Genomic DNA, 61291 nt, shown 5'->3' on the forward strand with positions numbered 1-61291 from the left:
CACAACAGGTGGAAGAATGGCCCTAGGGCCATTCTTGCATGACCCCAAGGTATCAAGGTCGTTTTGGGATAGATATGGGGGCATCTAAGAATGGCCATAGGGCCATTCTTTTCATGCACAACAGTTGGAAGAATGGCCCAAGGGCCATTCTTACATGACTACAAGGCCTGAAGGTCATTTTGGGATGGCCATGGGGCATCTAGGAACGCCCGTAGGGCCATTCTTTCCATGCGTAACAGGTGAAAGGACCATTCTTGCATGACCCCAAGGCCTTAAAGTCATTTTGGAATGGCCATGGAGCATCCAAGAATGGCCCTAGGACCATTCTTTCCATGCACAACATGTGTACGGGCCATTCTTGTATGACCCTTGGTCCTCAAGGTCATTTTGGAATGGCCATGGTGCTTCCAATAATGTCACTTGGGCCATTATTTTCATGTAAAACAGGTGCAATGATCCTAAGGCTTGAAAGTCATTTTGGGATAGCCATGGGGTATCCAAGAATGGCCCTAGGGCCATTCTTTTCATGCACAACAGGTGTAAGGACCATTCCTACATGACCCCAAGGCCTAAAATATCCACCGTTTTACTTTAAATTACATCACTGTGAATGAAATAGTGGCCATGGGGGCCTAATGGCCATTCTTGTATTAGATAAGAATGTCAATTCAACAGAGTATAGCTACATATGTGTGGAAACCTTATGAAATATTCATGCTGGTGATGAGGAGTTGTTAGCTAATTATAGCTTTCTTTGATTCTATGTACATTCTTGATGATTGACGATAGAAATATTAATCGTTTACATTGTCACATTTAATTTATTTTCCAAGTTAATCTCTTTCATAGTTTTAGTGTAAACGTCATGATTGGTGTACATGGAAAGAATGGCCCTAGGCCATTCTTGAATGCCCCAAGCCACTCCAACATGGCCTTAAGGCTAACTAAGAATGGTTAAGGACAATTCTTTTGATGCCTCTTGAACAACTCCAGTGTGGCCTTGGAGTGAAGCAAGAATGGCCTAGGGCCATCATTGCAATTGTTATGCATGAGAAGAAAGAACCTACTAGCATGAATGAAATTGCCATTGAAGTTGTGGAGTCATCAATTCCACTTGAGAAGGAGATTTGTTTATCAATACAAAACACATCTAAGAGAGCAATGTTGACTGTGGTATTGGATTTAAATGGATTACTCTTGAAGCATTGCTTCTAGCCATGTTCTCTACACCAATCCATTATGTACGCTCCAAATAGATACCTTATACTTCATCCAGGGTGTATATCATTTTTGCAGAATGTTTTAGAAAAAATCAATGTTGGTATCCAGTCAATGCAAAACAGGAGAATGTTCTCCACATGGTGAGAGCTTTGCAAGAGAAAGCTGGGAGAATACTTCCTTTCTTTGCTATTTAAAGTTAGAATGTTAGTTTTGAGAAGAGAAAAGTATTTAAGCCAAATAACCCAGGTGTTAAGGCAATGTTTAAACCACTTGCAAGAATGTCAAAAGACTTTCAATGTGATCCAAGGAGGACAGTTCTTATTGATGACTCTCTATATAAACCTTGTGTTGCTCCCTCTAATAACTACATCTTTGAAAACAAGTGTGATTTAGATAAGAAAGATGACAATGTTCTCATGGGAGATCTCCAATCATACTTAATGCTTCTTAATGATACAGAAGATATACGTATTGTCGTTGAAAATAATCGATATGGTCAGCTCCCAGTATCGAATGGCCATGATTTATCTAACCTTGTTGGTGATGTTATTGACAAATGGCAAGAGTATAATGTGATTTGGTCACAAACAAGGTTCAACACTGGTAAACTTCCTCTTGCAAGTCAATTACATGACTCTTCTAAGGTGAAGGACACAGGTGGAAAGAGAGGTGATAAAGGAGAATCGATTGGTGCAAGAAGCATGCAAAGCCTTAGTGGTAGCTCGTCTCACATCATGGGAGATGATGTGAGAATCGATTGGTGCAAGAAGCATGCAAAGCCTTAGTGGTAGCTCGTCTCACATCATGGGAGATGAGATAAAGGATATTCTAATCAAAGAAGGTCCTCAAATTTCAAGCATGAAGCCATCAAATTTGATTTCTCTAGCTAAAAGATTGGGTTGCAAAGGAGGGAGTAACTTGAGGTCTCAGTCGGCAAAGGCATTTATCAATAAATTGCTAAACGATCATGGTCTTCTAAATATCAGTAAGTAGAGAAAAGGTATTATCCTATCTAGAATTTCTCACTATATTACACATATATTCAGAAACTGTGTAGTGTAACATTCTAACTTTCATCTCATGACCTTTTGTGTGTAGGTTTTTCTAGGTTGTAGAATTTCCAAAAGATCTATTCATGTAATGCAATGGATCAAGAGCTTTAAATCAAGATATAACTTGGAAGTTTAGAAATATTCACAATGATGTACATGTTTATTCTCTTGATGAATCTATTCAAGTTTTGTGGAGATATCTCTATTCTAGTAGAATTCCCGATTCGAGATTAGTTACACAAAATCCTTTTCCCTTAATCTAGATTTTCTTAATGAGAATCATTGATCTCTCATCATCAGGGTAATCTACCCATCATTTGACTGAATTTACAACTAGATTCTTGGTGATTTCGATTAAGGGAAAACTATGCTAATTCAACGGTAGTCTATTCTTTGTGTCAAAAATTGGAATTGGTCACGAGGTTTTGCTTGGTTCAGATTCGAGAGGTGGGCAAGTAGTTTACTGGGCCCCCCTCTCGCAGTCGTGGTCTAAACAAAATTATTCAGTTTACTTCTAACTTTGATTCCTAAGGATTTTCTTCAGATAAAAATCTACTGAACTTCTAACCGTAAGGAAAATTCCAACTTTATGAATTTCATTCCATAATAGATTAAGAATCGGTTCTATATAAGAATATCAGGTTTTTATAAAAATACTCTTCTTCCATTAATCTAATTTTGAGTAAATATAAATTTGTATATTTATCCACCTAAAATATCTAAGAATATTCTTTCTACCAATTTAATTATCAACCCTAAGTTTCTAAGTGGAATTATGGTGAAAATTTCTCTTTTGTCACCAAAATTTAATTTAAACCTTTCTCTACTTAAAATATCATAAAACATTTTCTTTTAAATTAAATACAAATAACCATTTTTTAAATATGCTTAAAATCTCTCTTTTTGCATTTAAATGATTGAATTTCAAATGTCATCGGAATTCCTCTTTTATCATTAAAATTTTTCTTATGCATAAAATAAATTTATCTAAAATTTTCTTATGCATAAAATAAATTTATCTAAAATTTTCTTATGCATAAAATAAATTTATCTAAAATTCTTCTTTTTTAAATTAAATAAAAAATATCTATGATTTTAAATATGCCAAAAATTCTCTTTTACTATTTAATTACTTGGATCTCAATTATCATGGGAATTCCTCTTTTCACATAAAAATAAATTTACCAAAAATTTCTCTTTTCTGTTAATTAAATATTTATGCATAAATACTAAAAATTTATTTCCCATGAATATGATGAAAATCATTCTTTTTGCATAGGATGTCCAATCCTAGAATATGGTAGGAAGTCCTCTTTTAGCATTATGCATAAAATAAGATATGTATTATTTTCTGAAAATTTTGCCATAGCTTCACTGCTATTACTGATTATTTTTATTTTTATTTTTAAAGAATAAAACATTGTAATGCAAATATGAGAGAAGATCTATTCTTAAGCTTAAATCTAAACTATGAATTTAAATCAAAATTTTAACCATAATCATAAACTTAATTATGATTATTCTACTAGATTAAGCTATTTCCATTATTCCTCTTTTCCCAAATCGATAGGATTATCTCTTTCCCATTTAGAATCAATTAAAGTAGTTTTTAACTACTTATAAATAATCTAAAATAATTAAGCATTATTTTGTTAACAGAAAAGCATAAAAATACCATTTTCTTATTCTCTAGCTTACCAAGCTTAAGAGTTTGGTTTTGAAATAAGAATTTATCAATGATAAGCATTCATTTGCTAAAGAATTAGCCATAGGAATGACTATTCTTTTTGAGAGAGAGATATATACATAAGAAAGCATTCTAATTAAGCATAAAGATTAACTTTTTCTTGATTACACACTGAAATTCTTAGGGAAAGCTTGATTTGAATTTAAAACAACCAATTAGAAAACTTCTCAAGCTTGAGAGGGGTTGAGAAGAGAATTCATTTGAGAATATTAACAAAAAAACCATAAAATTCATTCTTACTTCAAGGATTAGCTTGCTTCTTTTTCTAGAAGTGAAGCCCCCCAACCAAAATCAATTGGTTTAGCAAGTGGAAAAGAGAGGTCCAAGAGTTGTTGAAGAGAGAGAGAGAGAGAAGCTCCAAGCTCCCCAAAAGTAGAGGATTTTTAAGGGAGAGAGAGAAGCCCCCCAACCAAAATCAATTGGTTTAGCAAGTGGAAAAGAGAGCTCCAAGAGTTGTTGAAGAGAGAGAAGCTCCAAGCTCCCCAAAAGTAGAGGATTTTTAAGGGATAATAGAAAATATGATTATTTTAATGTAATACTGGCATGGTATAGCTCACAGATGAGAATACAAAAGAATGAGAGTCTATTTATAGGTGACGGAGACCACTAACTGAGTCCAACTGGGTTCTAGAATTTTTCAACTTCAGTTTGACTGAACTTGGACAAGATTTAAACCAGTTTGTGGCTCCCCTTTTGATCCAATTTGATCTAGGAGACAGGAGAGATAACTACCTCAAAGGTCCCCCTCTCCTTTCTAAGGTGTCAAAAATTCATCATTTCTCTAAAATATCTCATTTTTTTAGTAATATCTCTTAATTTTTAACTAATAAACCTGTACTCAGTCAACTCTTCATCTTATGTGAGTATTTACTCATTTTTGGGTATTTTCTTTTATTCATTGGATTTTTCTCATCCCAACACCCAGATTGGATTAATCCTATTGTCCCATAGGAACCTTAATTAGACCATAATCCAAAAAAAAAAAATCTAGACCCTTAGGCTAAGGTCCCTTGGAGAATTTGCTTAGGCTAAGATCCCTTATATCATGTTTAAGTGATTCCTAATGCTCATTGGAGAATTTTCTTTGAACTTTTGTTTTAGGAAAATATATTTTAGATATTAGGAGAATTTTTATATCTAAAAATATCTCAATATTGAATTATCTCTCTCTAGAATTTTTCTTCTCTCTAGACAAAAACAAGGAAAAATAATATTTTCTTGCATTCTGAAATAGGGAATGATTACAAGGGATTGAGGTAAAAGCTTTTTCATTATTCAGGCTGAGGAGGAATCTTACATCCTCTCCCACTTGAAAAATGCAAGATGTCCTCATCTCACAAAGTGGGGGTAGTATTTTTCCATCTCTTCTTCTTTCTCCCAGGTGGCGTCTTCTAGAGGGAAGAACTTCCACTTGACTAAAAATTTTCTGAGGACTCTGCTCTTAAAAGAACCTTCTCCCGAACGTCAAGGATTTCTTCAGGTTGGAGTACCATCTGGCCTTGAGTTGGAGAAATCAATTGTTCATCATCAAGCACGTGACTCAGGCTGGGTACATATTTCTTAAGCAAACTGACATGGAATACATTATGTCCTTGAGATGGGGAGGCAGAAGAAGTTTATAAGCTAGATTGCCTACTTTCTTTATAACAGCATACGGTCCACAGTATCTGGGAGAGAGCTTCTTGTACTTTCCTAAAGATAACGAACTTCTTTTTGGGCGTACTCAAATGAAGACCATATCTGATTCTTCAAACTCTCTCTCTGATCTCTTCTTATCTGCATACTGTTTTTGCCTATCTAGGACTGCCTTAATATCTTTACGGATTGATTGCATTTGTTGGTCCATGTCATCAAGCAATTGTCTAGACATCTCGACTCTGATCAATGGGTCAGACCAAGTCAATGGTGTAAGGCAATCTTGTCCATACAGAGCTTTGAAAGGGCTCATCCCAATGCTTCGATGATAAGAAGCATTGTAAGCAAATTCAACCATATGCAAATGGCTTAACCACTTCTTGAGTTTCCTGTCCCGCAGCATGACCGAAGGATATCTTCTATTACCTGATTCGCTCTTTCAGTCTAGCCATCTATTTTGGGGTGATAGGCTGTACTGAGATCCAAGAAAGTTCCTACTGCTTCAAAGAATGCAGTCTAGAATTTTTATGTGAACTAGGGATCTCTGTCACTTACTATCCTCCTGGGTAAGCCATGCAATCTGAAGATCTTTTTAAGGAAAACTCTGGCAACATCCACTGTAGTGTATGTTTCTTTCATTGGAACAGATGGGCAACTTTGGTTAGTCTATCAACAACTACCATAAAAATGGAGTTGTAACCCGATTGCACTGAAGGTAATCCAGTGACAAAGTCCATACTGATACATTCCCACTTCATCTGTGGAATGTCTAGAGGCTGCAATTTCCTTGGCATCTTGATTCTCTGACACATTAAGCATTGCCGCACATGATCAAGTACATCCTTTTTGAGTTCTGGCCAAAAGAAGCTTTTCTTCACAAACATATAGGTTTTTATAAACCCTGGATGTCTAGCAATCAGGCTATCATGGGCTTCTTTCGGAATCCTTCCCTTTATTCCCTCATCATTGGGAATGCATAGCCGATTATTATAATACATGCATCCTTCATCCAATTTGTACCCAAGAACTCGACTCATTTCCTGAGGAGTCTTGCTTTCCTACATATCAAAAGGGTAGCAAAGAATTTATCCTGCATGATTCTCTCCCTTGTTTCACTGATCAATGGATTTAACACCATTGTAATTGCAAGCAAGGAGGCTTTTCTGCTGAGCACATCTGCCACCACATTTTCTTTCCCTGGCCGATACTTGATTTCAAAATTGAATTCCTGCAGGGTCTGCATCCATCTCCTTTGACGCATGTTGAGATCCCTTTGGGTAAAGATCCACTTCAGACTTTGATGATCTGTCATCAAGGTGAACCTCTGTCCCAAAAGATAATGTCTCCACAACTTCAGAGCATAAACTATTGAGAGTAACTCCAAGTCATGGACGGCATAATATCTCTCATGTGTTCTGAGCTTTCTGGATTCATAGGCCACTGCATGACCTTCCTGCATAAGAGCACCGCCTAAGACAAACCCACTGGCATCAGTAACTACTTCAAAAGTTTTGGTAAAATCTGGCAATAATTTAAGGACAAGGTTGGTTACTAAGGCTATCTTCAGCTTATCAAAGGCACTCTGACACATAGCAGACCACTGAGATAGGGTACTCTTCTTTAGAAGGTTAGTTAAAGGGGATGCTATCTGAGCATACCTGGGTATAAAGATCCTATACCATCCGGTTAATCCTAGGAATCCTCTGACTTCCTTTGTCGTCTTGGGTTCCAACTAATCTACGACTGCTTGGATCTTTGCGGGGTCAAGAGAAATCCCATCTTTAGACACTATGAATCCTAAGTATTCCACCTGGTCACAACAAAAAAAGAACACTTGCTCTTTTTTACAAAGAGTTGGTGCTTCCTTAGGATTTCCAGGACCTTGCGCACATGATCTTCATGATCTACAGTATTCTTTGAGTATACCAAGATATCATCTAAGAAGACAAGAACAAAATCATCCAAGTATTCTCTGAGAATATCCTGCATAAGACAATTAAACGTCGCCGGGGTATTAGTCAATCCAAACGGCATGACTGTGAACTCATTATGCCCATAGCGACGAGTATTGAATGTTGTCTTCGGGATGTCATGTTCCTTAATTCTGATTTGGTAGTATCCGGATTTGAGATCTATCTTTATGAACATTTGGGTTCCACTTAACCGATCCAGAAGTTCATCAATCCCCTAGGGATATGATACTTATTTTTAATTGTTAATTGATTCAATCCTCTGTAGTCAATACAAAGTCTTACGTTCTATCTTTCTTCTTTTGAAAGAGAACGGGCGCACCCCAAGGTGAGACACTGGGTCTGACGAATCCTTGCTCTAACAGTTGTCTTAAGTGCTCCTTAAGTTATATGGCTTCAAGGACTGGCATTTTGTATGCGCGTTGGGCTACTGGCTGAGCTCCGCGGGGGTTAACACAATCTCATGATCTACTTCACGAGGCAGAGGCATCTCAGTCAGCTCTTCAGGGAACAAATCTGCATACTCAGTTAACCACTCTGGTCCTTTAGCCTTGCATTTTATGTCTACCAGATTCATCTTAACAACATAAATAGCTTGCCTCTTTTTGAGCCCTCTTAATAATTTAAAAGCCTTGACTAATTGCAACACTGGGGATCCGAAAATTCTAGTTCCTTGAACCTTATTCCCGTGAAGGTCAAAGAAAGAGATGGTTCCATTGCGACAATGAATGTCAGCCTGATTCTTATGGAGCCAATCCATTCCAAGGATTCCATCATAGATTCCCAAGGGTAGGACTCTCAATTGGCACTCTGTTACATTTTCATCTAGACTAAACTGAATAAGGTCTGTCTCAAGGTGTGTGAAAAGAATATTTCCACTGGCCAATTCCACTTGCATAGGTTTCTCGGATTTTTTATTTTCTCGGATTTTTTATTTAGGACTAACTTACGCAGAAATCCTGGGAAAATAAAAGAATGAGTACTTCCTGAATCAATCAAAAGCTTAAATTGCTTACCCTGGTACTCTACTGGAGTCTAGAGGAATAAAAATTGACGATTATTACCCTGATGCTCAATTGCAGCATAAATCTGTCCTTTTTCTTCCTCCACTTCCTCAGCTATAGTGACGGCTCTAGCTACTGCAGTCTGAGATGGAACTCTCTCTCTTTGGTTTCCCCAATTCTAGGAGGGATTTCAGAGACTGCTTTGCATGGAGGCTGCAGGCTGAGATGGCACTCTTTTGGGGTTGCCCTGATTTTGGCGCGGGGGACCCTGATTGGAGTGATACGAAGGAGTCTGTCTCTGAACTCTGGGACCCTGGCTTCCTTGGCCCACAAAAGGAGATGGGAAATCCTTGAGATGGTGCCCAAACCCTGACATCCGAAGCACCTATTCTCGCTTCGAAGCTCTTCCCTCTGCATTCTTGAAAGCCGGAGTTCCTAAGAAAGAGCTTCGAGGAAAAGGTCTTTCTTCATTCCTGAAACTTCCTGTCTCCAGATTTTGGTTGGGACCTTGGTGTCTCTTTGGAGGCAGAAGGTTGGAAGAACTTCCAAGTGTCTGGAATTTCTTGAAGGATGAGGGAACTGGCTTTGGCGAGACTTTAATGATGAAGGCTTTGGTGAAGTCCTTCGCCATTCTTATAGCTTCAGCCGTGGAAATTGGCTTGGCATTCTTGACTAGGGTGTCTAAAGGTTCATTCATTCCTCGAATGAACCTGGCCTTAAGTTGCTCTTCATCTAGTGGTGGTGAGTACTTGAGGAGAAGAGCAAATGCCTGGTGATATTCTTCAATAGTTTTGCTCCCCTAGTTTAGCTCTAAGAATTCATTCATCTTGGTGAGTACTTGAGGAGAAGAGCAAATGCCTGGTGATATTCTTCAATAGTTTTGCTCCCCTGGTTTAGCTCTAAGAATTCATTCATCTTGGTTTCTAAAAATCCGGGGGGGGGGGGGGACAAAATCTCTTCCTTAGATAAGCTTTTAGATCATTCCAAGACTAGGTATTCCTATCCAAATGGTTACTGTCATCTCGCAATGGTTTCTCCATGCCACCTTGGCTGTTTCCACAATCTTCAGCCTAGTGAGAGCCATTTTGCTCCTCTCGTTGTATCCAGTATCAAAATATTCCTCCATGGCCTCAACCCACTTCTCCACAACCTCGCCCAAGTTCTCCCCTTCACCTTTGAAGGGTCATGGGGGCTGAGTTCTATGAAGAGCCTTGCGAACGTCGGGGTCAAGCTCTTCCTCATCAGAGGATCCCGCTGTCGGCCACGGTTTGCTCGCCTCATGATTCTGCCAAAAATGATACATTATTAAATTTTTATTTTGATTTCGTCAACGAGATCCTAAGACTTAAGAGGTTCGAAAAATAATTTCTTCAACAAGATAAATGATCTTATTGGAGATCTATGACATATGTTTGAGGACTAGCAGATTTTGCTTCATCCATTCGTCATATAATAAACAATCACTTATACAACAGGGAATTTTTCCACAAAACATTTCTTTATTTATATAAAGGTTGCAATATGTACATAGAGCATCTCGGCTCCAGAAAGTCAAAACCTCCTCGGGAAATGCATAAGACGACGATAGGCTACAGACATGCCCTGATACAAACGTTCCCTTACTGCCAAGGGACCTACTATCTTCTCCTTTCGAATAAAGCGGCTAAGAAGTCTGTAGATATGGTAGGAAAGTCTGAAATCTTGAGGCGTAGGGTGATATAAAATGACACCATGAATCACTTTTAGCCTCATCAAAATCATGGCCAACAAGATATTTTCCCTCAGCATCACGCGCTGGTCGCAAGGCATGGACATACTGCCCTGCAAACCACTTGTGCTGCCATCTCTCCGCTAGGTCTGGAAAATATAAATCCTTGAAATGGCTTGCAAGTCTGGCTCAGCTCGTTCGAGTTGTAGTGGAAGAGATGAGATGCTCGAAGGCAAAAGCAGTCATATCTTATGATTGGGTGAGATCGGGAATATCAAATAAGTGTGGATCTTCCATCTAAAAAACCATATTCTTTGATTAAAAATCTTAAGGAAGGAAAATACAATACGTAAATGCTCTTTCTGAGTTTTTATTATAAATTTTTGATAAGAATTCATTTTTCCTTATTAGCTTTCAACAAGGCTCTGATACTAGCTGTGAGACCCCCGCCCCCTCCGCGATGCGCCCTCCCAGGGCCCTGGCGGCAAAAGCAGTGTCCGTCCCTCGCGCAGGGCAGGGATCCACACTCAAGGCCTCACCACGAATTTCCAAACAAGAGACCAGCCTGGCGATTCCTCCGAAATCGAGCCCGAAAAAACTTCCCTCGTCCGAAAGAGGCACGGGCGATTCCACCAGGAAAATCATCTAGCAAGAGAATTGATCTATCGAGTCAAAGTCTAAACTTACCAAACTAATCCGACCAAATCCGAAAGTCACAGGGTCAGATCAAGGAAGAGACTTGTACTCGGTCCATAGAATCACTGCTTTTTTCCTCCTTTATAGCGAGGCACAGCCGCTAATTCCCTCCCACAAAACAAGGGCCTTCCTAGGACTTATTCTAACTAACGTAACTTAATCGTAACTATTTGTATCGTAGGAATCCCCCGATCCAGTCAATCGGCCCATGGGTTTAGCCAACCGCCAACCACTGTATTGGTGGGATTCCTTTATAAAAATTTGGTTATGTTTTGCACGGGTACTAAGAAAAGAGTTCCCAAGTCCCCTAGCCGACGCTTCAAGCTAAATTCAAGGTAGTCATACCACTTACACACCCAATATGAAATTGCCATTTTAACAGATTCGGCTCTTTAAAACAATCTTTCAATGAAATCATAGTATTACTGATCATAATCCTCCAAAATATTGAGTCCATTGTTTTACAAAATATATCATCCGGACTCTCTGTTGAAGACCAGCTGGTCAACCAACGAGATCCAATATCGAAATTCCATTCACAAAAGTCATTCTTTCGGTTTTCATCCGTATATTCCTCGATGTACGCATGGGTGTCCTAGCAACCGCGAGCCGGTGCATCACCTGGTCAGAACCCTTTAGGATCCTACTTAGGTGTCCTAGCACTTCACTCATGGACCGCTTCATCGGTCCTCGCCCATCGTATACCGAAAGCGCACCATTTTAACCATACCGAGACTGGTCAAGACCTCGGCAGGTTTTGCCGCGAGCGACGTCCCTCAACGACTCCCCGCCAGCTGTTGTAAAGAGTCTCTCCTTAGTTAAACACATACCAAATGCTTTCTCCAGCATTCTGGCGTAAAACAGTCCTTTAAAAGAAAACATAGGTTCTATGCAAGTAGAATTCCCGGTTCGAGATTGGTTCCACAAAACCCTTTTTCCTTGATCCATATTTTCTTAATGAGAATCATTGATCTCTCATCAGGGTAATCTACCCATCATTTGACTGAATTTACAACTAGATTCTTGGTGATTTCGATTAAGGGAAAACTATGCTAATTCAACGGTAGTCTATTCTTTGTGTCAAGAATTGGAATTGGTCACCAGATTTTGCTTGATTCAGATTCCAGAGATGGGCAAGTAGTTTACTAGCCGCCCCTCCCGCAGTCGTGGTCTAACCAAAATTATTCGGTTTACTTCTAACTTTGATTCCTAAGGATTTTCTTCAGATAAAAATCTACTAAGCTTCTAACCGTAAGGAAAATTCCAACTTTATGAATTTCATTCCATAATAGATTAAGAATTGGTTCTATATGAGAATATCGGGTTTTTATAAAAATACTCTTCTTCCATTAATCTAATTTTGAGTAAATATCAATTTGGTGATTTATCCACCTAAACTATCTAAAAATATTCTTTCTACCAATTTAATTATCAACCCTAAGTTTCTAGGTGGAATTATGGTGAAAAATTCTCTTTTGTCACCAAAATTTAATTTAAACCTTTCTCTACTTAAAATATCATAAAAATTCTTCTTTTAAATTAAATACAAATATCCATTTTTTGAATATGCTTAAAATCTCTCTTTTTGCATTTAAATGATTGAATTCCAAAATGTCATGGGAATTCCTCTTTTATCATTAAAAATTTTCTTATGCATAAAATAAATTTATCTAAAATTTCTCTTTTTTAAATTAAATAAAAATATCTATTATTTTAAATATGCCAAAAATTTCTCTTTTGCTATTTAATTAATTGGATCTCAATTATCATGGAAATTCCTCTTTTTGTATAAAAATAAATTTACCAAAATTTTCTCTTTTCTTTTAATTAAATATTTATGCATAAATACTAAAATCATTCTTTTTGCATAGGATGTCCAATCCTAGAATATGGTAGGAAGTCCTCTGTTTTAGCATTATGCATAAAATAAGATATGTATTATTTTCTGAAAATTTTACCATAGCTTCGCTGCTATTACTGATAATTTTAAATTTTTTCTTAAAAGAATAAAACATTGTAATGCAAATATGATAGAAGATCTATTCTTAAGCTTAAGTCTAAACTATGAATTAAAATCATAATTTTAACCATAATCATAAACTTAATTATGATTATTCTACTAGATTAAGCTATTTCCATTATTTCTCTTTTCCCAAATTGATAGGATTATCTCTTTTCCATTTAGAAGCAATTAAAGTAATTTTTAACTACTTATAAATAATCTAAAAGAATTAACCATTATTTTGTTAACATAAAAGCATAAAAATACTATTTTCTTATTCTCTAACTTAACAAGATTAGAGTTCCATTTTGAAATAAGAATTTATCAAAGAGAAGCATTCATTTGCTAAAGAATTAGCCATAGGAATGACTATTCTTTTTTAGAGAGAGATATACATAAGAAAGCATTCTAATTAAGCATAAAGATTAACTTTTTCTTGATTACACATTAAATTCTTAGGGAAAGCTTGATTTGAATTTAAAACAACCAATTAGAAAACTTCTCAAACTTGAGAGGGGTTGAGAACAGAAGTCATTTGAGAAGATTAACAAAAAACCATAAATTCATTCTTACCTCGAGGATTAGCTTGCTTCTTTTTCTAGAAGTGAATCCCCCAACCAATCAATTGGTTTAGCAAGTGGAGAAGAGAGATCCAAGAGTTGTTGAAGAGAGAGAGAAGCTCCAAGCTCCCCAAAAGTAGAGGATTTTTGAGGGATAATAGAAAATATGATCATTTTAATGTAATACTGCCATGGTATAGCTCACAGATGAGAATACAAAAGAATGAGGGTCTATTTATAGGTGAGGGAGGCCACTTACTGAGTCCAACTAGGTTCTAGAATTTTCTAGCTTCAGCTTCAGTTTGACTGAATTTGGACAAGATTTGGACCAGTTTGGCTCCCCTTTTGATCTAGTTTGATCCAGGAGAGAGGAGAGATAAAAATATCACAATTTTTTAAATTAAAATACCCTTCCACACATGTGAAGGAGGCGCCTACCTCAAAGGTACCCCTCTCCTTACCAAGGTGTCAAAAATTCATCATTTCTCCAAAATATCTCATTTTTTAGTAATATCTCTTAATTTTTAACTAATAAACCTTGTACTCAGTCAACTCTTCATCTTATGTGAGCATTTACTCATGTTTGGGTATTTTCTTTTATTCATTGGATTTTTCTCATCCCAACACTTGGATTAATCCTATTGGTCCATAGGAACCTTAATTGGACTATAATCCAGAAATTTCTGAAAAGGCTAAGGTCCCTTACATCATTTTTAATTGATTCCTAATGCACATTGGAGAATTTATTTTGAACTTTTGTTTTAGGGAAATATATTTTAGATATTAGGAGAATTTTTATATCTAAAAATATCTCAATATTGAATTATCTCTCTCTAGAATTTTTCTTCTCTCTAGGCAAAAACAAGGAAAAATAGTATTTTCTTGCATTCTGAAATAGGGAATGACTACAAGATTGAGGTAAAAGCTTTTTCATTATTCAGGCTGAGGAGGAATCTTACACATGGGAGTCTCCAAAAGAATAATCATCCCATGAAAACAATGTCGAACCATCTGTATCGAGGTAGGCAAGCATTGAATCAACAAAGCCACTATATACAAACCATCTAGACCATCAAGCATCATACATCCCTCTCAATAAATAAGTTCCTCAAATAGCTAGGCATCAAATCCTCAAGCTTAAACATCTAAATCATGGCATGAGTATAGCAATGAAGTCGACGAATGAGGATCTAGAGGTCTAAGCCTCGAAGTGCCAAAGGTATGTGTGAACTCGGCAAAGGAAATGTGATCTAAGATATGAAATGGCAACTCGCAAATAACGAGTGCAAAACCATGATGACAAAACATGAGAAAATCTCCTACAATTGCGATCTAAGACAGTAACAAAATGATGTCGATGATGATGATGACGTGTAGCATGTCAATCCAATGAAGGATAGTAGTAGCAGTAAATCATGGCTACACGTGAACACTACCCAAAACACTCTAAGCATGTGAACACACCTAAAGTGCTCAAATCAAATGCTAAACCACCCACCAGAATGTGAAGCACATGTGAAAAATGTAGGATTGTAGAGCATTAGTGATGTAGCGGTAGGAGCTATGAAGGATCAAATGAGAAAACCATGATAGCAGAAAAACACTAAGAGGGAGAATGTGGAACACCAACAAAAGAGATGCACAAGGTTGATATTACACCATTTAATATCAATAAGATTAATAGTGTGGCCCATTATATAGCCACGAGTATAGTATAATAACATCATTGCTTACTCCATCTTTCTTCCTAGAATTGCTCCATGAACGTAGAAGCCACATGCCCACTTGTGCTAGATGCTAGATTCTCTTATCACAATGACCTTACAAGCTTGACCTATACTAACCTTCATGTAATATCAAATTGTCATTCTAACACCCCTCCTCAATTTGACAACCCTCTTCCCCGACAAGATCCTCGACAAGATAGTGATGACACGGCTTGACTCCAAGATAAGCTGTCATATGAGCTACATGATTTGACCTCTCCTAGGCCTCTACCTATGCCCCAACATGACCACTTATCCTTAATCTGGCCTAAAGATTTACAACTTAGACAAGAGTTGCCTAGGCTTAGAATTCAAAAAGATTAGTAGAGATTCAAGAATGAAGCTCTAGAAGATCCAATCAGCTTCAACAAAACTAGCCCCCTCTTGAGAGGTTGGGTCTTCATCAGCAACAGTATCAGCCTCCTCATCTTCATTAGCTACAAGACATGATTAGAACTTTTGTTTGATAAAATAGTCCTTTTCAAAGTGACCAAGTTTGCCATAGAAAATGCACTTCAACTTTGACTTTGAGTTAAGGTAGGACTTATTGCTGTGGAATTTGCCATTGGAGATTTTGTTGACATTGTAAGTTCCTTCTACAAGACCATGGCCCTCTTGCTTTTTCTTGAATTCTTCAAATAAGGAAGCTTCAATGGCTTCCGAGATGTAGGTTCTGGAAGATTTTGCAAGGTTGAAACAAGGTGGCCATATTCCTCACTGGGGTGGGCATGCTATTGAGAAGCACTTCAATAGCGTTTTCTTCTATACATATGTACATATATACATATATATATATATATATATATATACATATATACGTATATATATACATATATACGTATATATATATATATATATATATATATATATATATATATATATATATATATATATATACACACACACACGCACATATATATACATATATACATATTATATATATATATATATATATATATATATATATATATATATATATATATGTATATATAAATATGTATGTATGTATGTATGTATGTATACACACACACACACACACACACACACATATATATATATACACACACAACGTGCACACTGCTAGTGTTGAAGATGCACAAAATGGCACACACAAGCAACTCGCTTATCTTAATTTGATCCAAATTTTCAGCAAAGAGCTCTCTTCTTTTGAGCTGCTAAGAGTTCTAAGCTTGATGAATCTTGTGTTTAACTTTTCTTAAATCTGTTCTTCTACATTGTGCTTGGCAACGCTGAGAGCATTGTTCAGTGATGCAATGCCTTACTGGCTTTTTAGCACTGTTGACCATGTTTTCCCTTTACAGTTGTTAGGCCTATGTTGTCCATCTGAGTAAAATAGACTATGCTACCAATACCAATAATGACCGTTCAAGGGAAGCCTAAATTCCTTAACCAATGCATTGATCCTCTATCATTACCACTAATACAAAATACTTATAAATATTGATGTTTGTTGTTGCTCTATTGCTTGAGTAGCTATCAAGCATCATGGTTTATAACTGGACCAAAGGTTGTAGAGCCAACCAAGTATATATGGCGTATTTCTTCTAAGTATGCCTCCAAAATCCCTTCAACTCCAATAACCACTTATGAATGCTTGTTGAGATTAAAGAACTAAAAAACTAGCACATTTTGATTCCCAAGTACTATTGATAATGGTTTTACGATCTCTTAGATATAGTTTAATTTGCCTTCAGAAGTCTCTGCTCTATCTTAACCAGTTTGTCTGTTTTTGCTTGCTACTTTAAAGTTGTCTGTGAATAGTGAACTCCTTGAAGTACACATTTCCTACACCCTTAGCCTATTGTAAATTCTTTTTTATGTAGATCAATTAATGATCTATATTGCTTCTCTAACAACCAACACTCCCAACTTTTAGGTGTTTTACACTAGGTAGACTGGGTTCAATTCCTAGTAGGATTAGTTGGTTGTACAAGTTAAGCTGCAACATAGGGCAAGAAATTTATATTTCATATCTCACTTGATATTTGCAGTCCTAATTAAATTGTTCTCATCAGTTCTTATCAAGGCTAATGATTAATCACTCTGACTGACATATTGATCCTTACTATTAAATCACTTTGTTGATCAAGAACTTCTTAGATGGCACTCAATCACCCAGTGATGCAAAATGTGCTACAAAAGATTTTAAGAACTTTATCAATCTTACATAACTCCTATAAGATTCACTAATCTTGCTTTTCTTACATCAATTTCAATAAAAATCCAATAGTTGTGCTTTTCTTACATCAATTTCAAAAAAAATCCAATAGTTGTGCTTTTCTTGCTTGAGTTTCCAATAATATTCATGGTTTCTTGAAGTTTGTAGCAATTTCTTTTAAAAAAACACCAATGCTTGTAAGAAATGATCAAGATTAAGAAAGATTTGATCAAGAATCACTTACTGATGTTAAGTCTGCTCAAGATTTGATTTATGCACTTAAATCTTTGTAAACTTTATATATCTACACCAAGATTTGATTTTTGCACTTAAATCTTTGCAAACTTTATATATCTGCACCAAGATTTCTCTAAAGTCCACTCTGCACAAATCTGTAAGAGAACTCTATAATAGAACTGTAAACTGTACATGAATCTACTCAAAATCTACAACAGAACAGCAATCTGCACATAAATCTACAATAGAACTTCAATCTATATACACACTTTCTTAATAGACTCTACACCAAGATTTGCACAATAACCACTAGTATCTCCTAAACCGCCAAGAATATAAAGAAACTAGGCAAATATTGAAGAAAACTAGGGTTTATGAAGAGATTTGATGAGAGAAATCACTAATCAAGGAAACTGTGCACTATACTTAGAGAATAGGGTTCTAAAAATAGTGATCAGCATATATTCAGAAATGATAAACACTAATCTCATTTGTTAATCCATACAAAATCAAGTGATTATATTATCCATTTTTACTTTAATGAACCTTTGAAGAAAGTTACTTGATCATTTTGTGCCCCGTTGGATGAACTACTTTTTTATATTTAGCACAAAACAATTTGGTTGTAGTTGGCACATGCTTACACTAGCTTTAGAAATTCAATAGATGGCATCAACAAAGTAGGCTTTTCTCAAAAGCTTTACCCACACCACTACCACAATAATACTACACTATGATATGTGTCCCTCCATGCTTAACTAGAAAGTTTCCATTGTCAAAATATATCACAAAGCATTTTATTAGAGTGGTGAGTAAACCATATAAGTACTCCATGGCTACATTTCAAAACTCTATGTGAAGAAAGTTTATTGAGTATTTTGTGTCCAATTGGCACATGCTTACCCTAGCTTTAGCAATTGGCCAGTTAGCCACAACAAAGTAGTCTTTTGCCCACACCACTACTACTACATTATGATATGTGAACTGTAGTCCCTCCATGCTTAACTAGAAAGTTTCCATTGTCAAAATATATCACAAAGAATTTTTATTGGAGTGGTGAGTAAACCATATAAGTACTCCATGGCTATGCTTCAAAACTCTATGTGAGTTACATCTGCATCAATGCTCCGTATTGAAACTTTAAATATGTGTTTCTAATATGTGGCTAGTGTCGTATAAACTTTTGCACATTGACATGCTAACACCAAACCAAGCTTGAGGACGTGGTTAGAGCGCACTTATGTAGATTATGGTTTGATGATGTGGCATTGTGGCATGAAATAGTCCTCCAATTGTATTTTTCTTTTTTTTTTGTTCATACATTTACAAATGACCAATTGATAATTATTTCACTCATGTTATTTCAGCTAATAAGAGATCACAATCACCCCATGTTATTACACCGTGCAATCTCAAACTACTTTAACTAGGATACATGACTCCAAAGGCCCCTTACATTACATCACCAAAGGCTCTAGTATTTTTTGAGTTTCATGATTTCACAATGCACACTAGGAAAAGCAAAGGAGCATAGTCACATGATGATTAGAGCACCAAAGATACAAGTAAGCACTTCATTTTTCAAGCATTGATGTGGTTCAATATACCAAACGTCCTTACTCTAAGAGAGTATTAAGTGTTGTAGATATTTAAAAAAATCCTTAGAGTGTCATGCCATCTCTAAGGAGTAGATACATTAGACTCCCAAGAAATCAACATTTAGAAAAATCGATTTTAAACATATCATGGTTATTAAAGAACCCAAAAAAACACTTAAACACAACGAGCAAGTATGAATGTAGATCTCCCAAAAGGAAAAAAAAGCGTTGTTGTGTATCACATGAATCATCATCATGGACCCTACATGGCTTCTTTTCTTAACTAAGCTCTTCCCTTCCCCTCTTTCACATTTTGAACATGGTAGTTGACATCCATCAAAAAGGCTTATCTATAAGTTTTTAAATGTTTCATCACCATGCTTCATAACCTTATCATCCAATCCAAAACAATCCCACAAGGTGATGTCCACCGTCCCAATGAAGATCAAAACCTCATGCAACAACATGTAGAAAATTTAATATCCCTCTCAACTATACAAATAAAATCTATGCACATGAACCACAAAATGGATACCCTTTTTTGGTCTACCTTTGACATAGCAATAAAATCTATGCACATGAACCACAAAATGAATACCCTTTTTTGGTCTACCTTCGACATAGCGGTAGTTTGAACTTTTCTAAGAGGAATTCTTCAAATCAAACATTACCTTTTACACTATTTTGATGGGAGGGTGGATCTAGTCCATCAGCTCAACAAGCGTACCATTCTGTGTAGCTACTAGGCATCGAACCCGGGTCCCCATCATGGAACCTGACGGTTCTACCAACTCAACTACCTTTTACACGATTTTGAATGTGACTTTTCGTAAAACAAGTTGAACACTTAAGACTTTATGGCTTGATGTAATCATTTTTTATTCCTGAAAATTTAATCTCTCTCGCTCTCTCTCTCTCTCTCACTCACACACTCACAAATAGAGAAGGTGGGGGGAGATTAGAGTTGGATGGGGTTGTTTCTTGATGCTAAAACAAGTTATTAATATTTCTTTTTTGCAAATCACACTTCTTAAATATAAAGGCAGGCATGTAGAGAATCCTTCTCCCGTGTCTTCAGCGGTTAGGGAATTGAACTCTCCAATGCTGAGGTCTCACTAGGAGTGGCACATTGAGTTAAAATGTGATGGGTTAACTAACCCGTCATTGGCAAGTGCTTGAACGGATGGCAAGCCCATAAAAGGAATAATCTGCAAGCAAGACATAACTAGAAAGAGCTCAAATCATGAATAGCTCTCCATTATTGGTGATAGAGTTTATTTGTAGATTTTTCCTAACCTGGTACTCTCTCTCTTATTGCTACTTTTTGAGCAACAATGCTTATTCTTTTAAAAGAATACCAATCTATGGAGCAATGGTTCAATATGTGCTCTATGAGTAAAATTAATTGTTCACCCAAAATGCAAAGCATAGAGTAACAATAAATAAAATATTATTTTGGTTAATTGATTATGTTAGCAGACTATATGATACCTTGCCTATGGAGATGGTTTCTTTTAAAATCTTCCTTTTGTTTGCACATCCAAAATAGTTCTCATATCAATAAGGTACATGCAAATCACAAAACAGAATTATAATTAGTCGAGAAATCCATGTAGAATCATTTTTATATTGAAAAAAAAAAAGGATACATAGAATTTGAATCGATATAGAGAAGGGTTGAGTGTGGGTATGGGCCATGCATGTGGGTGAAAATAGTATATGACCAAGGTCTGAAAGGTAAGACTTACTTCTTTAGTCCCCCATTTCCATCCAACCATCTTCGTAGTTCATAGCAGGTATAGTACAACCCTATCTTCTTCTTCTTCTTCTTCTTTTCCTTGAGTAGATCCTTCTATAGTAGTAACTTGAGTGCCCACCCAAAGACGGCTTGGTCACCAGCTCGAAGGCCGCAAACGACCTGAATGTAGTCGAGGAGCCTGTGGGGATTTGAACTCAAGACCTCCGCCTTCCCTTGATCCATTGACACTCTATTGTGCTTATTTCAAGACCTCTCCCTTCCCTTGATCCATTGACACTCTATTGTGCTTATTTGGAGAGTTATTAGCCTCTTTTTCCTTCATACATAAAACACTTATCACTTTTTATTTCTATACTAAAGTAGTTCTCTAATTGAAATCTTATGATTTTGGCATGTTTTCACCTGAGCTACTATGCAGCTTTGATGAAGTCTCGTAGTTCTTGCAGCTTTGATGAAGTCTTGTAGTTCTTACCACAAGCTTGATTAATTTGTAAACCATCAAGCAAGAGTCATCTATATTCCAGTATTAAAATTAAGCAAGTGTTTCATCTTACATTTTATTTGCAGATAGATGACTTTGCACAAAGAGTAAAATTTGATTTAGAACATGACAAAAAACATTACTTTGCTTACATTGACAATTTCCATCTACAAAGAGATGCTTTTCTTTTAATGCTCATGAATCTTTTTCAAGGACCGCCTGACAGAATTTGCAACTCTTTGAGAAATTATTGGCATCTTTAGTGTCTTTCAATTCATTTTTCAAAAAACTTCATTGATGGCCATTTCCTATAACCTACACGAGTTACATTATGCTTCTAGTGTATCGTGTATATAGTGACACTAATGCAAAGCAACATGGAGCTTAAAGAGCTTTAGATGGAGGGCTCTCTCTCTCTACACTTAACAACTTTCTTAACTTACGTCCTCTAGAACTGCCCCAAAACTAGAGCTATCAAACTTTATGGAGGAGACACCAATGATTATAATTCAATGGTAGAAACATGTTTTTTGACTTTACATCTTGTCAGGAAAGGAAGAACAATGAAAAGACTAATTGCAAAAGCAGCTTGTCACCAAAAGTACAGTGTATTACAGTGCATGAGAAAAAAACATTTCAAAATTGCGCACAAATATTAGTTCCATCAAACAAAGGGGCATCAGCATAGCTATTAAAGAAACTACCTCATACATATGCACCACCACACACTCTGTGTAGCCGCAACTAGCCAAAAACTATTCATGGGATGGTCCCGAAATAGCAATCACCAGCATCCCAGCCCTCAATTCAAGTGATTCTACCAAACTAGCTATGTTGCACAAGAGTCCTCAGTTTTGATAAGGAGCCAAAGATGGTGTCACAAAATCCCAAAAGATACATCATCATGCATACTTCTTGCTGTCAGAGTGAGATAGCCTGCGATCCATGGAAACCAGCTGACTGCGGAGATTTTGGTTATCCTCTAGTAACCGGTCGTACTCCAACAAGAACCCTTCTGATTGCTTTTGTAGAGCTCTTGCATTTGCTTCTGCAGCTTTTACCACCTTGTCTTTCTCCAAGGACTCCAATTGCAAATTCTCCATTTTTTGCCGCAGATCTGCAACAAGGTCTTTCAACGACAAGATTTCTTCATGTGCCTTGGCATGTTCTCTTTCTATGGGAGCACTTTTTTCTGTCTTTAAGCGCACGTACTCATTCTCTACAGCTTTAGACTGTTTCTTGAGTGTCTCAACAGTCAACTTCAGAGAAGTAATCTGATGAACTTGATGGTGCAACCGGCTGATAATCAAAAGGAGAAACAAAGAAGACCCTGCAGAGGGGGAATAAACCAGAAACTGCTATGAAGATAGAAAAGAAAAAAATTACCATAGTCCTGCTCTCTCTTGCATAAGCGCTCGTGCGCATGCACGTGGGCTCGCACGCAAAAACACACACACACACACACACACACAAGTAGAACCAAACTGTCTACTTTTCTTCTGCCTACTTTTCTTCTGCCTGAAAACAAGATCCTTCTATAAGTAAAGAAAAAAGCACTCGCATGCACGTGGACTCGCACGCAAACACACACACGAGTAGAACCAAACTGTCTACTTTTCTTCTATAAGTAAATGAGATCCTTCTATAAGTAAAGAAAAAAGTATCTAGGAAGCTCAGCTACAAACCTCATACAGAGGTAAAAGGGAGGGATTCCCTTTATGGCTGTGGCTGCTCTTAAAGAGAGACCACATCTGGGGGGGGAGGGGGAGGGGGAGGAGGGGAGGAAACCACACTGATAAAAGATAGTGCTACGGCTAGGGCTCCACCTCAGAAGTCAGTGAGACTCTCCATGGCCATTGGAAGCATATGCAGGGCAGCACCTAGGTCATGCACAAGAGGCATTCGGCCTTGCAGCCGCCTAAAGGGTAAAGTTAGAGGCCGTATATGGACAGTTTGGAGTACTTTTGACAGCCCTATAGGTGCCCAAGACATGCACCAATGGTTGGGACAAGTATTGGGCACGATATGAATAGATCGTCGACAACTTTTAAGAGTATAATCATTCTGGAACATCCAATTCTTTGGCAATCCAACCACAAAGTCCATAGAGATGTCCTCCCATGGCAACTTTGGAATTGGCAATGGGTGAAGCCTGCCATGTAGCTTTGACTTTCGACAGACCTGGCAAAACCATACATACTAATGCATATCTTGCTTCATGCAAGGCTGAAAGAAAGACGAGATAACTTCTCCAATGTCGGGCCCTCGCCACAATGTCCTGAAACAGGAACATCATGTGCTTCATGCAAAAGCACTTTGAAAAAATCACCACCCTTGGTGACACATAGTACAACCACCCATCCCAAGTGTACTCTCAAGCAATGCCATGCATGCACTTGCTCCAAGACTCCTTGAAGTTCGGGTCCTCACCATGCATTGCCTTCATCGGAACAAGATAGTCACTATGGCAACTCTCCATGGTACAAACAGAACCGTGGCCTTCGACTCAACTTGCCAGCTACCACATTCTCCTCACCTCACACATACTCAATCTAGAAAGTGTCACCACCGAAGCTGGCGAGGAGACAAATCCAGTTGTGACTGTCAACAAATATCTAAGTGACTGAAGATCAGTACTGATCCGGAACTCCAAACCAATCAATCCAGCTCTCATAGACAACACGGTGCCCATGTCGTTGCAACATTGCTCCAAGGCCTCCTCCCTGGGTGTTGTAGAAAACCGTGAAAATCCGACAACCAGAGAACGGGAACAGATGACATAAGAACCTTGAGCTTCTCAAATTAGGCCGGATCCTGCTTTGTAGCATATGTTGGTCTCCCGGCCATAATGCTCCACAAACGCCGATAAAAGACTAAGCCCAAGAAATCCATGGAGTTCATGTGCATTTTCCATCCAAGCCACAAAACAATGGCCTCAATCTTCTCTGAATACATCGAGATGCCATCCTCGGAGAAATCATGCCCCAAAAAAAGAAATTTGACCATGAAGACCTCTATCTTGCGAGGGTGAAGCCACAACTGGTTGGCATCGATCGACCTTTGCCATCTTGTCACCATTTGGGCGCCCAAATGGCCTCCTGAATGTTGAGCCTTTGGGCTTTAGATAGGAACCTTTTTATGTCTTGTGCGTGGGCTAGAGGCTAGATCTGTTAGGCTAGGAAGTTGGTCCGCACCCAAATTCAGAGCACAATATTTCGGTAGGCCTCGGGACTTGATGTCTATGCCCGGAATGATCGTTGGGGATACAAGCCATGTGAATGGGAGATTGTCCATAACAAGATGTGCATTGCAAATGCATTGATGCATGCTTGAACAATGTTTTCACATGAATTGTTTTTTGTTTGCCTCATTAATTTGTGTGTTCAGTTTCGCGAGTTGGGCACGCCCACTTGTAAACCATGCGAGTGAACTATTTGTTGACGCAGCTTGTGGGTTTGTTGCCAGGTGGTGAGTATGGTTTCTACACTTGGTTTATTTTTCAAGTTTATGTTACGTTATAACTTGTCTTGAAGGTCCAAACCATTAAAACTTGGGTAGAGAGTCTAGACCTATTTTAATGTGGTTGACCAAGACAAAGGATAGCGCCCCATTCACTGGGTGTGTACATGTAGTGTGGATGGGCACCCCACACTCATTATTGGAAACATGGCCTAGTGGTGTGGGACCAGCCACTTGTCACGTAGTAGGTGCATGGCCCACAACCCCACCAAGCCCACTATATGTTCAGATGCCCAGCACATTATGAGATACAGGGGAGATTTCACTGCCTCTTCTGGAAGGGGTTCTGGCCACTAGTACAGGTGATGCAATATGACGACCAAAGATGTCTCAGGATGTATCTGATAGAGCTTAGACGACATAGGGATGGAGTATTGAGAGGACATGCTAAGAGACAAGGCCAGCGGATACAAGACGTTGGCCTAGAGATCCATCGGTGATTTCTTCACGGCAGCCCCCCATGCTAACACCGCCGCATCAACATCAGCTCAGACCAGCCATCCACAAGGGCCATATTCACATCCCATAGGAATCCTAAGTGGGTAGGCCTAGTCCATCCTACACACCACACACCCATGACCCAGAGCACCAAGGATCTCCACCACACAAAGACAGATCCACGAGATTCTCCGACGACATGACATGCCTTCACCATACCCACATCTGCCATCCAGAGGCTTATAGAATCATGTTTCAGTTTTCAGTTTTCACGTTCTATTTTAGTTTTTCCATGCACTATAAACCCATGGTATCATTATGGTCTCATAGGCCCTTCCGCTCTTTTGTAGACGTTAATATATCTTTCTTTCTTTCTCTCTCTCTTTCTACAAACCCCCCCCCCTCTCCCTTCAGAGAACTCTCGCAAGCTCGTGACCTTGGTGAAGCTCCCCCATTGAAGCTGCCGTACACACCAGCTGCTGCCCGTATTGCTCACCATCATCATCATCACCATCTTCCACAGCCCGTACACTCTGGGCAGACAGCTGTACATTCCGTACGTGTTGACATCACCATCCGCACAACTACTGTAACTGAGTCCCAAAGGATCACCTGATACACAAAAACACACAAGGTTAGAACAACATAGATTCCGTGATGACCATGAGATACCTGGATAGGGCGACCATAACAACACATGCAAGACATGCAAACCTTGTAGTTTTCCCACTTCCGTGATCAGGCAAGCTCTGATACCAACTATAAGACCCCTCCCGAAGGATCACCTAATACATAAGCTAAACACACAAGGTTAGAACAACATAGTACCTAAGGCTAACCCGGGGGTCTGGTTGTTAACCTAGGGATTAGGTTGGCTAATATGTGGTTTAGGGGACCCAAAAAATTAGTAAAAGCAGGCTGATTATAAGGGCTAAGGCTTGTAAGTTAATAAAGTGACTTATAATTTAATAATCCCATAAGTATATTTTTATTAGAAAAAGCCTTTATGAGTGAGGGTTATGTGATGAGTGGATTGTTCTATTGCATTGTCGTGCAACAAGATGATATGACCTTGGAGGCAATGCACTCCCAATTATCCATCCTTGATGTAGACATTTAACTGATGGCCCTTATGGCAAGTCTTGGTGGTATGGGAGGCCAGGGTTGATTGGCGTGGTTTGTTTGGATGGAGCCTTAGTCCCTATGCTTGGGGGAGATCCTCTAAAATCAAGTGACACCCATCTTGGAAGAGTCAATTAAATGTCCATGGTGTAAAGCCCAAAACCTTAGAAATGAAAGCCTTGTAATAATGAGCCCATAAAGAGTGCACCTTAGAGTAAATCCAAGCAATGGAAAAGCCAGTAAGAGGTGAAGGAATCCAAGCCTACTACAACTGAACAAGAACCTTGAATACTAGCCACCAATGTTGAGCTACAGCACATGGGAAAGATATCTGGACCCACAAATCAAGGGGATCACTTTTAGCACATAATCGCTCACCTAAACATGCTTAGCATGATCTAATCCTTGTATTCACAAAGCCTATTTAAGAGGCATGAACCTAATGCAAAAAAGACCTGTTTTATTATCTATCTTCTTGCTCTTGTTATGCTTTGTAATTAAGTTCTTAATCATATCTCATTAGTCATCATCCATATGCAATAGTTTGATGCAACAACTTGCATCAATTGGAGCACCCATTGATGAGGAGGATTCCATTGTTGTTCTACTCAAGAGTACCTAATGAGCCATATGGGACATTGGTTTCCACCTACCAAAACCTGCCTAACCCAACCTTTGAAGGAGTTACAACTGCCCTCTTGGAAAAGGAAAGGAGGATCAAGGGCAAAGGGCAAAATGAAATGCAATTATTATGAGAGGAACAATCACTTGCAAAAGAATTGCTACTTTAAAAAGCAAGCACAAACTCAAGCTAACTTTGCAAATGAAGAAGAGAAAGGTGAGAAGGCCTCCGGCTCAACAAAAGAGGCTAACCTAGCCCATGATTCTAATCACCCAAGGCCATAAGGCCACCCCCACTTCCCACCTTGTGGAGAACATCACCCAAGCTAAGATGGTCAAAATCTATGTAAAACAATCCTTATATGCTAGAGGGATGGATATCACTTGGAGGGGGAGATTGTTGGGAAAAATCAAGTGACGCCCATCTTGGGGGAGCCAATTAAATGTCCATGGTGTAAAGCCCAAAACCTTAGAAATGGAATCCTTGTAATAATGAGCCCATAAAAAGTGCAGCTTAGAGTAAATGCAAGCAATGTAAAAGTCAATAAGAGGTGAAGGAATCCACACCTACTACAAGTGGACAAGAGCCTTGAATACTAGCCACCAATGTTGACTTTGAACACATGGAAAGGGTATCTAGATCCACAAATCAAGAGGAGCACTTTTAGCACCTAATCACTCATTATCTAATCCTTGTATCCACAAAGCCTATTTAAGAAGCATGAAACTAATGCAAAAAAAGACCTATTTTATTATCATCTTCTTACTCTCATTATGCTTTGGGATTAAGTTCTTAATCATATCTCATTGGTCATTGTCCATATGCTAATCCATCGCTCTAATCTACTATGATCCTCCATGATTAATCTTTCTCATTTCCATCAATGCAGAATGCGTCTTTCGACACTTTTGTGCATAAACTGTGTATATGTGTGGATTATTTGATCGTAGGCTATGTGGTATTCACCAACTGAGGATTCGATGGAACAATAGCATAGATGTGGATGTATTCCACTTTGCTAAAATATTATGTGAGACTATTACTTGAATGATTGTCCCCAGATTTCGCTCCAAGCGACACAATTGAATTTGAAACCAAGGATAAACCTTGGTTTAATCTTGGAAAGACTGTCCGTAACCTTGATAGACACCAATTCTTGTTTAATCATTGATCTTGTCTATTCCTTGAAATTGATGATTATAACCTTAGTTCCACAATTTTCAAGTCCACAGTCTCGTCTTTTGTCGAGTGAACCATGGAGGCGATTGTACACATTCCTTTGTTGTAGTGCACATGTTTTTGATATCAAGAATGTATTGTTTTGAGCATTCTAAATTGTGAGAATCCAATAGAATTTCCTAGCATTATATACTAAGGCTCAATATTGCTCCATGTTTCATGGATATTTTGGAGACTCCAACGAGTCAGAACCATGGAAAGCATATGTCTTGAACATTGTCAAGGCTAATTCGCTAGTGAAATTTTTTCTGTTGGATGGCTACTGATTTCCACTTGGTCGCCATGTAACAGCTATGTAGTTATCATCATATAAAGGATGGATATGATGCAACTAGGTATTCTTGGGGTGGACTAGGTTATTGAGAGTTTTACTAGTAGTTTCGAAATGTGTGGTTAAGGTTATAGAGAATAGATATCCTTTCCCGAGAGAGGATGACCACGATTGATAATCTCCAAGCTATAGTTTATTTTACAAAGCTAGTTTGCATACGAGGTTTACACCAGAGCTGTATCACTAAGGATGACGTCTTTACAACCATGTTGTGTACATGGACATGCCTTTATTTCATGTTACCTTTGATTCACATGTATGCTCAAGCCCAATTCAGACACAAATGGTGTCTAATCCTCTTGAGGATCGTTCAGTACATTTGTGGTATACCAAGCGATTTTGTGAACCCCATATTGAGGGAGAAGGTATTGGGAATGCTTGTATATGGTGCCAACCATCATAGGCAGGCCCTAATACCCAATCAGCCAACCTGTGGCAGCACTTAGTTAAGGGCAGTCAACTCACACGTTGGAAAAGGCGCCAGAAATTACAGCATTTAATGCTTATTTTATCATGTTGTGGGCTTTTTAAACAAGCTGACAACAATAGATTTCAGCCAACAGCATCAAATCAGCCTTCAAGCACCCCATGCGTCATCCCCTATGCAGCATAGAAGATTCTCTCATCTTCAGCCACCATATGTGCATATCCTCAGTAGATCTGGACTTTCATAAGTGGCCTCATAGAGTCTTCTTCAGTGCTATTGGGTCAGCATATGGTTCAGTCAACGTTCGGTCTTCCGCGTCCTTGTGTTTGATCCACAATCATCATTCACATCATTGTACAAGTTCTCCAAAGTAATACAAGCAAATACTCATGCTTGCGGAGGGGGGGGGGCACCCTTTCATTGGGTTATTGGGACCCAACCTAGTGTCGACCCTTATCTTCTCTCTCAAGTAAAGTGGATTGCATAAACTCACAGGTTTAAAGAAGGTTGTGTAATTGCGTGTCACAACAGTCAACCTATTGCATGCTACATTGGTATCAGAGCTGCACGTTGTGACCCAACTTAGCTATCCAAAAGTGAGCATCCAGTGGATGGTACCCAAGCCTCCACAATGTCAAGAGAGACTTCTTCAAAAAGCTTCAAAGAAGACATGGAAGGAGAGATCAACAAAGAAGATACCACCAAAGAAACGATTCGACACTTTAGGGACGACTTTGTCCAAGAAATTTTGCAGCAAAATAGATTGCTCAGGCTCCAAATTGAGGCTCAAGAAGAAAAAGCAAAAAAAAAAGGCCAAAGAAAAAGAAAAAAAGCCAAAGAGAAAGCTGAAAAAGCCAAAGGAAGCAATCAAAGAACATGAAAAGCCTAAAGAACTTTCAAAGCTTGAAAGATTGTTCCTCATCATGGAGCAACAAAGACAAAAAGAAGATGAACGGAGGGTCGAGGACGCCAAACGCAAGGCTGATGAAGACCAACAGCAAGCAGACCAAGCAACCTGAGAACACCAGCAAAGGCTTGAACGAGACGCTATGCAACTTCAGCATCAAGATTATGTAGGCAAATATGTTGTCGATTCTCCCTACGGTGGCACAAGGACCGAGTTCCTCCACCACCCCAACCACCACCGTCATTCGAGCTCAACCAAATTTTAGTTAGTATGTTCTTAAGTGTGATCATGCCATCGTTATGCAGTTTATTCATAGCTTTCAGATACTCAAGACAAAGTCCATTTGGCAACACCTCACCTCTCAGGCGAAGCAATTACCTAGTGGCAACATTGGTCTAGTCTACATGTGGACCCGACCACAAGGGCTCCTCAGTATGTATGGGACACCTTCATGCCCGACCTCAAAAAAAGATTCCTTCTTCCTCGTTACATGACCAACCTTGAGCATGAGTTTTACAAACTCTCCCAAAATGGGTCTCCAATACTGACATACTCTTACAGAGTTACCACGACAGCATAGCAGTTGGGGATATCCAAGGAGGATAAGTTGAAACAGTTCATTAGAGGGTTGGATATGAACATTAGGTTCACTGTACGTAATTTTGAGCCACTTTTTTCTCAGTTTTCTTGATTATCGCTCCCCTCTATTGGGTTGTGTTTGTACTTAGCTAGCATGGCTGTTTTGTTTGGTAACTAATAGAAGGATCTCTTTCCCGGGAGAAAAAAAAAAAAAGGAGTGATATGGACTGCTCGTGGTTTTGATTGGTGGTGGTGAAGCAATTATGTTTTCACCAAATTTGAATGAATGATTCTTTGATTGATTTTGGAAAACAATTAGACACATCGATTGGTTTTCTATTACGTCTCAATGCGCGCACATATATATATGACCTCAACTAAGAGGATGTTAACACTGGTGTTGCGATTGGTTGTTGCATTAGATAGATTCTTTCGAGATAATACCGTTTGTGTCAGGTGCAATTTTGGAAAGGGCACCCATACATTCCTATAGGGACATCTAGGGTTCCACACATTTGTACTCAAGTAAAATCAATGTTTTACTAACCTTTATTGATGCATTTGTACTAGCCTTCCATGAAGCTTATGTTCAAGATTATGGAGTAAAGTGTTGCCTAGTGAAGTTATTCTAGATCTACCTAGGCCTAGTAGAGCACAATGTATTTTTAGCATGATTTTACCTTTCGCATAGTGAGTAACAAGAACTTGAAGTTGCTGGACACTTCAAGCAATCAATGGTTTTCTAAGTATGAGTTCCAATTAATCATCCTTGGTTTGTAAGGCAGTCAAGAGGATGAATCAGGCCTCAGTAGAGATGATGTGTGCATGTCTTTGAGGAACCATCTGATTAGGAAATGTAAATCCCTATGGTCGAATTTACTTATAATATACTAAGCATATGATTAATGATAATAGTTAGGTTATGTTTGGTATGGCAATTAGCCCAAATTCCCTCGAACTTAGAACTTAAAGGCATGTATCTAGGCTTGGCTTGGTCTTCCTTGTTGAAATACAAGGAATTGCAGCTCATGCTACACATTCTATCAAAGCTTTTTTTTGGATAGGACACAATTTTGGCCTTATAGGGACATTCTTTGAAGAGGACAACCGGAGATGAGGATGCTTGATTATAATATGTGTCGAAATGCATGATTATTGTTCTGAGATTATGTGAACAGGGAAGTATATTATGTTATCCCCTAGGTACAATGATTTTACCAAATCTTGATATGGATACATAGTTTAAAAAGGACTAACTTTGAGGATTCAAGTCCATCTAATTTTCCGTAGTGTTGACTCAAGGAAACTTGAAAGATTGGCAATTGAGGGTTTTACCTCTCGAACCTGTTGTGGTTGAGAATTCTGTCTTTTCTCCCTCTGGGATTTTCAAGATATAGAAGCTTTGGGCACAAGTGTTCAAGCATCATGGAATGCCGAAGTCCATTGTAGGGGATAGAGATCCTAAGACTACAAGTCTCTTTTGGCGGGCCTTATTGGATAATATGGGCACCAAATATATACAATGCCGTGATACAGCACTGACTTGACTCGCCTGCGAGCTCCACTCTCCCCCCCCCCCCCGCTGCTTCTCGCCATCGCGCCTCACCTTCCCCCCCCCGCCAGCCCTCCGCGGTCTCCTCCGCCCTCTCCCCCGCCTTCTTCTTCGCACCCCTCTACGCCGCCTCCCCACCGCCTTCTGCCTCGCGTTTCTCCCCCGCCTTCACCCCCCCCGCCTCCACTCCCCCGCCTCCCTCCTCTTCTTCGCTTTCTTCCCCCCCCCCGCCTTCTCTTCCTTCGCCTCCCTCCTCGCTGCATTCCCCGCCTCTCCCCCCGCCGTTTACTTCCCTCCCCATTCCTTCTTCCTCCGCCTCTCTATCATCCTTAGCCTCCCCCTCTCTTCTCTCCCTCGCCACCTCTCCCCCCTCCGCCCTCTTTCTCCTCCCTTCCGTCCCGCCCCTCCGCCCACCGTTAACTCCTCCCCGCCTCAGCTCCCCCCCCCCGCGCCCCGCCCCCGCTATCCTGTAACCCGCCGCTTCTCTTTTTTCCTCGCAAGGCTGTGTCCCTCCCGTTGGTGACCCCGGTTTCTGGCTTTTTCCCTCTGGAGGACTCCATGGAAGCCGCTCCGACTAACCCTGCCGATTCCGGTCTCCGTCTGGAGTTCACAGCTGAAGATCTTCAGTTGTTTGTTTCCACAGTTTCCGCTCTTGAGGCCTCCTCCTTGGTCTGCAAGATAGTGGGTAGCCGTCCGATGCGGAGAGAGCTTCGCGACCTTCTGCAAGGCAGCCTTGTTGGCGTGCCCGCCAAGATCGTCAGCGTGGATTTTTTGGGACGTGGCTACTATCAGGTGGATTTCGAGTCCCCACAGGCAGCTCAGATGGTGCTGGCTCGGAGCCCCATTGCCCTCCGCTCTTCCCGGGCGTTCCTGGCGCGATGGGACTCATGGTTTCGACCCCGCTTCTGACCCGCTAGCAGGCGCGACAGGTTTCCCCGTCACTATCTGTTTTCCTGGACTCCGTAGGGAGTACTTGCCCCTCTTGTCATCCATTGGCAAGGCGTTCGGGCAGGTGGTGGAGACGCCTCAGACAGCGGCTTCAGTGATTGCTCGGGCAGCAGGACTCCCGGCCATTCGGGTTGTGGTTCCGTCACCGGAGTCCCTCCCGAAGACGATCCTTCTCCCTTGTCTTTCTGGAGGACATATGATACAGCGCGTGGAGTATTCGGGCCTCCCCGGCCAGTGTTACATATGTCGGGAGATGGGCCATCTCGCACGCGCCTATCCCCGCAAGGGGGCTCATCCTTCACGTTATTCCGCCTCCGGACCCCCTGCAGCAGGAGACCCGAGGGGTGGCCATCCACTTCAGAGACCGGACATCCCTGGCTCGTCACAGCAGGCGCCATCATCTGACGAGCAGGCCCCGGCGGAGGATGCCGCGCAGTCCCAGGAGGCTGGCGGATGGCAGGAGGTTCGCCGGCGGAAACGCCCGGCCCGCAGGGACCGTCGTCGCAGACGCCAGCAGGCAGCACAGGCTGGCGGACAGGCGACTCCGGCTGGCGTACAGGCACCTACCCGCACTTATGCTCCTGTCAGGGATAGGCGGCCAGCAGGTCCCACCCCGATGGACGAGGATTCAGACTCAGTGCCCGTTGAGGCCGCTGGTGGAGCCTCCCACGTGGAGACCCCGCTCCCACCTCCCCCCGCGGGGGGCCCCCCACCCTCCTTGGAGCAGATTCCTGAGGATCCTGGGCCGCACTCTTCGACCCCCGGCTCCCCTTCCCCTCACCCGGAGAGCACTCCTTCCACCCTTCCTTCTCCCCCCCCAGCCCCCCCTCTCCCGCCTCCCCCGGCGGCCCCCCCTGACACCTATCCTCTGGCAGATGCCTCTCCATCCTCTCCTCGCTCTCCCCCCTCCTCGCCACGAGCCCCCATCCCTCCCTCGGCCTCTCCAGGATACTTCGCCAGACCACCCACTGCCCCGGGGCAGCGCAGCTGGGTAGGCCAGAGCTCAGTCCAGCGGCTGTTCCACCGCCACTCCGGGCCGGTGGAGATGGCGATCCTTGCCTCGCCCGCCACAGAGTTCTCTCCAGCCTCCCCTGGGGGGCCCCCGCGAGTGATGGGGCTACCAGTGGATTACGGTTTTTTCAGGTGCCTCCAGCTGGATGCTGGCCCGTTCGAGACACTGGTCGCGCCCTTGCGAGTTTGCGTGGTGTGCCATCCTTCTCGTTCTCCCTCTGTGGTGAGCAGCATGGTGGCTTTCTCCTTTCCTCTCAGTGTTGCCCCAGACACAGCATGGGATTGCAACTCTGTAGAGGAAGTTTTGCGTGATCAGATACTGGAGTTTTCTCATCACTTCAGTGACTTGGGGCTCACGGACCTATTGCAGACCCGATTACACTCAGCCCGCATGAGCCTGTTTGGTATAGGAGACTGGCGGGCGGATCCGGTCCACACCTCAGTTGAGGCGGTGCTTCTGATTCTCCTCCATGCCGCCCCGAGGGTGCAGCCTACCTTTAGATACATATATGCAGAGGATTGGTCTCACGCCTATGCCCTGGACAGGGCGAAGGCGGAGTGGGGCTGGACACAGAGACAGGTCACCCTTTTTTTGGAGAGACTCCGCACCCGGACAGACAGTGATTATTCTCCCTCCAAGCCGGCGCCCAAGACTCACAGAGTGGAGGGCAGATCATCCGGGCCGGCTGAGAGGGGTGAGCCAGTGGAGGCTGCTTCACTTGCCATAGCTCATCCATGAGGATCCTCTCATGGAACATCCAGGGTCTCGGTGGACATCGCTGCTACATTGGCCGGGGCAGACTTCGCCAGGAGATCCAGAGGGCTCTCGTTGGAGGACCCATCGATATCCTTTTCATCCAGGAGCACCACCTTTCTGCTGGGCGTACCCGCACCTGCGGGAAGATCTTGCCTGGCAGGAGTCACACTTTTTGGTCACCGGCATATGGCTCCCAGGGGAACCAGGGTGGAGTATGCATCTCAGTCAGCGAGCAGCTTCTATCTGAAGTTGTGGACTCTGGCATTCTGGTCCAGGGTCGTGCGCAGTGGATCATCCTTCGGGTTGGGGAAGACCGCATTGGCTTCCTCAACTTCTACGCCCCTAATGGGGCGACCGGGAGAGCCGAGTTCTGGAGCACCATTAGGCAGTCCCTCCCCTTGGCAGACCACTGGTGCCTCGGAGGGGATTGCAACATGCTGGAGGATGCAGAGGACAGGATGGGGGGCAGCCAGGAGACCATTCATGGGCCGGAGCTAGCTGCCTGGGAGGAACTAGTGCTTCAGGTGAGAGGCCAGGATCCGTGGACTCTCCCGGAGTTTGGCAGGTTGCAGGGGAGCCTATCTTTCTCGCGCTCGGATAGACGGGCCACAGGGGTTAACCTATCCCGCATCGACAGGTTTTACATTGATGAGTGGGCCTCTGATAGAGGTGGCACAGTGGGCATACTTGCAGGCTCCTCGTTTTCAGATCACCATCCAGTGCTTCTCCAGATTGAGGACCCCACGAGAGGAGAGTAGAGCCAGAGCGTCCGGATTCCAGATTGTCTCATAGAGGAGCCCGAGATTGCGATCGGAGTTGAGCAGGTCTGGCAGGAGCTGCAGTTCAGGAGAGGATCGGCAGCCAGCGATCTTGCCAGTGGCTTACAGGAGATTAGCCAGATGCTCAGACAGGCTGCCTTGGACTCGCTGGAGGCTTTCAGAGAGCAGGAGAGGAGCCTACGGAGGAGTCTAGCGTCCCTCCAGAGACTCCAGGAGAGGGATCCTACGAGCCCTTGGATCTCAGAGCAGATGGAGTCAGCTCGCACGGAGATCAGATCCATCGAGGAGAGGAGGGTGGAGTTCCGATTCCATGCTCGGGCTTCCTTTTGGACACAGGCTGGGGATAGAGTGACTCGAGACTTCTTTGAGGCGACAGGGCCTCGCTTCAGACGAGAGGGTCTCAGGCGTCTCCGGCAGGCTGATGGCCAGGTTGTGGTGGATCCCCCCAGGGTTCGGGCTATAGCCACAGATTTTTACAGGGACCTTCTCTCTGCTGAGCCAGCAGATGACAGGGTGAGAGAGGCTCGGGAGGCAGTCTGGAGCTTCACGAGACCGGTTGTGCCGGCCCATTTACAGCACTCCCTTCTCTCCCCCTTCTCGGATACGGAACTGGAGGAGGCTCTTCAAGCATTACCTCGGGGCAAATGCCCAGGAGAGGACGGTCTCTCGATGGCTTTCTTCCAGAGGTACTGGGGCCTCTTACACAGGGGCTTCAGATTGGCATTCCAGGAGATTATGGAGTCAGGAGTCATGCCGGACAGCATGGTTGAGGGTTTGATCCACTTGATCCCCAAAGAGGGAGGAGACAGACTGGAGATTAGACAGTGGAGACCGATCACCTTGCTAGGCACGGCCTACAAGGTCCTAGCTAAGGCGATCAGCAGGCGGCTTCAGCCTCACCTTCCGGACATCATCCACTCCACGCAGACTGGCTTCATCCAGGATAGGAGCATTCTGGATAACATTTTCTCCTTCTGGGAGGCTACGGCTCTGGCTAGATTTCGACAGGAGGATCTGGCAGTGCTCCTTCTCGACTTCGAGAAGGCATATGATCGGGTGGACTGGGCCTTCTTGGAAGGCACTATGGAGAGGATGGGCTTCCCCCCTCAGTGGATCCGTGGGGTCTCTGCACTCTACTCATCGGCTCATAGCCAGGTGCTGATACAGGGCGTGCGCGGAGAGAGGTTCCAGCTCTCGCGCTCGGTGCGGCAGGGGTGCCCCTTAGCGCCCTTTCTTTTTCTTTTTGTGGCGGAGGCCATGAGCACTTTTTTGACGGCACAGGATACAGGTTTGCGGGGCCTCCAGCTTCCCATCCGTACCTCGGAGGAGCTCCTAGACTCGGAGTTTGCGGATGACACTGCTGTCTATCTTCAGGGAGGTGAGGAGAACCTCCGCCGCTTCGCCTTAGCCATGGACAGGTTTTGCAGAGCTTCGGGCGCTTTGATCAACTGGCACAAGTCGTGTGGGCTGTGGGTCAGCTCTATGCCCCCCCCCGACTTGGAGGCCAGTTGACGGTTTTCAGTGGCTGCCCCCTGGCACTACAGTGCGTTATTTGGGATGTTATGTGGGCATTGACATATCTCCGGAGCAGCAGATAGCCCCCCTTCTTCTGAGCATTCGGAAGAAGCTTCTGTATTGGAGTACCGCTCGTTTATCTCTGGCTGGCCGAGTAGTTGTGGCCAACCAGGTTCTGCTTGCTACTATGTGGTACATCACTTCCTGCTGGGCCTTCTCTCGGGCATGCATTGGCCAGGTGCAGCGGCTCATCAGGAACTTTCTTTGGTCCGGTGGCGACGGGCGGCCCGCCAGGGCCAAGGTGGCATGGGCGGTGATCACTCAGCCGAGGGAGAGAGGCGGCCTGGGCATTGTTGATCCTATTTGCCAAAGCCGAGCATTGCTTGGCAAGCTGGTAGTTCGTGGCCTCCTGCCAGGCGCTGAGCCGTGGAAGGAGTTTCTTGTTTCCAGGATGCTCAGCCGCACCCCCTCTCTTAGCGGCCCCTGGACCCCCAGCATTAGGTGGATCTTTACAGAGCAGCGATCCAGAGGAGTGGGCCTTGGCTTCGAGGAGCGTTTTGCAGCTAGCCTTCTGAGGGCCTGGTCGCATCTGAGGCCGTCACTCTTCCAGACTCCTCCGGGCACCGATGAGGAGCGCCTGAGGCAGCCATTGATCTGGAACCCCTTGATTCGACTTCCCAGTGGCCATATGGTTGGATCGCGGTCTCACGTGTCGTGGGGCCCTTTGAGCTCCGGCCCAGCCCAGTCCCTGGACGACTGGATATGTTTTCAGCAGCTGCCTCTTGAGGCCCAGGAGAGGAGACTCAGTGGGATGAGGGGCAGAGAGTTGATGAGACAGGACATCGAGGCGGCCATCCCCCGGGAGTGGCGGACCCCAGTACAGGACCCTCCACCTCCACAGTGGATGGGTGTCTTTACTCGGCATGAGATCCTTCTAGCGGTCTGCGGCACAGCGGAGGGAGTCGCCCCACTCACTTTCGAGGTGGGAGAGGGTGGCCAGCTTCAGAGGACACGACTAGATTTGGATGGGCTCCAGGGTTGTATTCTTCAGAGGGTGCGGGTGGTCGGCTTTCATCAGAGACAGTGGCATGTAGACCCCTCACCGGCCTCGATAGGAGAGGACTGTTCTTGGAGATTATGGGCTTGGGACAGCAGGCCTCTTATTCGCCTTCAGTGGGATCCAGGTGAGTGGTTTTGGCGAGATCCCTACTTGGCCCCTACCAGCCCAAGCATCCCCTTTTTTCAGTACACAGCGAGGCTGGGGCGGCGGATTCAGAGGCACAGGATAGCGAGCACCCCGGCGGCGGCCGAGCATTGGCGGCGACAGGGGCTCTCCCCTGCCTTTCTTAGGGACTTCTGGCAGCGCCTGTGGGCCAGCTTCCGGCCCCGGAAGGTGACGCTTTTTCTCTGGCTCACAGCGCATAGAGGACTGGCTGTGGGGGCATGGCTAGCTTTTGGCAGACACCCAGCGTCCTGCCCTCGGTGCGGCCATGCACAGGAGTCGCAGCGGCACTGCTTATGGGATTGCCCACAGGCTCAGCAGGTCTGGCAGCGCGCTCTCAGGATGGTTTTTGCAGGCTCACCAGGTGAGATGCTGGTGACGTGGGGTGCGGTGGCTTGGGCCACGGACAGCGGCCCGGCCCTTGGATATGAGGACGTCCCTGGCAGCGCGACCATCCAGGTCTCTGACAGGGCGATGGCGGTGGTTCCGACGCCAGACTTCTCATCGGCAGCCCCTCAGGAGGGGGTCGGGCACAGATGGGAGATGATCAGCAGCATGACGGCCTGGCACATATGGAGAGCCCGATGCAGGGAGGCCATTGACCGCCAGGCGACTCCACCGGCGGAGGTCATACAGGCCCTCTGGGTGGACATCATTCACACCTTGAGAGGACACTGGGGGAAACTCCAGGGCGACTCGGATCGCATGAGAGGGCGCCGCAAGGCTTTCCTCCGCACTTGGCACCCTGGCCCTTTCCTCACCGCGAGGGGCGAGGATGTCACTTGGCACTACAGGCCTCCAGTCTGGCTTTTCTCACCTCCCACATGTACTACTAGGTAGCCCCCCCCAGAGAGCGGCCAGCCACGGGGGTGGAGCTCAGGAGTTCACTGTGTTTTATCCCTCCTTGCGAGGTGAGCTTTGTAGCCTTATGGCGTTTTCTCATTAACTAATAGAAGGATCCTTTTCCCGGAAAAAAAAAAAAAAAAAAGATATAGAAGCTTTGATTTAAGCTTATATATGATTGTTGGTTATCATTGTTGGACTACGGAAAAATGAGATAGAGACTAACTCAACGCAGGAGTCATATTGCTAGTAGGAAATTTCCTAGATTTACGACAATGTAAATGCTTGAAGAGAAAAAGTATGTTATGTACCTCACGCTAACCTAAGGATGAGGTTGGCTAATCTTTGGGTTAGCAAACCCAAAAGATTAGTAAAAGCAAGCTAACTATAAAGGCTAAGGCCTATAAGTAATAAAGTGACTTATAAGTAAATAATCCCATAAGTATAGCTTTTATTGAAAAAAGCTATATAAGTGAGGTGTGATGAGTGGATTGTTCTATTGTTGTATCAACAGTACCCTCGAGAAATTAGAACGGTCCTTTTATTGGCCAAAGATGAGGCGTGATGTCTATGCACATGTACAAGCCTGTAAGATTTGTCAAAAAGTCAAGGTTCCCCATACAAAGAAGGCAAGTTTACTTCAACCTTTGCCTATCCCCGACGGACCTTTTATCGACATATCTATGGACTTTGTAGGGCCTCTACCAGCATCCACTGGATCCCGTAACACTCAGTGTTTTACCATTGTGGATCGCTTTAGTAAGTTCTGCATGCTCACCCCATGCAAGCATACAGCCACAGCCGAGGACGTAGCCCGTCTGTTTCTCAAGCATTGGTATCCAATTTGTGGTTTGCCTAGCACCATAACATCAGATAGAGATTCCAAGTTTACCTAGCATTTCTGGAGGGCATTATTTGAAAACTTTGGAACTAAGTTGCAGTTGTCTAGTGCATTCCATCCCCAGACAGATGGCCAGACAGAAATTTATAATCAGTTGGCCTTTGATGTCCTCAAGTCATACTGTCATGACCAACAGTCCAAATGGGAGCACTATCTTCCATTGGTCCAAGCTATCCTAAACGACACTCATTCATCCAGTGTCGGACAGACTCCATATGAAGCAGCGTTTGGTCGCCGTTTTTCTTCTCTTTTGACGAGAATGGTGTCTCCATCTTTAGAGGCTAATAAAACCACGGAAGCATTTTCCGAGATCATTGAGTCAGTTAAGGACCGCTTGACCAAAGCTCAGGAAGCATATAGCAGACAGGCAAATAAGTCTAGACGAGATGTCCACTTCAAGGAAGGGAATTGGGTCTATTTGCGTATCATGAAGCAGAGATTGAAACAAGTGGGCAAACGTTGTCCCAAGCTTTCATTCCGTAGTTTTGGCCCTTTTCCAATAGTTAAGAAGATAAGTGATGTCTCAATGAAGTTAAAGTTGCCTGCCAGTTGGACAATGCATGATGTTTTCCATGTTTCTTGGCTAAAACCATATACTAGTCCAGAAGTGTTTGATGTTTCAGATGAACAGCAGCCAGACGTGGTAAACGAGGCAGAAGTGATTGAGCCTGAACAGATCCTTCTTCATCGATGGAAGCATGGTTCCGGTCGACGGATTCGTCAATTCTATACGAAGTTCCGAGATCGAGGCACCCACGAAGCCATATGGCTCGACGAAGAGTTCTTCCAGGAGTACCCCCAGTTGTTGGCAGACTACTTGGAAGCCATGAACCTGCCGCCAAGCTAATCAGGAGGGAATGTCACATGCACTCTGCACTCAGTGCAGAGTGCATGTGACAAGATGGCTCATCATCAGAAGTGCAACAGTTGTACAGTTTTAGAACCCAATAGGATGATACTTGGAAGCCATGAACCTGCCGCCAAGCTAATCAGGAGGGAATGTCACCATGCACTCTGCACTCAGTGCATGGTGACAAGATGGCTCATCATCAGAAGTGCAACAGTTGTACAGTTTTAGAACCCAATAGGATGATAATTGTCGTACGCCGTGACCCCATTGTACATCCTCAATCCAGGATAAGTCAAGCACGAGCTACATAGGTCATTCCTCAACCTTAGCGGGTCAGTCAGTCAGTCAGTCAAGTCCCTTAACCCACTTGGAGAGAATCATTCATGCATGTAGAGTCAGTAGAAGCCATAGGGTTTGCATCAGAAAGCACTCTGCATCCTGCATAATATGCATTCATATGCCTGTGCATCATTTAGAACATCCCCGAAGCCTTAGGGAATTTACTGGGATTTATCTGGTATTTTTCCCATATTTATTAGTATTTATTTAGCATTATTTACATTATTGGGCATTTATAAATATAAACTTTATTAAATGACCAACCTCCAGTTAGTATAAATAGGCTTGCATAGAGCTTGTTTTCTCATTCAGTCTTCATTGTGCTAAGAGCTCTTCTCCTCAGCCCTAGGAGTATCCTTGCCTTCAGCCCTAGACTAATCCAGCCCTTGGAGCTCATAAGCTTGCTTCTCCAACCCTTGAGAACCCCTTGCTTCATACAACCCTAGGCGCCTGCTATCAGCCTCCAATCAGCCTGTTTTCAGCATCAAAGCAGCCCTGATTCAGTCCTCTACAGTCTCTAACTCAGCATACTGTCAGGCCTCAGTTCAACGCCAGCAATCAGCCTGCAACCAGCCTGCGTTTTCTGTTCTGCAGCAGCAGTACCTTCATGCGTTTCAGTCCAGCAGCAGAATACCTCTGCGTTTTTTGTCCAGCAGTCCCAGAACCTCTGCGTTTTAGTCCAGCAGCAGAATACCTCTGCGTTTTTTGTCCAGCAGTCCCAGAACCTCTACGTTTCTGTCCACAGCTGAATCAACAGTCTCCAGCAGTTTCCAGCCCTGAATCTGCAGTTTGCATCAGTATCCAGCCTTCTGTGCATCATCCATGCATGACACAGTCATCTGGTGAAGGTAACACAGCATTCATAAGCGTTTTCAGCATTCTAACATAGTGTAGAACAGTCCACCTTCTCCTTCTCTCAGCCTCAGGTGTGCAGCCCTTCCTCATGCCCTTGGGAAGAGTGCATAGGCTCGAGATCAGGTCATCGAGGTGTTTCTACAGCAGTGTACAGATCAACTACTCTCCGATCCTCCGAGATCTTGCGTTTGGCTTATCTACAGTCCACAGTCATTCTCTCTAAAGAAATAAAGCAAATACTATCTCGTTATCGGGATAGGGGGCCCTTCAGTGGGTAATTCGGGACCCAATCTGGTGTACTGTTCTCATATCTCTCTCACTCATCTCTTTAAAGTTTGAAGTATTGAAATGGATTGCTAAACTCACGAAACTCAGGATACAGAAGACGGTGTGAGCATTTGTGTGACAGGATCTTCCAATACAAAGACTTCCGCTGCATATCACACCTTGCCTGTCGAGGTATGTACAGTGTTGTTATATGCAAACTCCACCAAAGAAAGATACTTTTCCCATTGTTGCTTGTGCTCTGACACATAACACTTGAGAAGATCCAACACTGTAGAGTTAGCCTCTTCTGACTGACCATCTGTTTGTGGATGAAATGACGATGAAAATTTGAGCGTTGTACCCATGTTGTCAAACAACCCTCTCCAGAACAAACTCGTCATCCGTGGATCACGGTCACTAATGATAGACGTAGGCAAGCCATGATACTTGAAGATGTTCGCCATGAACAACTTCACCATATGATCCACTTTGATCATCTTACGCACGGGAATGAAATGAGCCTGCTTACTGAACCTGCATATGATAGTCCAAATGCCATCATTGCCCGTTTGTGTCCGTGGAAGATCAAATATAAAATCCATGGCAATGCTCTCCCAAGGTCTATTTGGAATAGGTAAAGGCTGTAATAACCCTGGTGTCTTTTGACGGTCAAACTTTACCTTCTGACATACGATGCATTGCCTCACAAAGGCATCAACATCTCTTCTCAAGGTTGGCCAATAGAAGAAAGTCTCCACTGCTTTTACCGTGGCGTCAATACCTCGATGACCTGCATACGGTGGAGCATGACTTTCAATCATAACCTTGAGTCGCAATGGCCTGGTAACACACAGTCTGCCATGCATCAATAAAAACCCATCTTTGAGAGTATAGTGCTCATGCCGCTGACCCTCAGACATCTGATCATACAACTTTTCAAAGTCCTCACCATGGGCATACTGCTCTTTCATTTCATCAAGCTCATGATGATAAGCAAGTGAAACTGCAGAGACCTGTGGCTTGCGTGACAAAGCATCTGCCACTACATTCTTTTTGCCTTCCACATGCACAATCTGGAAGTGAAACATAGACAAAAAGTTTGCCCAACGCATATGCTTCTCTGAAAGCTTAGTTTGCGTGAGGAAATAACGCAAGGTCTGATGATCTGTCTGCACAGTGAAATCAGACCCAAGCAAGTAGTGTTTCCATGTAGAACAAGCGTGAATTACAGCCAACATCTCTTTCTCATAAACCTGTAAATGCTTCTCGGCATCTTGCAATATTCTACTCTCATAGGCTATGACATGTCCCTCTTGCATGAGAACTGCACCAATGCTACTTCCGCATGCATCACACTAGACAACAAAAGCCTTTCGGAGGTCCGGTAACACCAATACTGGATCCGAAGTAAGCTTTTCTTTGAGCTTTTTGAATGCTGTAATTTCCCGATCAGCCCATCTAAACGGAGGTCCGGTAACACCAATACTGGATCCGAAGTAAGCTTTTCTTTGAGCTTTTTGAATGCTGTAATTTCCCGATCAGCCCATCTAAACGGAGTTGCCTTCTTTGTCAAGGCATGAAGAGATGAAGCAATTTCAGCAAAGTACCGTATGTAACGCCTGTAATAGGAACACAATCCTAGAAAGCTGCGTACATCATGCACGGTCCTCAAATCTGGCCAATTAAGAATTACTTCCACCTTTGCTGGATCCATGCGGACTCCATGCTTAGACACAATATGCTCCAAGAAATGTATCTCTTGCAAAAAGAACTCACTCTTTTTGCCATTAACAACCAGCCTATGGTTTCTGAGTTCTACAAACACAATGGTCAAATGCCTTCTATGCTCTTCCTCAGTTTGTGAATGCACAATCATATCATCAAAGAATGTGCCCACAAACGCTCTATGAGGCCGGAAAATCCTGTCCATCATTCTGTTAAATGTGGCAGGTGCATTTGTCAAACCAAAGGGCATAACCAAGAACTCATACAATTCAAACGTGGTTCGGAATGCTATCTTATGAACATCCTCGGGTCTAATACGTATCTGATGATACCCGCTTTTCAAGTCGATACGACTAAAGACTGTGGAGCCCTGTAAGCGGTCCAAAATGTCATCGATCCTCGGTATGGGGAATCGATTCTTAATGGTATTCTTGTTCAGCGTCCTGTAGTCAATACACATGCGCCAAGAACCATCCTTCTTTTGCACTAAGAGTACATGTGAGCAAAAGGGTGATGAGCTAGGCTGTATCAACCCTTTATTCAACCCTTTATTCAAAAGCTCCTGCACCTGACTCATAATCTCTTCCTGTTGGGCTGCACTAACACGGTACGGCAATCTATTCGGTGGAGTACTACCAGGAATTAGATCAATGGCATGATCTTCTGGCCTCTCAGGAGGAAGTTCTCCTGGCAATGACTCGGAAAAACAATCTTGAAACCCACATAAGAAATCAATCTTGTCCTTATCTAACATAGACAAATTAGACTTAGACTCATCATCTTGTGCATCCTTTACATAAATCAAGTACGCGGAAAGATGCTTTTTCATTACTGATGAAATCGCCGAAGCGGATACAATAGGAACAGATTCCCCTTTGAGTTTTACATCCAATACATGTTCTTTCCCTCTATGAGTCAGACTCCAGAGTGATTTTCCTATTGTATGTATCCACCACCGCGTGTACTCTGTGGCACCATGGCATCCCCAACAAAACATCACAGCCATCCAAAGGCATAATGAAGAACTCTTCGCTGTCCACATAACCCTGCAAATGAAGCCGAAGCTTCCCAATGATAGGAGTAACGGTTCTGCAGACCCTGGACAAGCCATATTAGCCTCATATAACGGCCCCATCTCCTCTGCACGAATCCCCAATCGGCCAGCCAAATCTGGTGAAATGAAGTTGGCTCTAGCACCTGTGTCAAAGAATATCAAGGCATTCTGATCTCTCACTTTGCCCCATGCCCTGCACAACTCTGTCTCTTCACCACCTGGCTGTTCCCCCACAAGATCAGGAACTAACCCTGCAAAGGGTTTTGGTTTCTTTGACTTGGGCTCTCCTTTATTGTCAGAGTCCTTTTGGGACTTTCTTTTGGGACAATTAAATGACATATGTCCCTCCTCTGTACAGTAAAAACACTTCCGAGCATCTCTCAAAGCTTGTCTTTCCTCAGAAGTCCTCTTGGGCATTGGCAACTTCTTATACTTCGTCTCTGAAGACCCTTTAGCATCACGTGAAGCATGCCCAGATTTTTCAGCTTTCTTGCTCAAGTTCTTACTGCCTTTAAACCCAGATGATCCTCCAGTGAGTAACGCATTAGCTGTCATAGCATTTTCAATCATCTGTGACATGTTCGTTACTCTTGTCTTGATACAATAATCTCGCACCTCTTTGGGCAGCCCACAACAATACTTCTCTACCTGCTCAGACAAAGGCACTGCACGGTAAGAAGTCACTGGGAGTAAAGCTTCCCAAAACTTCTTGTTATAATCCTCCAAATTTTCACATTTTGAAGCATCCAACTTGTGCCATGCGGTCATAACATCCACCTCAAATGTAGATGTGAGCCATACGGAAGAGAAAACCTGTTTAAATTGTACCCAAGTAGTGGGTGCTATGCCCTGCAAAAGAAGAGTAGACCACCACTGCAAAGCATTGCCCTTGAGAAAAGTGGCAGCTTTCCTCACCTTAGAGGACTCTGTGTAATTCCCACCAGAAAAAGCAGCATCAAACTGCTGTAAAAAGGTGAGTGCTTTAAGTTTATCTTTGGCCCCACTGAATGTATCAAACTTCATAGCAGCTCCCCCTTCCTTATAATCCTTCGCCTTTCCCATAGGCGTTAGATTATCATATGGAAGTGGCTTTGCAAGATTGCTGCCCCCAACATTCATACCCATCATAGGGTCAACATTACCCATTCCCACACCTGGCATACCATACATTCCAGCCATGTTTCCAAACATTCCGTTATGCATACCTGGCTGCATACCACCAAACATATTGCCTTGCATTCCAGGTTGCATGCCTCCAAACATATTTCCTTGCATACCGGACTGCATACCACCATACATATTCCCCTGCATACCAGGCTGAAAATTAGCTCCAAAAGGCCCGTGCATACCCATGCCTCCCTGAGGATAACCCCCAGTCATAGATTGGAACACCGAGCCACCACCAAAATAACCTGGATGCATATTCTGCTGAGGAATAGAACGGCTGTCCAAAGAAGGAACTCTGTGAGTTTGCTCCATAAGCATGCTGCATGTTCGGAAACTGGCCAAAAGATGGATCCTGTGGGATGGCACCACTATGACCCTGAGGAAGGTTCTTAGAACGAACCTTCTTCTTCTTTTTCTCGGGCTCTGTACGGGATCTCATAAATTCAGCAAACCTCTCACTCTGAGTGAGCTGCATAAATACATCCATAACACCAGCCAATCGATCTTTAAACCGAGCATCATCATCCTCTTTACCAAGCACATCTTCCGGCTGTGTTACATCCTCATAAGGCTCATCATCTGTAGCCTGCTCTCCTGCAAAAATATCCTCAGATGCATTTCTCTCAGGAGAGGTCTCTTGCTCTTCCTCTTCATGATAAAAGTACTCATCCTCTGTATCAGACATGCTTGCTGAATTTTTCAGCAATGGCTTTCTTCGAGGCAACCACAAGCTCACCCCCTTCAGAAAGTTGATGATTGATCCCGGCAACGGAACCTTGAAACCGGCCTCTGGTAGAAACCAAAGTGCGGTGGACTAGCAGTCACCCTTCCACTTGTAGTCTAGATATGAAAACAAAATAGATTGAAGCTAGAGTGCCCAAATCTGAAAACAAAGCAACACCTGTAGGCCCCAAAGCTTGGCGCCCCTTGCGGTATTTCTTTATTCAATTTCAAAAATATGTAAGGCTGAGTACACCAAAATCAGCCAAGAGAATACACCTGTATGTCCAATCTGACAGCCCATAATACCTCTTAGCACAGAGGATTCACACACACATATCTGTGTCTCAAAGCAACACTCTGTGCCTCCCTCTGATCAGCCAAGACCATTTAGCAGGGCAGCCATGAGCATACATCTGGCATATCTCATGCACATGATTCAACTTCTCAGCACAAACATACATTCACTGTTCAATCTCTGTCTCCACCCTTTTCAATCTGCCATACCCCTCCTCTCACAAGGGGCCAGATAGCTCAAATCTGCAACAGACATAAGGCAACGGAAAGAGAGATAGATGAACAAACTCAGAGCTTACCAAAATCAGCTCGTGGATCTGCACCGGAGGAAGTAGTTGTACCAGTCTATACTTGCACACTTGTTTCAACAGCTATGCTTCACACGTGTGGGTGTACCTGTCTGTACCTTCCTCTCTGCATCCACTTCCGTGCTGTATCTGCAGCCCTTTGATGCTGTAAACGAGTGATTGCAAAATGATCACTTACCATCATACTTACAACTGAAGTTTGGTTGAGGACGGATGACGGTGGTGGATGGAGTGGTGGAGGAAGTAGACCAAGTGCCAGATCGGGAAGTGCCGCAATCAGGCTGGCCTGTAATGTTGCTAGTGTTTGTTGATGCTGAAGTTACATAACTTCCTGATCTTGGTTGTGTTGTTCTAGAGCCGCGAGTTCTCCACGGCACCAATCTTCTTCGATCCTGCTTGTGACTTTCTCCGCCTTCCGTTCCTCAACAAATTCCGGCGTCTTTGTTACTCCATTAGGAAAAGAACACGTTCAAATTCCACGGGACCCTACTCTTTCGTTGCTCTTTAGGTTTTTCTGCCTCTTTTGCCTATTGAAGTTGTAGCTTTAAGCAGTCAATTTTGCTCCATCATCTCTTGAAGGAAATCTTTAGCGCTTTGCGGAAGCGTTTCTTCTTTAGTGGTGTCTTCTTGGAGACTTTATTTTGGGGTGGTGTCTTCTTTGAAACTTCTTTCTTCGTCTCCTAACATGGTGGATGGCTTGGTGGTTTTTCCTGACCTCAAATTCACCATCCACGAAATGCTCTTACTTTAGGTAGCCAAGCTGGGTCACAACCAAAAGCTCTGATACCAATGTAGCATGCAACCAATACGATCATGTAACATGCGGCAAGGCCTTCTTTATACATTTTCTTTTGGCCCAAGCACCCACTTAAGGGCCCCCTCGCGCAAGTAGGAGTATTCACTTTACTACTTTGGAGAAATTCTTTTACAATGCAAACTTTACCAAGAAACTTACTCGATGACGGTTTACTATGGAATGCCAAATGCAAGGACGAAGTAGACCAAACATTGGCTGAATCATCAAGCGGTCTATAGACAACTTAGAAGCCACTTCAGAAGCCAATATGCACACCCAGATCTGCTGAGGGGATGTGGGACCGATGGCTGAATGCTGAAGATGACTTCTTCTGCTGCCTTGGATTGAAGCACATGAAGGTGCTTTGCTGAAAATATGTATGCACAAGTCCTAGGACTTAAGCACACATGGAAACTACTTTGTTTCACTACTGAAATATGAGAGGATGAGATGATTGAAATGGGTCAGAGGGGCGCCTTACCTAATACCCCATGCTGCAAGTCAGTTTGCTCTACATGCTGTTGGCTTGTTCACAATTGCTGAAAATATTATTTTTGTAGGCGCTTCACACGTGTGGGCTGGCCAACTAGACTATGAGCTGCTTATGCTAGTTGACAGGCTGGCCCTGCTATGCCAAGAACTGGCAAGGCCCAAGCTAGCCCCTTATGTGGCTCTAGGGCAACCCTTATGGGTGCCCTATTGTGGCTGGCCCTAAGGCTACCCAAAGCCTACGAAACCTACATGCTTCTACAATGCTTCTACCCTAGGATGACTTAAATGCTCGGATTCTCCAAGTGGGTTACGTGACACATACCACCTACAGCTTCAGATGTGACCTACATAGCTCATGCCTGACATGTCCTTGGACTAAGGCTCACAGTGGGGTCACAATGTACGACAAAAAAATACCTAAAAAGGTTCTAATGATGTACAAACGTAGCAATAATGATGATCTAGTATGTCACATAGCACCAGTAGCATGAATGAATGTGATGTGATGAGATGCGGAGATGGGTAGATGCGAGTGGATGAAATCTGATAAGGATAAATGAGGAAAGAGAAGATTCCACATTACGATTTTGAGGAGCATTGGGTCGTTTAGGGCATTTACGTTTGGGTCAAATGGCGTAAGTGAGATCGTGCTTGAAAATCGGAATTGGCAGGTATAAACTGCTTACGGATGACATGCTTGAATTTTTCCCACGTGCTGATGGTCTTTCCATTAGATAGTCGTTCTTGCCACCATAAGAATGCATTGTATTTCAGCAAAGACGTGGCGAAGGTAATGTTTCTTGCATCGGTGAGGTCCATGGAATCGAAGTACAAGCGGAGCTTGTACAGCCATTGGTCAACTGTACGCTTATTGCATTGGCCGGAAAAGGACTCCAGGTTTAATGTCCAATTTCTTAGCTTTTGATGCTTGTAACAAGTGATAAATAACTTTTAAGCATAGTCACAGGAAACGGCCGTTTCACTCCCTGGAAACACGTTTCTCTGTTTCACGACCCCATCCATTTCCATGGCCACTTCTCGTTTCCCAAGTGATATTGTCACAGGAAACGGCCGTTTCCACCCCTAAAAACTTGTTTCCCCGTTTCCATTCCTTGACCGTTTTCGTTCTCCCGTTTCTCGTTTTTGGTGACTATGCTTTTAAGCCATCGGCTTCTACCTCTGGTGGAACCATGTCAGTGTCTGGAATTGGTACGTCGATTGAAGCCAGGTTGAGAATGTCGGGACTGCATCTGTTGCGTCTGTGACGTGAGAGTCTTGAAAGTCTTGTGGAATTGACTTTGCATAGCTGCCATCTGGGTCTGCATCTCCTGCTGCCATCGGGTGAGAACAAGTTCGTCCTCAATGATTGGTTTATCCGCCATGGTAGGAGATGGAATTGGATTGCGCTGTTGCAACTCTTGATGGTGCTTTTGTGCCCTACTGAGAACCATCGGTGGGAGGGCGAGTCGGTGCCATGGAGGAAGGTCGGGGTGAGGTTGTCAAGGGGGGAGCAGGGATAGACCACCCGGTGTAGTGGGCGGGAGGGGGGTCAGTAGGTATTGCGGTTGGGCTAGGACTCTCAGGTACTGGTGTAGGTGTCTGAGGAGAAAAATCCGGTGAGGCGGCGCATACAGTAAACAAGGAAGGTGGTCCCTCTGGATTGAGACCGAGCTCGTGGAAGAGGATTCGACACATCAGAATGGAGAGGCCCACGTGTACATGGGATGACACAATTGACATCAAGCAAGAGGATAAAGTTTTCAACGCTGCAAAGAATTTCAAGCATTCTTCTAACAATTGGGATGAGTACTTTACTACTATGAAGCGGAACACTTCAACAAATACTATTCAAGTATCATCGAGAGAATTCATGATTAAAGCTTCATATTCTTCTACACCGCAACATAACCAAGTCCACTTCAAGCCCAACATTTGGACGCAGACAAAGAAGAAGACATTAAAGAATGATGCTATAACTTGGGATTTAGCATTTAAAGCATGACAACAAGACAATAGAGGAAACTTGTTCAATATTTTCTAGTGTGAGCTTCACCACAAGCATAAATGGCCTGATGACGAAGATCTTCAGCAACATCAAAAGTCACTTATATAACCCTGGATCTTATTTTAAGTGGGAGGAAATGTCACGATTGTGACTTAATCTCTCTTAATTATCCTTAATTACTCTTAATCATTGAAAGGACACTAGTGAAGGGTCACACCCTGTCACATGGGTCATCACCAAAGGACACGTCTCTTCAAAGGGACACATCTATTGATTAAAGGACACATCTCTATATCCAAAGGACATTACTATTCATTCAAGAGTCACACCCTTTCATCAGAGATATGCCTCTTCATTTGTACCTCTTCACGCCCTATTTAACAAGGCCTTGTGTCTCAATGCAAACACACAACTTTCCGCTCTAAGCATCTTACTTTTCAAGGTTAAGTCTTTTTAATCATGTCTTAAATCACTAATAGACTAAGAAGTCCTCACAGTCTGTTTGCATGGTATAAGAATACAAAATTTACTAGAACTATCAACTATCGTCATACACTGAGTATTCCGAGATCTAGTAGATGCAAGAAGCGATCCAACAAAATCCATTGAAATGTCATGAAAAGGACCCTCAGGAACGGGCAATGGCTAAAGCAACCCTGCCTGTTTGGTGTGAGGTACTTTCACTTTCTGACATATGAACATGTGGAAACATAGTTGTAGACATCCTTACGCATCTTCGGCCAATAAAACGATCTTTCTAACTTCTCCAAAGTACTATTGATCCCGCAATAACCACCACCAAGTGAATCATGGGCATCATGGAGGAGTGCCGATCTCTTCTCCCTGAGAAGACATAATCGACCCTTGTAAAAGAGTCGACCGTCCTAAATGCTATAATGACCCGGTTCTGAATAAAGGGCCATACTGTAAGGAGTTCCAAATTCTAGACTATCTGCATACTGTGTCTTCATACTATCTAAGTCCTTGCCTTGTATCTCCAACACAGTGGACTCATGTACTGTCTGAATACTATCTTTTCGACTAAGAGCATCTGCTACAAGGTTGTGCTTACCCGGTACATACTCAATCATTCCACCAAACTGTTGAAACATACTCAATCATTCCGCTATATTGTTGGAACAACTGACTCCACTAGTGCTATCTATAGCTCCACTCGGCACTTGCATAGTCTGTAACCACTTCAAGGCCTAGTGGTCTATCTTCACAGTAAAATCCCTTCCATAAAGAAAAGGTTTCGACTGTTTCAAGGCTATAATAACCCCTAGCAACTCTTTGTCATACACACACTATTTTTTTCTCCATCATTCAACTTCCTTCTGTAATACGCCACGGGTCTTCTTTCTTGTTGCAAAACTGCTCTAATGGCGAGATTACTAGCATCTGTGATCCCCTCAAAGGGATCATCCCACGATGCGAGTTTAAGGACTAGTGCTTCGGAAGCCGCCTTTTGCAGAGCAAAGAACGCCTCTAAAGCCTTTCCTACTACTGAAACTTTTTGTCTTCTTGTTTTCACTCCCTTGAGCAAATCTGTAATGGGGCTACAAGGTTAGAAAACTGATCCATACGCTTGGCAAAGGCCCAGGAAGAATCGTATCTCTTGGGCTGTCCTTCGGAACGTCCCAATCAAGGATTGCCTTTATCTTCTCAAAATCAAGGTGAATGCCTTTAGAACCGATCACGTAGCCCAGGTATTGGACTTCTTGAACTCCAAATATGCTCTTCTCTACATTGATGTAGAGTTCATTATCTCGCAAAATCTAGTTCATTATCTCGCAAAATCTACAAGACCTTCTGCACATCCTTCTCTTGCTATTCTGCACTGGCAAAAAAAATAAGAATGTTATCCAAAAAAATGAAGACATCCCAAGTACGGCGAAGACACGAGACCATCTTGTTGAATGTCGTCGGTGCATTGGTCAAACTAAACGGCATGACCACGGACTCGTAATGACCTTGTTCTCTTCGAAAGGCCATCTTCGGGATATCGGCTTCGAAGATTCTGACTTGATGATAGCCACTTTTGAGGTTGATCTTGGTGAAGTACTTAGCACCATCATGTACTCTATCCTTGGCATGGGAAACTTGTTCTTGATTGTCAACTTGTTCAAGGCTTGGTAACACAGAGACGTACGGTCTTATCTTTCTTCTGCACAAAAAGAATCGGTGTAACAAATGGAGATGATGAAGGACTAATGAAACCAAACCTAAGCAATTGCACTACTTGCGTCTCCAACTCAACTTCCAACGCCTTGGAAAGACGATACAGAAACTTATTGGGTGGCTCAAGTCCAGATACCAAATCGATATGATGGTCTTTAGGACGAGAGGGTGGGAGTCTAGGTGGGAGATCATCCCGCAACATGATGTCCTAAAACTACTGGAGGAGTCCTGTCATCTGTGATTCTAACGGAGTCACGGTGGATGTCGATATCTTCTGAACTGCCCATGTCGAAGAGAACAACAAATTGTTGCCCCTTCGCTGTGCCATAAGGTCTGATAAGACCTTTGTGAAGCTCCGCAACTCCACCCTCCTGCTTATCATCGAATACCACTACGGGTACGGCATTCAAAGCAAGTAAGAGCTGAACAGCATTGGTGGTTGAGGGCGGGGGTGGAGGGGGTGGTATAGCTGCTGAGGCGGTAGCCACTGTAGAGGCTAGTTGTTTGCCTTTTTCCGCTTGCCATTTGGAACAATCCTTCTTTGCATGTCCCATGTGGTTGCAAAAAAAACAACGGTTCTCTTTAAAGCACCACTCCTTCTCATCTAGCTGGAAGAATCCTCCAGTAAGGCCCTCCTTGATCTTTTCTTTAGGGGTCTTCTTAGGTCCATCTTGTCACTCCTTCCCAGTAGAAGAGCTATTATGGCCCTTCTTCTGGTCTTTGTTATTGGGAGCCCCCTTACCTGACTGTTAGTTAGATGCCTGGTTCTGCTGCGTGGTCTACTTTTGTTGCTGCTGAGGTTTGCGGATGACTGGAGCGGTCTTGGGCTTGTCTCCATTGAGTATCATCTCGTGGTTCTGCGCAAGAGTCAAAGCCCTATCATAACTCTGGGGTTCAAAATTTCGAACGAGGAACCGAATGTTTGGATCCAATCTCCGAATGAACTGCTTTAGCTTCTCATCCTCAGACATCCGCGACTGTTGAGCTACTATGATCACTTTGTTGGAGTAGGTGAGCACACGAGAACCGTTCTAGGTGAGTTTGTAGAACTCATCTTCAAGATTTGTCATGTCCTACGGAGATAGAAACCTTGTCTTCAGATCGGACATTAAGGTGTCCCAATCATAGTCCGGTAAGCCAGTGTAAGAATTTGTGTGCAAACAGGACTAATGTTGCCACCAACTGATTGCATCACCTGTGAGGTGCGGAGCCGCCACATGGACTTTATCTTGGGTGTCTATGATCTTGGAGAGTGGAAAATGGGAAACAAACTGGTGAATGAACTAGGTCACAACTGAATGGTCACACTTGCCATCGTACTTGGTGAAGTTCGATGAGGCTCGGATGACGGTTGTCGAGGCTATGTCTGGGGTTGTGGAGGACTGAGAAGGGTGGAAAGAAGTTACCAAAGTCCGGAGTGCCTGTTGGAACTGGTCCCTCAAGTTTTCTAGAGCCTCTCACTCGTGGTTCGCCTTCGCTTCGAGCTCTGCCCACAGTCGCTCCTCTTTGGCCTTGCATTTGGCTCTCTCTCCGGTTTGGCCAGTCTTGCTTCACGGTCTCGCTCTTCTTTTTCTGTCATCCATCGACACCACTGTTACATTGAGGAACTTTGTTCTTTGGGTGTCTCTTGCTAGGCCAAGGTTGCCTGTAATTCTACCAGGATTTTTTCCATTTAGACTTTTTGGAGTTGCATCTGGAGTTGCCTTATCTACTCCTTTAACTTCTGGTTGTCTTCGTCTTCTTTTTGCGGAAGCATTTCTTCGAATGGTTCTTCTTCTTTGGTGATATCTTCGGAGCTTGATGTCATGGTGGATGGGCGAGTGGTTTTCTCGATCTCAGCTTTACCATCCACAAGATACTCTCACCCTAGGTTGCCGGGTAGAATCACGTCCCAAGCTCTGATACCGATGTAGCATGCGCCACGCTAGGACCGTGTGGAACAACGAGGCCTTCTTTAAACCTGAGTTTAGTGAGCCTTTAGCAATCCTTTAAATAGCATACATGAATCTGAAAGATGTAGTCGAGACGACACCAGATGGGGTCCCAAATTACCCATTGAAGGGCCCCCCTGCAAGCAGGAGTACTTCCATTATTTCTTCTGGAGAACTGAATACAAGCTGAACTGTGTCCACAAGACTGCGCAGACAAACTGACTAACTGACCACCAAACACGAGGATAAAGCAACCAAGCGCTAGGCAAAATTGTGCAAGGCGACGGTGAAGCTATCTTCGAGAGGATACACCGGCCCGAGACTGAGGGTTGGTGTGCTGAAAACTTGAGCTTCGTTTGCCTTGGGTTGAAAGCACAAGAATGCTATGAGTATGCAAAGGCTGAGACCCGAACATACGAACATCATCCAAACATATGGGCATTGTTTACCCGAACTAATGAGCATCACCCAAACATATGGGCATGATTCTCCTAAAAATATGGAATTTAATCCCTCTACTTATGGAGTTCACCCAAACTTATGGACAAGATTTGGTTGTGGACTACTAAATCCTATTGGAGACCAAATTGTGCACCTAGGTGTGGGAAGCGCCATGTACGGTAGAAGGTGATCATAGTTGTCCCACATGAGAAGTGTGGAAGACGAAGAGCCTATAAAGGCTAGGTTCGCACCTTGCTATATTCATCTCCCCCTGCGCCGACAACATAAGAAGATACCAACTCATCTACATCTTGAACGAGCCAATCCCACTTGTTCCACACATTCTTCTCGTAGTTGACCAATAGAAATTATTGATAGAACATCTTCTTGAAGTCCTCCCAAGTAGTAATGGCCATTCCCACAAGATTCTTGGCCATCTACCAATCACTTGCGGTTCCCTTAAGGTGCATATCAAAATGACAAAGCTTGAACTTTTTGATGAATTCCTCATCACAAAAAGCATCTCAAATTGGCAAATGAAAGCAAGTGCTTTATTGATGCCCATCTTAGCAAAGCAACTTTCAAATTTTATATCCTTGTCTCCCAATTTGAATTCCTTGAGTTGTGGTTCTTCAACCTTGACCTTGTTTTTTTCCGCATCCTCGGAAGGAGCAAAGCACCCACGGTTCCTTTTTGCACGATCCTTGGCATTGATCTTTGACCTAAAAGAATGCTCATGCTTGTTTCTATATTCATCATCTGTGATGATCTATACCTTGAGGTGGTCAAATACTCCTCTCGCCAAATTCTTCACCTTGGTCAAACGCTAGTCTCAGCTCGAGCATCCTAGTGAAGTATGGCTCCCATCTTCTCCACATGAAACCTCATTAACAACGATCTTCTCTTGGATGTAGTAAGCTCCACGACTTAGGGATCCGAATGAAAAGCCTTCAATTGTTTGGTTTCTTCTCGAAGCCAGTTTACTTGCAGCCTTAGAGTCTTCATTTCAGATGAGCCTCTCCCTATGAAGATGCAGCATTCTCACAAGATAACGCATGATCACCAGTACCATATCTAGCCATATGAAGACCTCATGGTTATAGGACCACTGCTTTCCTACAAGTATGAAAAGCTAGAGCTCTAATACCTGCCACTAGCTTGACCTTTGCTTCTGAATTTACCAAAGTACATAGTTGCATTTGGTACTCATAATTCATATGATTCATACAATACATATCATGTTCCGTGCGGTACAGAAAAAAGTTAGTTCTTTTTTTGTTATAGTTCTTTTTCCTCATTTCTCCCAATTTTTATGAATTTTTCCAGATTTCCCCAATTGTCTCGATTCCCCTCCCGATATTCTTCAATCTCTCTCGATTCTCCCAATCTCTCTCTCGATTTCTCCCAATCTCTCTCGATTCTCCCAATCTCTCCAATTTCTCTCAATTTCCTAGAGAAGCCCAACACCCCAATTTCCCTAATTTCCTTCAATTTTCCCTAATTTCTCCCAATTTTCCCTACATTTCTCAATTTTCCCCAGGTCTCTTAATTTCCCCCAATTTCACGGTTCACCCACTTTTCAAATTCCCCCCGTCCTCCCAATCTCTCACAATTCCCTCCACTAGTCATATCCACACATGTAAAAATTCAACTGTGCAGAATCATAATCACTAGTATACATGTTGAAGAGAAATAAATGCATGTTGAAGAGAACCATAGCTTCTTGGAAGAGTATGAAGTCTAACTTAAGGGAAACACATCCTCCTACATATTTACAGGGAGAAAACATACTCTATGATAAATATGTGGCCCAATATAATCTGCACTATAACCATGTGTCATAATACTGTATGTGCTGATATTTTATTTAATTTGTAGGTATTTTCTTTCTACTATAGCTTGCTGATGATTGTTTGTAGATTTTTGTGCATTTTGGTAAGCTTGTAACTTTGTCTCACAATGTTCAATGCTTGCTTTTTTGCCGTGTATGCAATTTAGGAAGGAGGATATAATGTGCTCTAGAGAACAATTTCAAAAAATGTTTTGCAAAGTTGTGCATAACCACAGACTAGTCCAGCCCATGAATCATGGAACCAAGCCAAACCAAAGACAAGAACCATACACTTGACAGGATGTGGCCAGTGGCATTGCCTACTGCTAGTCTCTAAGCCTAGCTTAGGGGTTGGTCAAGCTGTTAGGCCTCTGACTTAGATGGTGAATTGACGGCTGCAGGCTTCCCAACTTTGTAGGTTTGCCTGTTAGTGGGGTGCTATGGATGCACTCATTTGTAAACCTTTCCTGAGTGTAACCAAAACAAAAACAAAAGGAAGGGCAAAACCCCCCTTCCCACCCAAGTTCCCCACAAACAAACCCAAAAAAAAAAAAAAAAACTTCGAAGGTACCCATCATGTTAGAAGACTCCCGAGGTTAGTTTTCATCAAACATAATTCTGTTGTAATTAGGGAGATATGTACAAGAAAGGGGGCATACCCATGAGAAACGCCTCTAAAAGGTAAGTTCGCAGCATGAAGTGATCTGCTGGTGTGGGTGAGCCCAGCTTTGATATTCTCCTCTGTATTTTGTAGATGCCATTCATGGTGCTTGCCAGAACGATGGCCGTGGTAGCTGCACCGGTTTTCACCATAACCGATCCCCGACCCACCTTCACAGTGCTCACAACCTTCATCACAAGTATGTGAAAGGGGGGCAGATCTAGCATCAACAGTAGAGTTATCACCCCTTCCATCAACACTATGCCTGTGAAGAGGGTAATCATAACTACAGGTAATAAATGCTCTCTCTCTCTCTCTCTTTAGAGTGCCATGCTAGCTCTCTACAGACTACAAGTACTAAGATCTTGCTCAGTAATCGTGTCGCGGCACAAACTGCCCAACTGTTAAGCAATCTCAAAGCAGGCACTGAGGAACAAAAAAAAACAAAATTTTGAAATCACAGTGTGGACAACCTATAAAATAATAGTATGACCTTTGATAGTACACAAATTTCAATATTTTATCTCCATTCCACTGTCCAGCACGTGTTGCTCGTGTCACGTGAGGGTTCATTGACCATTGTGGTTATGTATTTCAATGTCTTCTTTAATATACCACAAGAGCGTTGCTGTTGCATGCTTGTATGTATGTATGTATACCTAAGTGTGCGTGTGTATGCATCTATGTATGTGTATGTGTGTGTGAGTGTGTGTGCGTGAGTGTTTTTATGTGAGGTAAGTATTTATATATGCATGTGTGCATGTGTGTGTATGCATGTGTGCATGTGCGACTCTCACATAGACGCATATCTGTCTTTCTCACATGCATTCTCTTTATGTCTCTGTTGCATAGATAAACACAACCCTATGTCACACACATACACGTGCACATGTACTCTCTCTCTCTCTTCTCACACCCGTCTTGCATACACACTTTCTCACACACACAGAAACTCTCTCTCTCTCTCTCTCTCTCTCACACACACACACACATATACACACCCTCTACACGCACGTGTATAGTTGTGTACACGTACATGTGTGTGTGAATGTGTTTATATATAATAGTATTAAAATTATTATATATTTACTATATGTATATTGATTTATATATCATTATATATAAAATACATAAGTGCAAATAAGAAAATTAAAGACACACACATATAATAATGATGTATAAATCAATATATTATATATTATATAATATATTATTATTATAGATTTAATAAATATATTTATTTAACATCCTTACTTATTATATGTTTACATATTGTTATTATTTATATTCTGCATATTCTATACTTATATATTATATATCTTCATATTTTTATATTATATTATTCATTTAAATTTTCTTCTCTCAACATACCCCTACACACTCTCTCTCTCTCTCTCCCCTTCCCTAAAATGTGGCCTCCACCCCTCTCTCTCTCTCTCTCTCTCTCTCTCTCTCTCTCTCTCTCTGCCCCAACACATGGCTCCTCCCCTCCGCAATCACACCCCCTTCTCTCTTTCCCCTACCCCCAACACTTGGCCCTCTTCCAAATGCCATCATGTGTCCCCTCCCCTCCCAAAAGATTTGTGCATAATAGATACTATAGATATAGATAGACATATTACACACACACACACACACACACACGTGTTTGTGTGTTTGTGTGTGTGTGTGTGTGTGTAATATGTATGTATGTATGTATATATATATATATATATATATATATATATATATATATATATATATATATATATATATATATATATATATATATATATATATATATATATGGAGATCATTTGGTTTGGAGAAACCCGCTCTAGTCTTTAGCGATTAGCGCGACTTATCTAGTCTTTCAGTACTCCGCCCGGATCGTACTACTTATCTAGCGATTAACGTAGTAGGTAAATATCTCTTCTAGTGGCTTGGCTAGTCCAAATCATTCATCTTATCTATTATCTAGTAGGTAAAGTCAAAAGACAGCCCGATCCGATGAAACCGGTGGGGGTTTTAGTTGGTAGCAAAAGCTAGACAATTACTAGCGGCAGATTGACGTGGTCCTAGTCATTCGACCTCTCCATGCTATCTGAGTGGATGCACCTCTCTTCTCTTCTTCGTTGGCTACCAAACTAGGATACTCTTCCCTGGGTCCTCTAACATGGAATGAATAGCAGAGTGTTAGTAGGGAGATGGATATGGTCTTTACTCCCCCACATTTATCCAACTCTCACGGAAATCATGGGGGAGTATTCGAAGCCGGGACTCCCCAAATGATTATACTAGGGAATTCTATCATTCCTGCACAGCTATTTCTGCGAATTTTACAGAGCTTGTCTTAGGGTTCAGGTTAGGTTATGGGGAGTGAGTGATATGTTCCTAGATTATCATTATCAACTCTACGGGGCCAATGATTCCTAATCAGAAGTTGTCGGCAATTGTCTAGCTTCTGCTACTACCGAAACCCACCGGTTTCATCGGGCCAAGCCATCTTCTAACTTTACCTACTAGACAATAGATAAGATGAATGATTTAGACTAGCCCACTACCTGTAAGCTACTAGAAGAGATCTTTACCTACTAGATAAGTATCGTTAATTGCTAAATAAGTAGTACGATCCGGGCGGAGTATTGAAAGACTAGATAAGTTGTGCTAATCGCTAAAGACTAGAGTGAGTTCCTCCGAACCAAATGATCTGCATACATACATATATATATATATATATATATATATCACACACACATATATATATGTATATGTATGTGTGTGTGTATACATACATACATGCATACATATATATGTATGTATTAATAAACATAAATCAAAACATATATATGTATATATTTATAAACGTAAATAAAAACACGCACACACATACACATGTTCATATATATCTTTTATTTAATTTATATTTTATTAAAATCTACTTTTATTCTCTCTCTCTCTCTCTCTCTCTCTCTCTCTCTCTCTCTCTCTCTCTCTCTCTCACACACACACACACATACATGTACACATGCACTAATGCAAATTCACACTATCCTCTCCCACAC

At 42.7% G+C, this 61291-nt stretch overlaps 1 protein-coding gene across 1 annotated transcript; it reads right to left on the reverse strand.

Annotated features, from left to right (window-relative positions):
- Positions 1–22274: 22274 nt before the first annotated feature.
- On the reverse strand, positions 22275–58715 carry LOC147616317 (uncharacterized). Its single transcript, XM_086777384.1, has 2 exons — positions 58246–58715; positions 22275–22945 (listed from the first exon to the last, which is right to left on the reverse strand). The coding sequence occupies exons 1-2, from the start codon at positions 58529–58531 to the stop codon at positions 22518–22520; spliced, it is 714 nt and encodes a 237-aa protein (XP_086633510.1). The 5' UTR covers positions 58532–58715; the 3' UTR covers positions 22275–22517.
- Positions 58716–61291: the final 2576 nt, after the last annotated feature.

The sequence above is a fragment of the Cibotium barometz genome, chromosome 38 (assembly GCF_041138505.1).
Source record: "Cibotium barometz isolate CiBa-2024 chromosome 38, ASM4113850v1, whole genome shotgun sequence".
NCBI classification, from domain to species: Eukaryota; Viridiplantae; Streptophyta; class Polypodiopsida; order Cyatheales; family Cibotiaceae; genus Cibotium; species Cibotium barometz.

What these genes read in the sequence shown, in the direction of transcription:
- LOC147616317 (XM_086777384.1), bottom strand. Translation starts at nt 58,531, where the DNA reads ATGATTACCCTCTTCACAGGCATAGTGTTGATGGAAGGGGTGATAACT. An exon ending in TTTAGAGGCGTTTCTCATGG is followed by an intron (nt 22,946 to 58,245) that starts GTATGCCCCCTT and finishes CCCCCTCTGCAG; the next exon opens with GGTCTTCTTTGTTTCTCCTT.